The sequence below is a fragment of the Numenius arquata genome, chromosome 5, assembly GCF_964106895.1.
Source record: "Numenius arquata chromosome 5, bNumArq3.hap1.1, whole genome shotgun sequence".
NCBI classification, from domain to species: Eukaryota; Metazoa; Chordata; class Aves; order Charadriiformes; family Scolopacidae; genus Numenius; species Numenius arquata.
Window position 1 is genome coordinate 3,460,025 of NC_133580.1, and position 69,890 is coordinate 3,529,914.

Sequence of the window (69,890 nt, forward strand, 5' to 3'; positions counted from 1 at the left end):
GCAAATGAAAGGTTTTGTGGGAAAAGGGCTGTTCCTTGATGCATTTCTCAATTTGAAATAAAAAAAAAAAAAAAAAAAATTTGGTCGTAATTATCAATATGGCTTGTTTTGACAAGTTTCAAAATAAAAAAAAATAAATAACTGTCTGGCTTGAAATGTCTTTTTGTTTTGCAACTCAAGCACGTACAGTTCCCAAATAAATACATTTAAAAATGGTAAAACCAAACCCAAATTTCATAAGCCAAACCTAATTTTTTTTTTTTTTTTTTTTTTTTTTTTCCGCGAGTTTCAGTTTACAACAAGCGAAGTCGTCGACTTCCTGGGCTGAAAGAAGGATCGTCATAAAATGCTAATGAGACTGGAAACCGCTCCTGAATCTTGTTTCGAACTCGATAGGCAGCCTCGGAAAGCGAGATGAGGGGACGGTGTTTAGAAATTAAGGCCATCTCTCCCACCCGCGAACACCCAGCCCTGTGAGGGCGGGGGCTGAGAGCTTTGATCAAATCCCAACAACCTTTAAAAGGAATTTTTTCATTATTATTTTTTATTTTTATAATTTAGAATTATAATTTTTATAATTTAGAATAATAATTTCTAATTGTTATTTTATTATTTTTTAAGGTTCTTATTTGAAAATGATTTATCCTTCGCGTACGGCCACAGCATCTCCTTTGCCCCCTTCACCCCAGAAGGTCCCTTTGGGACCTGCCCTGGACCTGCTGATGGTGGTGACGTCCCTCAAAGGGTCCCAGCTCCGCACGACCCGGGGCAGAGGTAAAACCCCTCCTTGCCCAGCGCTCCCCACCCGGCAGGACAAGCATCCACCAGCCTTAGGTCCGGGGAGGAGGCGGCTGCACTGGCCACGATGGAAAAGGCCACGTGTGTGACCCCCCCCCCCAACAAGGACCAGCCCTGGGTGGTGGTGAATTGAGCCCCGTTTTTGGGAGGATGCTCTTCTCCGCTCAGCTGTGGGGAAGACGGTCGGTGCTGGATTCCTTGTTTGAGACGGAGCCTGGGGCTGCAAGAAAGGTGTAAAACACCATGATTTTCAGCAGTCAGGTGCTGAGTCTTTGCTGGCACTCAGAGGACAAGCAGAGTGGGCTTTTCCTGTCCCGTCCCCCCCCTGCAGCATTGGACGGGACTGGAACCAGTCGCCCAAAGAGCCATATGGACCGAGAACACCCAAAAAGAGCTGCTGAAAAGCTTCAGTCCTGAAATAAAACTAAATGATGCTTGGACCAGTGCAGCCCCCCCCTAAGATGCCATGGTCCAGGAGCCCTAAAGAGCCTCCTGCTGGGTCAAGAAGGGGTGATGTTGGGGTTTCGTGATGTGGGTACCTCTGTCAACCCCCGGGATGCCCAAGAGCTGACTTTGATGGGGTAAAGTAGATCGTTATTAACATCCTGCCTAAACATTCAACGCTGCCCTTCCTAAGCTCTGAAGGATAATTTAAGGGAGATTTATACCCGTGGAGCAGCTCAAAAAGTCTATAAACAAAATCGCCTGACGCATCACGGAATTTAAGAGGGATTTTCACAGAATCCGAGTATGTTTCTGCTCTGATTTTGTCTCTACCCATTTCTATAGGCATTCCTTTCCGGGGTGGTAGCGAGGTATCATATTATAATTTATCACAAGCCGCTGCGTGACTTTTTGGAGGGCAAAGCCTTCACTCCTAAGGCCGAGCAGAAGGCAGTGCCCCCTCCCTGAAGGATGGGGCTGGCGGGGGTGGGGGGGTCATGGATCCTGTCCCACCGGCTGCACAAACGGCCCCGCTCCGGGCTGTAAATCACCCACCTCCCCTGCACGGGAGACCTCACCGGCCAGAAGGCACCGACAGAGCTCGGCACTGGGAAACGCCACCTCCGCGGCGAGGAGGATCCTGCTCCGGGAGCAGCAGATATCAGGGATTTTCCTTTTTTTTTTTTTTTTTTCCTTTTCTTTTTTCTTTTTTTAAACGCGGGCAGAGGAACTGTCTCCCAGCATCGCCTGCAGTCCTGAGTGGCAGTGAATGAACTGCCCTGACATCTCCTATTGAAGCAGAGCAAAATGTGTTGAACAAAAACCATTTCAAGATGTTTTCCGAGTGTTGCCAAGTTACTCAACATGTTCTGCTTTAGTTGTCAGATGCTTTCAAAGCGATTTCCCTAACTCAGAGCACGAATGGTGAGGGCTCTCCCTGGGAATCTTTTGCCTGGGGCTACCATGGATCTGTATTTTCATAAGAAAAAGGCTCAACTAATGATTAATCTTCACCAGAGGAAGCGGGGCCTTTCTTTGGGATTTTTCTTCAGTTATTTTTAATTAATTTGTACAACTGGCAGTTACATTAAAGTGCAAAACCCAGGACTAACGCTCCAGCCGGGCAGGACCCGGCTACCTTTCCTCCCGCGGCCCCATCTGCTCTGCCCGCTCCTGCATCGGGACCCCCTGGGGACAGCATCGCCCCTCGGCTCCCCCGGCGCCGTGGGGCACAGCAAGGCTCTTGCCGGGGAGGAATCACTGCTTTCCGATGGGCGTTCTTCTCCGGGTGGAGAGGAATCTATCCACTGAAGGAAAGGTTGGGTTCTAGGTATTAATCCCAATGCGCGGCACCTTCTTCAGGGAGAAGAAATAACCTCATTGAATAAAAAGGAGAAAGCACCTTGGTTTTAAATTCCTGGTAGGATAAATCCGTTTAGACCTGGTGTTTTCCAAGGTCCCAGGTGGCTGCAGGAACGTGTCTCTGCAAAGGGCTCCTGGTGGGCACAGGAGGGGCTCAGGTGGAAGGGTAACTGCATTCATGGGGCAAGAAACCCTTTCTCTCCTTATCCCAATCCCTTCTCTCCTTATCCCAAGCCTTTCTCTCCTTATCCCAACCCCTTCTCTCCTTATCCCAAGCCTTTCTCTCCTTATCCCAACCCCTTCTCTCCTTATCCCAAGCTTTTCTCTCCTTATCCCAGGCACATTCACTCCATGTTTTAATAAAAAATCACGTCAGGGGTATTAACCGAGACAACGTAAATGTCTCCTTTCTGGATTTTTCCCTTTGTATAGCAAAGAGAAAGCTAATATGGATGGAGGATTATTAAGGTTGTAATGTCAGCCCAAAGAGGAGATTTTTATCCGACGGCCTTATAATGATGGACTGCGACATACACCGCTTCCAGCTGCTCCGTCCTGTTCTGTGAACAGCCTAGTCTGGATTCATTTAACGAGATTGGCAAAGTGTTGAATACAGCATATGGTGCCCTAAAACCACAGAACTTATTGACAGCAGCCCAGACTCGCTAAATAAAAGAACTCCTTCCAAAAGCCTTGGTCTGTGAAGACTCAGCACTTTCCTTCCAGTCACACTAGGTAAAATCCCGGCCCTGCGCCTGCTGCCAGCGCGGCTCCGCACCCCCCCTGCACCCCCTCCTCCGCACGTTATCCTCACGTGAACACCTCCCGGGAAGCCACCGCTGGGAAAAGGCATGGATCTCCTCTGGCTACAGCGCAGCTGCCCCGCAGAGCCTCCTCGCTCCCCTGGGCTGATGAGGCTGACGCGACTACACCTCCTCAGCCATCACACTAAAGACCCCATTTTTGAAATGGCTGGGTTTTCCGGCCATTCCCTGCCGCCCGAGATGAAGCTCATCAGCTGATGCTACGGAAGGTGAAGATGCTGCTCCCAGGTTATTCCAGCAAAACCCCTGCCAGCCTCCCCTGGGGCCTCTGAAGATAAACTCGGGCTATTTGACCTCACTCCCGCCGCTCTCTGAAAGTCACCCCCCCCCCCATCACAAAAACCTCGACACTCCAGTAAGAACCCGAGCCTGGATGGACAGGGAACACCCTGGTCCATCCCTCCGCTCGCCGGCGGTGTGCAGAAGAGCCTCAGGGCAGGCAGAAGGGCACGAACCCCTCAAAGAACGGGATTATTTGCACCGAGACAGGCAGAGACGGTGCAGAAGAGCGAGCCCGAGCGCGCAGGCTCCGGCGCTGCTCAGTGTCACACCAGCAGACAATGAATAGGGCCAGTGACTCAGGGCCACTCGCTGACGCACCACACTGGGCTATTCTTCTCTCTCTAGATGAGTCGTTCAAAGATTGGATGCAGCCTATCTCCGAGAGAGAGAGAGAGAGAGAGAGGCGCCTGGAATTAGCTTAACTCTTGGCAGTACATGAAAAATCTAATTTCCTTAAGAGCGAACTGGATCCGGCTGTCTCGAGGCAGGCACAGGACTCCGCTCCCTCCCTCGGTCTGGCTGTTTGCTTGCGCTCATCATCAAAGCAGCTACACAACTCATTTCTTCGCAGCAGAGCAAGCGGAGGAGTCGGATCCCTCTTTGCATCTCCAAGCTCTCCGACCGGATCCCTATTTCCGTGTCCAAGCTCTCAGACTGGATCCCTATTTGCACGTCCAAGTTCTCGGCTTGGTGTAAACTAGACTGAAAATATATAGGGATGCTGTGAGGAGGAGTCAAAGGAGAATGGTCCTACCTTTCCTGGGTAGTGACAGCAAGGAAATCTGCTCGGGAAACGCTCTGCATCTTCCATGACCACCACCTCTCCCAGCCCGATAACCAAGGGTTCACAGGCTTTGTATCTGCGGGGCTTTGGTAACAGGTAACTGGTAACGTGTAAACATCACCCCAAAGCTCTGAGATTCAAGTCAAAGCAGAAATCAAACGTTCAACTGCTTCTCAGAGCCTCTTTGGTCTGGAAATGGGCTGGAAACGTCAGGAAACCTGTCCTTCCCACGAGATGCCCGGTACTTCCTTCTTCCAGCCGGGTAGGAAGTAGCTTTGCTCATGGGGCTCTGCTCTTTGCTTCACCTCAACAGACACCAGAAACCACAAAACTCTTACAGTCCTCAACTCTGTGACTTCTTGGACCCTCACAGGCACCTGGGACGGGTTTGAGATGCAGCAGGACATTCCTCCTGCTCCATCCCTGCCTGTCAGCAAGGGCTGCAGCCACCCACCCCGGGCTCTGCTGTAGGCTCCCCCCTCAAAAGGCAGCCTAGAAACAGAGGGACCATCCCACGTCCTCTGTGGCAACGAGCAGGTTCACATCCATATTGCAACCAGGACATTTTGCAGCTGATCTGTGCTAAAACGCACGCTCCTCCTTCCTCTGGCCCACCCCCAGAATGAATATTCTCATCTCTGGTGCCTGGCCCGGAGGCACAGCACCATCCCCCGTGCACCACCGTGCTGGGAACAGTTCCTGGGGGGGGGGTGAGTGGAGAATCCGGGAGTTTCCCAGGAAAGGGGGATCTGTTTGGGGCTGAATCCCTGGAAACGCTGAGCTCAGGTTAAAAAAAAACCCCACGAACAGGTGAGCCAAACGATGCTGCACCAGCCAGCACCTTGCCTGGCCGAGTCCAGCTGGCCCAGCTGGGCTGCTGGAAAAATTCTGATCTGGGGGACATCCACGGATAGAAAGTATTCACAAAAACTCTCTTCCCCAGCTGGGCTTTATTAGCGCCTCTTCTTTGTGTGGGAGACTCTCCCTACAAGCCAGATTTCTCCAGCCCTTTTTGCCCAGTCCCTCTGCCATCCAGTTGATGATTTGTAGCTGGGAAGCATGGAAGGACGCCTGGAAGGATGCCTTCTGACACCCTGCATCCAATTGTTACCATGCGCGATCCCACTCCCTCACTTAAGCCTGTGCCCTGCTGGAGTCACATCTCCCCCACTCCTCTCGGAGACCGGCCACTCCAGTCAGGAAAGAAAGCCAAAAAAATCAAAAGGTTAAACCAAATCATCAGGACACTTGGCAAAGCGGGATGTGGGATGTCCCTCCTGCTCTGTGCCTCCTCCATCCCTCTCCATCTCCTTGCACAGAGGAGGAGGAGGAGAGACTGGAGGAGCAGGTCGGGGACATAATGGGACAAACCCCGAGTAGTACCACAGTGTAGCGTAATATCGTCCCACTCCTGTCCTCCAAATCCCATCAGCAAGGGACACGTGGAGGGGACTGCTGGGCTGAGGACGCTGCACCCCACCAGGAGGCTTCTGCCTTGATGTGGTGGGTTTTTTCCCCTGGGACGGGAGGGTGGGGGGCAAAGCTGTGCGGAGAGGTTCTGCCTCCCTGCCCGCCTGGCTCTTGGGGATTTAAGGACCGAGGAGGAAAAGAAATGGGGCTAGGCTGACTGTCAAACCCTTGGCATGTCGCTGGCGGGTATGGTGGCACTCGCGGCAGGTGGCCGGGAGATGCACGGCAGTCCCAGGGGGGACACCTCTTCCAAAAGGGACCCCATCCCCTCCGTTCCCCCCCTTGCTCACCCCCCCACCGCCCCGTGCCGTACCTTCCTGCGCCGGCGCCTCGGCGAGGCCGGGCACGTGGCGCTGCCCGGCTGCTACTGACCGAACCCTTCTCAAAGCCGAGTCCCGCAGCCCTGTGCGCATTAGAGACTCTTCATCACGGGGATGCCCCGCGGCGAGCAGCTCTTGGGGGTATGTGCGGGGGTGTGTGTGTGTGCGTCACCCCCAATCCCGTGCCTCCCATTGGAGGAATAGCATGTTGCCCCCCCTTAGTGGAAAAAAGATCTGGCGTTCTTCTTGGAGGTCGGCTTTCCCCTCCACGTCACTCGTCCCGTGCCACGCTCTCCTCCAAGGCGGGCAGGGCCTCCAGGCTGAGCCCTCTGCCGGCTGCCCCGCCGCCGCCGTGCACGCTCGAGAAGGACACCATGGTGTGGAGAAGCATCAGGACCAGCACGCACAGTCTGATCCTGCTGCTGCCGAGGCGAGACCCTGCGGAGACCGGCAGCAAGGATGGAGAGTGGGGCTGGTGGTACTGGTGGTGGTGGTGGTGGTAGAGGTGGTAGTGGTTCTGCCGCTGGTGATGGAGGTGGGGGTCGTGGCGGTGGAAATGGAGTGACTCGGACGCTGTGGATTTGGGGGATGTGTTGTCGTTGCTGTCTGGGGGGTGGTCGCAGGAGTCCCATTGCACCTCGCAGCACTTGGCCTCCTCGTCGGGCAGCTGGTGCTCCAGCAGCCCTGCGGGAAGGAAGAGGAGGAAGAGGAGGGGGTCAGATCGCGGACAAGGCTGAGGAGGACTAAGCCCCAGTGCCTGCCAGCCACGTGCCACAGGATTGGCAGAGCTTGAGGACCAGGACACCCAGAAACCCGCCAGGACCAGCCCCCAGTGGGGCTGTGAGCCTGCGTGGACAAGTGTGCGGGCAGCGAGCACAGCCCTGGGACACATGCAGGGCACCCCAAACGCTGCTTGTAGCAGTTAAATGTACCAGTCCTGCTTTAATCCCATCACTTTCAGCGCCTTACACACTTGCTTAAGCTTTCAATTAGAGGTAGGGCTTTAATTTCATAGAATCATAGAATGGTTTGGGTTGGAAGGGACCTTAAAGATCATCCAGTTCCACCCACCTGCCATGGGCAGGGACACCTCCCACCAGACCAGGTTGCTCAAAGCCCCATCAAGTCTGGCCTTGAACCCCTCCAGGCATGGGGCATCCACAGCTTCTCTGGGCAACCTGGGCCAGGGTCTCACCACCCTCACAGGAAAGAATTTCTTCCTAATATCTAATCTAAATCTCCCCTCTTTCAGTTTAAAACTGTTACCCCTCGTCCTATCGCTCCACTCCCTGATCAAGAGTCCCTCCCCATCTCTCCTGGAGCTCCTTTAGGTACTGGAAGGGGCTCTAAGGTTTCCCTGGAGCCTTCTCTTCTCCAGGCAGAACAACCCCAACTCTCTCAGGGTGTCCTCATAGAAGAGGTGCTCCAGCCCTCTGAGCATCTTCATGGTCTCCTCTGGACCCATTCCAACAGGTCCATGTCCTTCCTGCTCTAAGCTGTGGGCTGCTGCCGTGTCTCCATCAACCACTGACACCTCACCCCCCTACGGCCACGTATTGGCAGCCAGGCAGTGCTTCACATCTTTCCACGCTCTATCTCCTCCCTCTCTAGCCCAAAAGCTTTCAAAATTTGGCGTGTGGCTTGCGAGGAGTGACGAGGCATGTCCACAACTCCCTTGTCCCGTCCCCCCACCCCGGGGTGTGGGGGAGCCCGTCCCCGCTGCCCGGACCTCCTTACCCGTACAGATGAAGCCAGGCAAACCTCCATAGATCAGCTCATCATTGTCCGGTAACACAAAGGGGCACCTGGTCTGCACCTCCAGGCAGTATTGCTTGCATGGGATCCGGTGTCGGCACTGTTGTTGGGTCACGTTGAAATACTCGGAGCACAGCCAGGCCTTGTAGACAGCCTAGGGGAAGCCACCGAGAGGGACACGTCACCTCCCCGAACGCCGGGGCAGCAGAGACAAGGGGTGAAAGGGGAAAGGAGAACTCTTAGCTGAGAAATGTGCGTCAGTACACGGGGGTCACTCACTGAACTCACCCATCGATTAAAATAAACCGCTGAAGCGCTGGGACTGTGGAACTCATCAAACAAGCTAAATCCACCACAAAAATAAACTGAATTAACCTCACAGACTAACGTCCCCCGCAGACAGGCACTGCCACAGACCGCGGTGACTCCACCAAGATCGGTGGCCCAAGAGCTTGGTCCATCACGTGAAAAAGTCAAGCACCACTTTCTGCCTGTCCCAGAGCATCTTCCTCCTCCTCGAGACGCCCCGCCACTCCCCCGGGGCAGGGTAGGGATTTACTCCTCCTCTAAAGCACTTTGGTCCCCATCGGCTCTGAACGTGGGACACGGGACAGCAAAACAGACCGTGGGGCTGGTCTTCATGGGAAATTTCCAAAGGCTGGAAAAGCTGCCGGCCAGAAGCGGGAGGGCACCACCGGGATGAGGCACAGGCAGCCTCAGCAACCTCAGGCTCGTCCCTTTCTACCACCAAATAACACCTTCCCCACCTTCCCCACCCATCCACCTGGGTCTGGGGAAGATTCCCAATTCATAGAAATCTGGCACATTTTGCTGTGCCGTTTCCTTCGGCTGGAACGGGCAGACCCTGGGGGGGGAACACCTTCATTTTACAGGCGTATTTTGACCCTGGACCGTACCGAGGAGCGGTAGAGATGCCCCTGCGCGCTCCGCTCGCCTTTCCACTGGTTAGAGCTGTGCTTGGCAACCCTTCCAGAAGCAAAAGCAACCCTGGGAGGGGGGTCACCAGCGATGGTGGGTGCAAGGCTGTGCCAAAACCCCTGCCTCTCCAGCCCGTCTGCTCCCCGGTCCCCCTCCCTCGGCTCCACATGAGAAGGGGAGAGAAAGAGGTTTCAGCAGCAGCTGAAAGATGCACCTTCCTCGGCAAAAACCAGCTCTTCCCTTCCACCTCCCGTGCCTCCGTGCCCATCGCAGCCGGGCAGGCACAGCCCAGATGGCTTCGGTTAAGAGCGTATCTGGCGCATCCCCCTTTATCTCCCCAGCATCAGGCACGGGTGGAAATTGTTTGTCTTTGCTCGCTGTAAAAAGGGAGGGAGGTCTCTTGTTTCTCGTGGTCAGCAGTCACTCCCCGGGTTGCAAAGAAACCCCACGACACCGCCGGGAAGAGCAGCCCCCTCCCTGGCACTTCCAGCTCATCTACGAATGTATCTAGGCACTAGCGACAGAGTTAAGGTCACGTTAACAACCACATCCAACTTCCTTTGAAACCAACTAGAAAGGACTCCCCGTGATTCAAAGGGAACGAGTTTCCCTCCTCGGCTTGCTTGGAGAAAACCCCGTGCTCCTCCTTCCAGCTGCATTTTTATTTTCTGGAGGCTTTAAAAACATCACTTCTTTGTTTCCCCATGTTTTCCATAGATCCTTATCATCGTTTGTTTGGACCATGGTAGCGTCTCAGCATTAAAGCTGGTTGGGAAATTCTTGGCAAGTTATTTTAGTTGCCTTTTATTTTTTTTATTTTTTTTTTTTCCCTGGAAAATGCCAAATCATGAAAACCAGAATTTTCATGGAAGCATGTTCGTTTTGGTGAAACTTTCATCACAAAAAGTTTAATCAGGACCAGGACACAATATATGGAGCAAGCCTTTCAGAGCAGTCAATAGCCCTGTGGTCAGGGCTTTCAGCTGGGATGTGGGAAATTCAGCTGCGGTCCTGCTTTTTCTCCCTGGCCCACTGGATGTTAATTATTTAGACAAAGTGGAACAGCTCCAGAGAAGGGACTGACTCTGCAATCAGACTGTGAGGACACAAGTGGGAGGGAAAGCTTCGAGGTCTGGTTCTGCATCTGCCCGAGCTGATTCCCCCGAGGCTGGGGAGGAGGAGGGACGGGCAGGACGAGCGCAGCCCATGCTCCAGAGATGCCACAGCCACGACACGTGTCCTCCCCACCAGCCTCTGCTCCCTCGGGGACCATGTCGGGAGCAAGGGGATAGTGGGGCAGCGAGGAGAACACAAAAGGACCCTTCGGTGGGGTGGCTCATGACACTTCACAAGCGTGATGGGCTTTTCTCCTTTGGGAAAGGATCTATCATTGCTCTCCATGGGACATCAGGATGTAAAGGAGGGTTAGACATCCCAATGGACACTGACACCCTATAGAATCATCACAGAATCATAGAATGTGTTGGGTTGGAAGGGACCTTTAAAGGTGTCATCCATCCAGCCCCTCCTGCAGTAAGCAGGGACATCTTTAACTAGACCAGATTGCTCAGAGCCTCATCAAGCTTGACCTTGAATGTCTCCAGGGATGAGGCCTCCAACACCTCCCTGGGCAACCTGTTCCAACACGTCATCATCCTTATGACCAATGGGGTGGAGAACCAGAAGGTATAAAATAGGCCTCAAACCACCCACCGACTGTCCAGGACTTAGCCAGATGGGACACATCCTTACTTTGGTCCAAGGACTCAACAAGTCTTTGCCTTGACATGATGTTGTTATTTATGCACGACAACAGATGAACACATAATATGGAGCAAACCGGAAAGATCCCTGCCTCGAAGAGCTTGTAGCTTCAAAGATGCGCTATGGGACAGCCCGAAACATGGGGATGCCTCTGCGGGGGACAAACCAAGGGTGGGGACCAAGACATGCAGCCGCCCAGCAGGCAGTGTCCAGGGCAGGGGACACCCCGCAGGCAGGGCCTCCAGTTCACTGGGATGAAGGCGATGCCTTCCCCTTCTCCTCGTTAGAGGACACGGGCATCCCACCTCATCCCACTGGGCTGGGCAGGAAGGGGGCAGGCAGACCTGCTCCCAGCAAGCACTCCTGTGGAAATTGCTATAAAACATGTTTTCTGAAGAGTTTTTCCATCTATCGGGAGATTTAAGAATGCATTTGGGGCGGGGTGAAATTCCTTAATTTCAACCTTCTAAAAATTAGTTATTATTTTAAATATTAGTAATTATCTGAGTTGCTTCTTTTGGCTGCCTTTATAGGCAACAGAGAGAGGGCATCCTGGGGACAAGATGTCCCTCTGAAGCAGCGGAGGACCCCGAGGACCCAGCAGCGAGGGGGCTGGAGCTGCTGCCCTCTTTCCCTGGTGACCGTAGAGGATCTCTGACCGCTCCAGTGTCTAACGCTTGAATTTTAAATGGCTGAAGCTGGGTGGGCTGAATTCTCTCCCAAGTCATAAAGTTTTCAGGATTCAAAACTGGATGCATTAACTGTACCACAAACAGCCTGCAAATTTAAACCAGAATTAAGATACGTACCAGAAAAAGATAATTTGCCACTCGCTTTTTGGTGATTCATCATTTGGGCTTTTTCCATGCCACAAGCCTGCCAGTCACACAGCACCGACAGCGTCCTGCCACGGAGGTCTCTCTCTTGCACACGCTTTTCAGTGCTCCGTGGTAACGAACCATAAATATTAAATAGGTGAAGCCCATCGTTTATATACAGCTCGCACCGTCGTATTTGCTCACAAAAATTCTGCTGCAAATGCTAAGTGACAGCACACCCGGCAGACCCCAGTGTCCGTCCACAAAATATCGCTCTCTCCAACTCCCTGAAAGGAGGGTGTAGCTGGGGGGGGTCGGTCTCTTCTCCCAAGGAACAGGCGATGGGACAAGAGAAAATGGCCTCAAGTTGCACCAGGGGAGGTTTAGCATCATAGAATTGTCTAGGTTGGAAGGGACGTCTAAGACCATCTAGTCCAACCATCAACCTAACACTGACATAAACCATCACTAAACCATGTCACTAAGCACCGTGTCTAAAAGGGTTGTCAAGCTTTGGAACAGGCTGCCCAGGGAAGTGGTGGAGTCCCCATCCCTGGAGGTACCTATGGACATGTAGATGTGGTGCTGAGGGACATGGTTTAGCGGTGGACTTGGCAGTGGTAGGTTGACGGTTGGACTCCATGATCTTAAAGGTCTTTTCCAACCTAAACAGTTCTATTATGGGGAAAGGGATCCAATCTGCAAGGTAATCCACAGCCAGGACACTGCCCAGGGCCAGCGGTGGATGCTGCCCTCCCCAGGATGAGCAGCGGTGCCGGGTTACTGCTCCACGCATCCCTGGGACCCCAACTGTTTGGCGGTGCCAAGGGGACAAGAGAACGGCTGCACGAGGACCCTCACAAGCCATGTCTGCAGGGTAACTGCTCCCCAAGGACAAGATCACCCGTCCTCCCACCCAGCAGCCCCAGGGGACCTTCTGGTGTGCCTGGCCCCGTCTCCCAGCCTGGAGGAGGCGGGTGGAAGGACGAGATGGGGCACACCGGGTCCATCCTTCCCGCTCAGCCTCTTCTCCAGGCCCTCATCTGGCTTCATGTTAGACATCTCCATCAAAGGGACTTTCCCAGCGCCTCCCGAGGAGGTTGTTTTACCGCTGAAAGCACTTATCTCGCTGCCTACAAGTTTTCCTTCGTACTTGACCTACATTTTTCCATCCAAAAGTTCATTCCCTTCAATCATTCCATAAACCATCCCTCTCCCTCCTCTGTGTTTACACATTTCTAATATTTGCAGATGTATCACGCTCCTCATTTAGTCATAACTTAGGCAAGCTCGACTGATTTACTCTCTCACATTTCCTGCCAGTCTGCCTTTCCAGCCCTTTCATCATCCCCGACTCTCCCCCGCGCTGCTTCCCAGGCCCCGCTGGCATCCACGGCTCCCACCTGGGGACACGTGCAGCATGGTGAGGAGGGATGCTACACCGGGTCCCCTGGCAGAGGACCGTGGTTGTCACCTGCACTGTCCCAGCTCTGGCTTTGGGCTGCAGCAACCCAAAATTCGGCCCCGCAGGCAGAAGGGGCACAGGGGACTCCCAAGAGCTTGGTAGGAAGGAGCTCGGGCTCATCCTGCTCTCCTGTGGACACACAGCTTCCACAAGCAGACTCTGCATGGATCTGCACGTTTTCCCCTTAAAATTGTTCTGTTGACTCCTATCAGGGAAGTCCGGCAGAGGGTTGGGTTCTCGGACAAGGACGCTCCCATAAAATTAAGGAAAATACAAAGTGAAAGAGCTGGTGATAGGGTCGACACATTGGAGAGAAGGGATCTCATCCAGAGGGACCTGGACAGGCTTAAGAGGTGGGCCCGTGCCAACCTCATGAAGTTCAACAAGGCCAAGTGCAAGGTCCTGCACGTGGGTCAGGGCAATCCCTGGCACAAATACAGGCTGGAGGGAGAATGGATTGAGAGGGAGTGGAGCCACAGGACGAGGGGTAGCAGTTTTAAACTGAAAGAGGGGAGATTTAGATTAGATATTAGGAACAAATTCTTTCCTGTGAGGGTGGTGAGACCCTGGCCCAGGTTGCCCAGAGAAGCTGTAGATGCCCCATCCCTGGAGGTGTTCAAGGCCTAGGGCTTTGGTTTTCCAACAGCTTTCGATATCTCGGAGCTTACCCCAGGCAAACCGCTTTCTCTTGCCGTTATAAAGGATGTGCAAGAATTTAGCACAGGAAGAAATTTATTCTCTGCTTAAATCAACGGGGAAAACTCGCTGTTTTCCATCCTTGCCCTTTACGGTTTCTTCAGGAAGTGAGTTTGGTTGCCATCAGCGTTTCTTCCCTTCTGTTTGCATTTTTGGCTGATCTCCAGCCTGGGCCAAGTAAATATAAGTGACCTAAACTCCAAAAAAGCTCTATTTCAGTGCCCTCTTCCTGCATTTTTAGCTCAGAGGACTGGCTAGATGACTCCAAGAAAGCACAAGGAGTTTTGCTGCCTAGGAAAGGGGCCAACTTCAGACACTCGATTTATACGTGAGGAGGAGGACAGGCTATCTATCTGCATCCGAATTTTGCAGCTGTGCCGAAACACCCCATCCTAAAAGACATTAAAAAGAAAGGAATTGAACCGGATTTCCAACAGCTGTCTAATTAAGCTACCTGTCTGCTCACTGTCAGCACCAGGGTAGCATCCCCCCATCCAACAGCTTTTCCAGAGTCCTTCTGCGCTCTTAGTATTTCTGCACAAAATAACATCCTCATTTTTTCCAAGTAATTTGGCCATTTCCGACGCCAATCTAGTTGCTGCCGGTATTTTGTAAACGCTGGCACTGCCTGTTGAACCACCCCGGCGAAATTTCGGGAGAAGCAAGGGGAAGGGATGGAGCAGCATCCTTGGGATGCAACACCTTCGCGGAGCATGCGGTGCTCGGGATAGTTGGGATGCCCACCGGGACCACCAGCTGTAATTAACCCAACGAGCTGCTGTTTTCCCCATCAGAGCAGGAATCAACCCTTGGGAAGTTTCCCCAGGAGAAAACCCTACTAATGACGTAGGGCGCCTTGTCCCTGCTGCAACGAACCCTTCTCCTTAATTCGAGGCAGGGGCTGGGGCAGCATCCCTGGCCCGGCACTCGTTTCCCTGGAAGGAGGAAGGATTTGCAGACCGGAGGGGGAGAAGGATAACGAGGGTGGAGAGGGAAGGAGGAAACCTCTTCCTACACAAAATAACCTCATTCTGCACAGAAATGGCAAGACTTGGTACTCGCCCTCCGCTAACCTCACGTCAGAGCCCAGCAGGGATCTCCCCCCATGTAAATGACTTGGAGGGGGGGCCTTTGAGTAGAAAGCCTGGACCCCCAGCCACACGATCACTCGGCACCCTCCCAGCACAGTGCTACCGGCCGATCACAGAATCACAGAATGATATGGGGTTGGAAGGAACCTCTGGAGATCATCTAGTCCAACCCACCTGCCAAAGCAGGTCCACCCACAGCAGGTTGCACAGGAGCATGTCCAGGTGGGTTTGGAATGTCTCCAGAGATGGAGACTCCACCACCTCCCTGAGCAGCCTCTTCCAGGGCTCTGCCACCCGCAAAGTAAAGAAGTTCCTCCTCATGTTTAGGTGGAACTTCGTATATTCAAGTTTGTGCCCATTTCGTCTTGTCCTGTCACTGGGCACCACTGAAAAAAGACTGGCCCCATCCTCTTGACACCCACCCTTTAAGTATTTATAGGTGTTGATCAGGTCCCCCCTTAGTCTTCTCTTCTCCAGACTAAAGAGACTCAAGTCCCTCAGCCTTTCCTCGTAAGAGAGATGCTCCAGGCCTCTAATCATCTTTGTAGACCTCTGCTGTACCCTCTCCAGCAGTTCCCTGTCCTTCTTGAACTGGGGAGCCCAGAACTGGACACCGTACTCCAGATGGGGCCTCACCAGGGCAGAGCAGAGAGGGAGGATGACCTCCCTGGACCTGCTGGTCACACTCTTCCTGATGCACCCCAGGATGCCATTGGCCTTCTTGGCCACAAAGGCACATTGTCGGCTCATGGTCATCCTGTTGTCCACCAGGACTCCCAGGTCTTTCTCCTCAGAGCTGCTCTCCAGCAAGTCAGCCCCCAGCCTGTACTGGTGCAGGGGGTTATTTCTGCCCAGGTGCAGCACCCTACACTTGCCTTTATTGAAGTACATCAGGTTCCTCTCTGCCCTCCCATGGAGGGGACGCCCAAGGAGAGAGTGGAGCTGGTGAGCAGCAGGAATAAGCGGTTACACCAGGAGGAAGCAAATTGGATGCTTTGAGAAACTGAGCGCGAGTTTATACCTTGGCAAAGGAGACCCAGGACTGTGCTCGAGCCAGTGGCCGGGGGTTCACGCTGGAAGCCGCTGGGATGTGCCCTCATGACTCTCTTCCTTCTCTTCTTTGTTGCCACTAAGGCCACGAGCACTCAACGGGGCCACAGCGGCACAGGGGGGGTTCGTGAGCATCCCGCAAGCCCCAAAGAGGAGGGCTCCCTCGGACCAGATGCCACCAGCGCCAGGGAACCTGCCCGAAACCCTCCTCCCCAAACCGCCCCGTTCACCTTCCTTCCCTGCCTGACCCCCCCCTCCCACCTGGCCGAGGCCGAGAGCTGCCCCCTCCCCTCCCGGAACGGTTCCTGGGACTCACATTTCCATCATGGCCTGAGATGAGCATCTGGAGTGGCTGCGCCTCATTAATCTTGGACGCAGGGAAATGAGTACTGCTAATGAGCCGCTCGGGCATCTCTCCAAGCTCTGGCACATCAGGATGCAGCGCGGGAAGCAGGACACGCAGGGCGGGGGGGGAGAGAAGAGCCCCCTTGGATGGCAGAGGATTAAGGGAATGCTAACGTCCACGGCCGGCCAGGAGGAGTCACAAACACAAGCTGCAATGTCCAATTACCATTGTATTCAATTACTGCCGCCTGCAATTCTGACATTAACAATGTTGAGCTTTTTAAACAGCTTTTTTTTTTGTTGTTGGGGTTTTTTTTGTTTTGTTTTGTTGTGTTTTTTTTTTTTTTTTTAAATTAGCCTTGCTATAGGCTGTTCTAACATCATATCTGTAACAGCTGGGTTTTTCGGTAATTTCTTTGATAGTTCTGGAGCTGCGTTATCTCCACCTTGCAACATTCACATGCTCTGGTTTCGGGGAAGGAGGAGGGGGGCAAAAAAACCCCCAACAACCCAACCCTAAATCCCAACAACTGTGTGCGATTATGGTTTTTTTGTATTGTTTTTACTTTTTTTTTTTTTTTTTTTCTCCTTTTTTTATATAATGTTGACTTGCGCCTGGCGATGACAGCGCTGGAGCCGCGGATCCTCCGTTTCACAACCGGGGGAGGCGAGGGCCGGGGCGCCGCTGCCCATTGGACCCCAAGGCACGGAGGGGAGTCAGCATCTGCAGCTCCGGGCACCCCGATGGAGGCTGCCAGCGGGAACGGCATGGGATGGATGGGGACGGGCGCTCGGTGGGAACGGGGACGGCCGCACACAGACTTCTGGATTCTGGGAATGGCACCGGGACAAACCCCGGCTGCTCACCAGAGCCGGTGTTCCTCAAACATCACTGGAAACGCCGTGCCGTTGGATCGGTGTCCCGCTTGCTGCCCATCGAGGGCGAATGGAACATATCCATGCCGGGCTCTCCGCTGCCCTACATCCCACCCCTCTCCAGGGTTTGCTTTCCCAGGAATTTTTCCCCAGCCATCCCATGTGTAACGCCAGTTTGCATCCCGGCTCATCACCCCAGTGCCACGGATGCCAGGACCAAACGGATGCAGGGGAGGCTCTGCCGGGTCCGGCACCGACCAGGCACATCCTCAAGGAGGGTCCTGGGCAGGGGAACCCCCCCGTGCTCCCCCACCCACCTCCCTTCACCTCATTGCTGAAGTCACTCCCAAATTACCCAAAAGCAATGTAAGTCAGAGCTACCTGTTTGCACCACCTTAGTGATTTCACGAAAATGCTCGTAATTTTTAGCGTTTTGGTTTTAATTCCCAGTTCTTGGATTAAAGAAACTCTCTGAATGCCCCTTCTTTTATAGGGAAAGAAAAGCCCCCCAAAATAACGCCCCCTCCGAGCTACTCAAAAGAAGTCTGATACACACACAACTCCCCAAGCGCTCATCTTTCAACACTAAGAGAAAATAGCTTTAAAGCATGACCCCAATGCACCTTATACGCTCAAAGCCCAGGTAACGATCCTATGGCACTGAAGTTCACTGTATCGGGAAGCTTGATGTGCCTCTTGGGAACACCAGGAACCGGGAAAGGACAGGAGAACAAGTGCCTCAAGCTGCCTCTGCAGAAAAACACACACACCTTCAACACCCCTGGGTGTGCTGGGCCAGGGGTAGACCCGGGCACTGGTCAGCAGTGCCAGCTCCCAGCCCGGGGACGGGCACCGCATTTACAGGCTCATGTCTTTGCTAATCTGCTCGTTGCAGCCGAGGGCTGCCACGTGTCTGCGCTGGGGCAGAGGCCAGGGAAAAGCCTGGTCTCATCCCAGCAGATGCAACTCACGCCTTGGAACAAACCCAGGAGGAACAGCCCCTAACTGTGGTTTGTACGGAAACGAGGAGCATCCCCTGGCACAGCGGTGCTCGCAGCATCATTTCGGACACCGGGAGCATCCCCTGGCACAGCGGTGCTCCCAGCATTGCTTTGGAAACTGGAAGCATCCCCTGGAATAGTGGTGCTCACAGCATCACTTTGGACACCGGTAACATCCCCAGGAATAATGGTGCTCGCAGCATCACTTTGGACACTGGGAGCATCCCCAGGAATAACAGTGCTCACAGCGTCACTTTGGACACCAGGAGCATCCCCTGGAATAGTGGTGCTCCCAGCATTGCTTTGGACACCAGGAGCATCCCCTGGAATAGCGGTGCTCACAGCATCACTTTGGACACCGGTAACATCCCCAGGAATAATGGTGCTCGCAGCATCACTTTGGACACTGGGAGCATCCCCAGGAATAACAGTGCTCACAGCGTCACTTTGGAACCGGGAGCATCCCCTGGAACAGCAGTGTTCACAGCATCCCTTTGGACACCGGTAACATCCCCAGGAATAACGGTGCTCACAACGTCACTTTGGAACCGGGAGCATCCCCTGGAACAGCGGTGTTCACAGCATCCCTTTGGACACCGGTAACATCCCCAGGAATAACGGTGCTCACAGCGTCACTTTGGACACCAGGAGCATCCCCTGGAATAGCGGTGCTCGCAGGGACAGAGGTGCAGGACCCTGGGCCACCAGACAGGCAAGCACTGTCTGCTCCCTGCCCAGCGCTGCCCGGAGCCCCTTCCCTCCCATCACAGCTCCCACTTTGCCCAGTGCAGGTCTGCCACCGTGGCCCCGCGGCCATCAGGACTTGGACAAGGCTTACTCCTGTGGTCCAGCTGCCTTCCTGCAGCCCCCCAGCCCTGCTCCTGCGGACCCCAGCCCACTGCAGTAGGCTTCTGATATTGTATCTCTGCTTGAAAACATTAAAATTGCCAGGAAATAGCATTTCCATTTAACCAGCAAACACCACCTTGGAGTCGACGCGTCCTTCCTCCAAGGGAGGATGACGATGGGGTGGAAGCGCTCCGCTCGCTGCTTGCCCACGAGCTCCCAGAGCGCAGACCCCAGCTCTGGCTCCAGCATACGTGATGTTGGCGGCATGTTCAGTCCCGTCCCCCCGTCCCCGTCCCCCCCCCACCCTGGGTCTGTCCCCTCTGTTCGCCCTGTGATTTCTTCTGGCACTGACTACCCGCGCTTGGACAGTGTCTAGTACAATGTGGCCCCAGTCTTGGTGGGCTGCCTGCAGGCGCTGCTGTAAAACAAATGTATTGAATCCAAACAAAATGCACATGGAGCCTGCTCCTTCTGGAAGCGCCTTGGAAGGAAGGAACTGGGCCCCATTGTGCTACAGGCTGCACAACACCAGCGGTAGACACTCTCTGTCCTGAGAAACGTCTGATGCACACAAGCCTGAGAGCGCAGTAAAGGCAGAAAGGACCGGCACTCCCACGCTGAGCCCGCCGAGCGAGAGGGGCAACAGTAAATCTAGACCGCTGCTTTATGCTTCTCCCTTTCAAGAAGGGTTTTGGCTGGGTTTTAGAGAGAAGACCACCAGCTCCCCAGGAAGGCGAGGCCAGGATGGGAGCGTGAAGGTATGCGTGGGAAGGGGATGGACACCAGGAGAGCCGGCCCGGAGACTGGGACAAACCGTCGGTGGTCAGGGAACGGGCAGCTTCTCCTCAGCATCCGGAGGGCTTTGTCCTTCTCCACCTCCCCCTGTGACACTGCACGGCCAAGGCCCAAGGGGGAAGGTGTCCCAGGGCTCGGGGGGAGGCCGGGTCATGCCGGAACTGAGCCCCCTCCCCGGAGCCCGGATCCTGCCAGCTCATGGGGGAGTTCCAGCACACCAGGACAGGCATCACCATCCCAGCCAAGGGGTGGGAAACATCAAACCAGAGCAGCATCACCTGGCCCAAACCAGACTGGATGCTACCCTGGCATGGCAGGCTCGAGCAGCTCCAGTGACACAGATGCTTGGCTGCAGGAATAACCGGATAACAGCTCCTTAACAGCCCCCAGCTGCCTTGTAGAGGGGGACGCACCAAACACAAACACCAAGAGATAGCAAGAGCAGAAAGAAAAGCAGCAGAAGGCAAGAACAAGCCGAGCAGAGGCCGGGAGAGCGGCATTTCGCTCCAGTGCACTTCTTTAAGCAGCTATAACTGAACCACAGCTCAGCTACAACACCAAGGAGAAAACACAGACGTGGATGGGGGAAGCATCCCGCCCCGAGTGCTGGACTCCCGCAGATGCCCGTTGGGAAGAGGAAATCCAGAGGACCATTAACCAGCATCCTAAAAGTAACTCCTGGGGGTTTCAGAGCACCTGGGAAGGTGGGAAGGCTCCATAAGGGAGGCAGAAGGGCTGCTCGTGAGCAGTGATTTCTCTGCGGTACTTGCACTAGGCAGCCCGGCTCCAGAAAGACACGTGCCCACCACTAACCAGCCAGACCCCCAGTGAGGCTGCAGGTAACCTGTGGGTTAGTTAGCAGCCTGGTCTGCTATCAGCCCAATTAGTTGAAAAGTAATTAAAAAAATGCTACGAAGCTGAAGATGAACACGATCGAGTCAGGACAGAGGGAGAGTCAGGTCCCTGCAATCTATTAGCATCACTTGAGGAATTCACTCCCATTAGATACTGCTGTGGCCAGGAGCTTAGCAGGACTCAAAAGTAGATTAAACATTCATACGGATAATGAGAACATCCTGTTACATTAGATAGGATATAAAAAAATAAAGGCTAGACACTTCAGTGCCACGAGCCATAAATTACCCACCAGCTGATGGGGGTGAGGAAGAGGTTTCTCCAGCAGATTGGGTGCATCTACTTCCCAAGGGAGCAGTTAGGCTGGAGCATCGTTTTCGGGAGGGTGTGAGTGCCCAGAGGGCTATGTTGGGGTGTCACGACAGAGCTGCCTTCGCATGGGGAAGGGCCCGATCCTGCACACTGCCAGGAGCCCCTTGTTCTCACTCAAGTGCTTGAATGGTGCACAGCATCCCGCAAGGTCCCATCTGGTACGAAGAGGAACACAACGTGGTACGCACAGGGTCTAAGGCCCACCCCACCGGGGGAGGAACACCCCCTGGCTCGTGCCACGCTTGGTGAATGTCACCAGGAGGTGAGCAGAAGGATCTGGGCTGTCCCAGCTCCTTCAGGCAGCAAAGAGCAGGGAAACAGGAGCGTCCCACCTCGGCAGCCCAGCTTTCAGGCATCTTTTGTGGTCAAAGGGAGGTGCAGTCTCCCACACTGACGCTGGGGTTGTTTGGGCGGCTGCAAGGGCCTGTTACGCTCTTGTGTGCAGGGGTCCCTTAAACTAAAGGCAAATGCAGCAAAAGGTCATTTCCTAGAAGCTTATCACCACTCCTGGCAGCTGCTACTGATGGAGACAACAGGCTGGACACGGCTCATTTCAGACCCAACAGCTGGAACCTCTTTTTTTTCTCCCTGGCTGAACACCATTTGCAGAAATCTCCCCCTCCCTTCCAGGTGGGGCCTGAATGCACCCGGGGAGGTGGGGAAAAACCCAGGATAACTTCCAGTAGCCTCCGTGGGAAGCAGCAGGGAGATGCTCCCGGCTGGCATCACTCCTCCTCAGGCAGCAAGCCTCAAGGGATGTGCTCCTGCGGTGAAGCCTCATCCCTCTGCTCTCCCCCGGAGCAAGCCCAGGACAGGCTGGGGCTCTCTGCTCTGCAAAGCTGCCACAAACACAGCCACACGTCTGCTCGGTCCCCCTGTGCCAGCCCTGCCCGCGGGCTGTCTCCCCCTCCCAGGCCAGCAGCCAGGATGCGGGCAAGCCCCCGGGGGCTCCCCAGGCCACTGCTGCCCGGTGGACCCTCGGAAAGAGCTGGTCCCTGGAGCCCTGGGGCTGCGTGCCCAGCACCCCGTCACCCACAGAGCAACGGGGTTCGGGAGGGATGGCAGCGAGTCACAGGCAGGGTGGTGACAGACGTGACAGGCGAGCAACGGGGTCAGTGTCTTTTTTAACACCGACACGGAGACATGAACTTCCGAAGCACTGTATGAAGGTTAATTATCTAATTATTAAGAGGTGCTTCCTCTGCATTTCCGTGAGAAAGAAGCATCACAGAATCACAGAATGATATGGGGTTGGAAGGGACCTCTGGAGATCATCTAGTCCAACCCACCTGCCAAAGCAGGTCCACCCAGAGCAGGTTGCACAGGAACGTGTCCAGGTGGGTTCTGAATGTCTCCAGAGATGGAGACTCCACCACCTCCCTGAGCAGCCTCTTCCAGGGCTCTGCCACCCGCAAAGTAAAGAAGTTCCTCCTCATGTTTAGGTGGAACTTCTTATATTCAAGTTTGTGCCCGTTAACCTCTTGTCCTGTCACTGGGCACCACTGAAAAAAGACTGGCCCCATCCTCTTGACACCCACCCTTTAAGTATTTATAAGCATAAGTCCAAAGAGCTGCCCTGTGTCCTGGGCTCATGGTTGCCCCCAGGTCCGTGCTCCGAGCCAGCCTCCCGCCCTGGCAGCTACCTGCTCTTCCCAGACAACCTCATTTTAACAGGAGAGCCATGAACGATGACAAACAAGTAACGCATCACGGCAAATAAACGCCACTCTTGCCCAGGTACGCAGAGGCTGCTGCAGACACGGCTTCGCCAGCCGCGCTGAGTGGTAACAGGGGAACACTGGGAAAAGTTCCTAAAAGCCACTGAGCCAAATGCCTTGATTTTCGCAAGCACCTCCTCGGATATGTTTTCCACCAGCACAGTATCAGGCTGATCGGCTCCAAGCGCTTCCAGCCCCAGGTACGACAGTGAGCAGGTTTGCTTTGTGGGCACGGCTGGGTGTATGGCACGGGGTGTGTGTGTGTGTGTGTGTGTGTGTGTCACTACAAAGATCCAAATAACTTACGGGTGTACAGATCCAAACCATGCACTTAGAATTCACCTAGAAACTAAGCAGCAGGCGGCAAAAGTCACAGGACATCGGTGTTGCCGGTGCCCTGCCCTCCTCAAGAGGCAGGCAGATGTCCTGCCTGGATACGGAGATTCCCAACCCCTTCCAGCCCCGTGGGATGCGGGGCCGGGCTGACAGGGACACTGGGCACACTGGGCAGGTTACAACTTTTTGCCAAACAGCATCTCTACAGCTGACCTTTCTGCTAGCGGCCATGCCCTGAAGATCTCCAGGGATCAGGTAAGGATCTGGAGACCACATCCAGGAGCAAACCCCACCCCCGTCAGCATTAGGCAACCACTGCAAGGAGCCAGCAAAACACGTGGGGCTTCTCCATCCCAGTAACACTCCTCCAGTCACCTACCTGTGCCTGCTCCTGCCGAGCAGCCCAAGGAATTGGGTGGGACCAGGGGTGCCCAGACACCTCGGAAACCTTTGGGATGGAGAAGGAAGCGGGGACTGCAGGGACCATCTCAAACATACCCTGGGAGAGCTCTACAAACCAAGCCAGCATCTGAACACCCAGATATTCCCTCTCCCCATGCTGGGGGGGCTGCAGACCCGTTAGCAACAGCTCACACAAGGCAGGGGGGAAGATCAGCTGCCGCTGGTGAAATAATCATCACCAATGTCTCACCCTGCTTTTCCTGGGCTCAGCCAGGGCTGCCAGACCCTGCCTGCTCCCCCTGCCTAGATGGAGCTCAAAGAGCTGGGAGCACCCCAGGTGTGGGGAACACACAGAGGAGGAAGAGGAGGAGGAGGAGGAGGAGGTGGTTGTGGGTGAGGACTTCTCCCTACCTCCACGAGCATCTCCTGCCCTGGTTTGCAGAGGCAGGTCTGTGCAGAGGTTGGTAACGCAGCTGCTGGGGAACGTTCTGGCTAAAGGTTTTTTCCCTCGTTTTTTGAAAATGCCAGTTCTTGGAAACTGCAGCATCTCATGGGAAGACAGTAGCTCAGGGATGCTTCCCTGCTCTAGAACGGAAATTCTAGTGAAACCAGGTGGAGGCCCCCCACAAGTGAGGCTGGAGGGGACATGAGGTGGGATGGAGGAGGCTGCCCTGGGGTTTCCCCCCAGGGAAACCAGCACATGCCAGAACCAGGGGCTTTGGAGAAGATGCTGGAGACCCCATCGTGAGGAAGAAACCATCCAGAGCAAAGCTCCCATCCAACCTCAGGCTGTTGGTAGTTGGTTTGTATCCTCAAGCATGAGGACATACATCTTTTTACAGCTTATTTCTTGGTTATGGGGTCATTCTCCAGTTCTCCTTGCCACAGTGCCTCCCTTTGCCCTCCTGTGCCAGGGACCTGTTGCCATCCCTCCCACCCCTTCGCAGCCTCCATCCACCAGGAGCGCTGCAGAAGCTGCCGTGCAGAGGTGAGATGTCAGCCGAGATGCCAAATATGTGTATCTTTTACTCCTGAGGGGAGGAGCAGGTCAGCCAGTGTTTCCTTCTCCAGCTGGGACCAAGAACACCGGGATGCTCATGCAGGCAGGGCTCTGGAAAACCAAAAACTTGTCAGGGGATGCCCTCTAACACTGCCTTTTTTAACGCAACGGCCACATCAGCAGAGTTTGGGGGAGCCCACACAGGCTGTGTGCGCCCAGCACCGCTCCTCCCTCTGACACCCCAGGAGCACAGCAGGGAGAGAGACCCCAGGGAGAAGCCAAGAGCAAAATCTAAGTGAGGAAGAGGAGTGAGGCTGAAGTGGCCGAGCCTCCCCAGGCAGGCAGCTGCCGGTTCTGCCCACGGGGAGCTGGGGCTGCAGGCAGCGTGGACAGATGGCTACTTCTCACCCAAGCAGCCTCCGCGTCTCATTCACAGATTTGCTGTCCCTGAGTCATTGCCCTTCAAACGACAGCGGAGCCGAGCTTCCTCTGCGTGGAGCCAGGCATGAGTCGCATCCTAATGGCATCCCGGTGACAGCGGGAATAGCCCCCGGCAGCCAGGTATATCCTGTGTTCCTGCCTCTGCTGCCTGCCTGCCTGCTGCCTCCCACCTGGCAGGCAGCTCTGGAGCCAGGCAGCAGAGGAAAAGCCCCAAGGGGCATCTGTGGGGCCAGGCCTAGGGTGGTGGGATGTCTCGAAGAGACCCTGCTGCCTCCCGGGGTGCAGAGGGGCTGGAGTTGCTGTGTGCGGTCCTTGGGGGTCCCAGGAGCGCGGGGTCTCTGCTATGGGGAGAGGCCAGGCTGTGCGTGATCCCTGCCGTGCACAAAAGGCTCAATTCCCAGTGCAAAGGATGCCCATCCCTGGACGAGGACCACTTGAAGCCCTTTGCATGGACAGGTCCATGATGTCCTAGGGTCACGCAGACACTGTGTGCATCCTCTCGGTGCCTGACTTTGGGGAAGGTGCTGCCCCCTCTTCCCTGGCAGCGCCAGGATGCTGGCACGGCTGGCACTCGGAGTCACACGAGCAGATCCCTTTGTCCGTGGGGACAGCATGTATCGCTGCACGGTATGAAAAGCAGCATCGCGAGCCGTCCCTCATCTGGGCCACCCCAGGCAGCCCGTGGCAACGGATGTGTACAGCAAGGGGGGGCTGGGGGCGGACTGTGTCATTTTACCAGGTCACACATTTTGCCGATACTGTCACACACGCTGCTGAGCTCACCGATTCCCAGAGGCTGCCTGTGCCCAAGGGGACCATGGCACGCCGGATGCTTTCCAAAAGGCATCGTTAGCTGCTGAGGTATCGCACCGCACCTGGGCCACCGGCACTGAGCCTTGACCTCCGAGGGACTCGTTCCACCCCACCGGTGAAACCCCCGTGTGCATCGTGCTCCCAGGGACAGGGCACACACGGAGAGGAACCGGGGATCGCACGCATCCAGCACCGGCGGCGGCAGGCACAGCCGGGAGCACACGGGTGCAGGAACAGGCGCTGGCGCCTGCGTCACTTGTAGCTACTTGGTGACAGTTTGATGGAGACAGATCTCTCACCCTCCCTCGCGCTCCTTCCTGCACCATTTGCCGACCTGCCTGTTGCTGCTGCACGGAGACTTGCTGCCTTTATAAACTTCTCTTTTTTTTTTTCCCCTCAAGCACCACCGACAGATGTTAACAGGACTAACAGACACCCAACAACTTGCCCAAAGCAGGCGGCCAAAACCCACTGAAATCAGTGGTAAATCCCGCCCCCCCATTCACACCTACCACCAGTCAAATGCTGGGGGGCAGCCCCCCACGGCCACTGCCTCCACCCCAAAGCTGCTTCGCCCCACAGCAGCCGCGTGGGTCCGGCCACCAGCCCACCGCGCACCCCCAGGCACCTTGAGATGTCTCAACCCTAAGCAAAGCTCGGGAAGGTCCAAGCCCTGGCTCAGCATCCCCCATCCCTCCCGGCCCACAGCGCTCCCACGTGTCCCACACACCACTGGAGCATTTCTGACACCTTGCCACTTTTTTTTTTTTTTTTCATTACAGAGAAAACTCCTTTCATCAGCCAAGTTTTCGGTTCCTCTGTTTTTCCATCTTTGATCTCTGTTTTCAAGCATCTAGGTGGCACCTGGCAGAAGGCGCAGGAATCCGGCCGTGCCAGAGGCTGTGCTCGCAGTAACCGCACACCTAACCCCACGCGTTCCTCCCGCTCAAATTCTTCGTGCCATTTAATCACATCTTTGGGCAGGGCTGAAAGAAATGACCTTTCCTTACGTGGAACCGGTGCGTAACGTGGAGCCGAGTGCTCTGCTAAGCTCGTGCATTCCGTCTTGCTAGAATTGCCGGATTACCGTTGGAATTACTCCGGAATTTATTTATTTTTTTTCCACCTCATGAAATGCTAGTAAAGCTCCACCTCACCGGCCAGGCTTGCCTCTTGAAGAGAAGCTCCAGGTGAAGACACCAGAGCTGCACCAGGGTGCTCTAAGGCTGGGAGGCCACTAATGCTGCAAGAGGGGAGCAGGCACCCAGCCCAGGGCGCTGGGGAGGTGGCTTTGCAGTCGCCCATCGCCAGATTTGCTGCAAGCCTCAATATTAACGTGACCTGTCAGGTGGGATAGCCCTCCCTGGAACTTCACATTAACAACAACAACAAAAAAAAAACAAACAAAAAAAAAAGGCAAGATTTTGGTGAAACCGCTTTTGCTGTGGGTTTCGAGCGACCTCTCCTCTGTGCACGGGGTCTCCGGGCAACAGGCTCCGAGCCGCAGTGCACCAGGTTGAGCAGCATTTTGGATAAGCCCAGCCCAGCCAAACTCAACTCCAGCTGCTTTTGCGAAGGTAAACCGCTGCTTTGGTTCCTCCCAGAGGCATCCCCAGCCCCGAGGTGCCCCCGGGACGTTGCCCTCCCAAAGCTCCCAGCCCCATTGTGTTTGGGTTTCCAGGAAGATGCTCCGCAGGGAGGGATGCTGAGCAGAGACACAAAACGCTGATGCTGTTTCTGGTGAAACAAGAGCAAGAAAACAAGTCCTTTGGAGGGTGTTGAACCTGGGGGCTACAGATTTGCTTCCCAGCAGCTCAGCGTGGGCTGTGCCACATGATGTGGTGGCACTTTACAGCAGGGACCGGCCTCCACTCTCTCACCCCATCGCCTGGACACCCACAGCAGGGAAACACCGGCACGTCGCAAAAGCCTCGGGAGCGAAATCCTGCCCTGCCAGGCTCCCCGAAACGGGCTCTCCGGTAGGTAATGGAGAAACCAGAGGTGAAGAAACAGATCTGGCCAGGGTCACAGCAGGATTCAACAGCCACTGGCCCACGCGTGCAGAGTAAACCCTGGTAATCTAATAAAATTTGAGATGGTACAGGTCCTGTCCAGCCTCTCCTTCCCACCAGCGCTCTGTTACCAGCCCCGGCCCTGCAGCTCCTGCCTGTCAGCCCTTCTCTCTCCACAGCTTTGTTTCTTGCAACCTAATGAGTCCTTAATTCAGCAGGCTTTGTCCCATAGATCTTGATTTGCCCTCGCACCGGTGGGAACGTGCGCTTTGAGGCTGGTGGTGAGGGAGACGGCACAAACACAGCGCTCTGCCTTTACAGAAGCAAACCCCTCGTCTGGCGGTGGCCGAGCTGGAGCAGCTCTGCTTTTTTTTTTGCCTGGTTAGAAAGACAGAAAAAAAAAAAAAAAAAAAGGCACAAACCAGCCATAAGCATCCCGCAGGGCACCACTTTGGAGGGCTCGTGTGCCCCAAGGGCTGCTGCCGCCCCGCGTTTCCCAAGGGACAATCAGCTGCAACATCCACGTCCCTGGAGCTGTGACCTCCTCCAGCCCTTTTGCTACCAAGGTGTCACCACAACCACCCAGCGCAGGAAGTTCATCGTGTTTCGGGGTGACGAAGGGTATGAGTTGGGCGGAAAAGGGGAGATGGGGGTGGCAGGCACGTGCTCCCCACTCATTTAATGAATTTTCCCTCTTATAGGTAGAAAAAACCCAAGTATTATCGACACGGTCTATGTACATCAGCACTAACCAGCACCACGAGCCCCAGGAGCTGCCACTCGGCTCTTCTTCACTGCAAGAGGCGAAATGTATTTCAGAAGATGGACGGACCATGTGGACCAGCTTCGTCCCTTCCCTCCCTCCCCGGTTTTCAGGGTGCGGGGGGACCTGCCCACGGGGGGGCTGCGAGAGCCAGACCTCCACGGAACCCCATCAAATGCCAAATTGCCAACAAACAATAAACCCGAGAAAGGTATTTTTCACGTTTCCCTGTCTCTCAGCCAGGGGGATTTGTGGTGATAGTCGTAGGAGTAAGAAGCAAAATGTTTTCGGAGTATGATTCGGAAGCCGACGGCGCTGCACGGGAATAACGACGACGTACGCAGAAAAGTGGGATCTGCCTGGGAATTATTTCCGAGCAGCAAATAAAAAAGGCCTAGGAGAATATTACAGCAATGAGTAATCTAAGCAGCCGAGTTACACAGAGACCCCACCATTTCATGGCATTTCTATCTCCCGCAGCTCCCAGCCTTTCCTGAGCGCTCCCCCGAGCTCCGGGCACGGACGGATCCGGGGTTTGGATACTTCAGGATGCTGCTCACCCCCCGCAGCACCCACCTTTCCCTGGCCGAGCACAGCACCCCGAAACCGTGGGCAGCCCTCAGGATAATATATCAGCAGGGAACGACGGGACTCACGTGCCTCCCGAAACCAACCCGTCACCCTCAGTCGTTCCCAAGTTTTTAACTCGGGATCAAACCTGCTGCTTTGTAGGTGGCTCCGGTGGGGCTTTTGTTGTTGTTATTTTAAAGCAGATGCAATAAAGAGCCAAAACCACCGGGGTGAGTCGGCTGCCAAAGAGCTCGGTGTGTGCTGTTTAGAGAGCCGCGCCGCTCCTTGGGGACAAAATTCCGGGGGGATACGTGGCTCTGCAGAGCGAGGCTGTGTGCAGGTGAGCTGGAGCCGCTCTGTGTCTCTGCCTTGTTTTTCCAGCCGCTCTTACGGAATAGGACGGATGGAAATGGGAGGCAGCACTAACCCCCCTCCAGCACTAACCTCCCTCTGCGAGCGCGGTCCCCTGCCCCGCACACTCACCCAGCCCCAGAAATATTATTTAATTCCTATTTACCCAGCTACACGGCTCTCTGCAGCCGGAGTCCCACTCCAAGGATTTTGCGTGAGCCTCTCACGCCAGCTGAGCTATTATATTTTCCTCCCCTCCTCTCCTATTTTCCTGTCATTTGCTCTCATATGTTGTCACCATCGAGCAGTAGCTCGCTGCCGTCGCTTACAAGCGGGTATTCATTCACACGAGCAGCCGCCAGTCACATCAGAAAATGCAGTATTATTCAGCATCTGGAAGGGAATTACAAATTCCTCCAAATTCAGGCTGCTTTAAAAAAATCCCGCCGGCCAGATGTTTTTTTTTTTTTTTCCATCGCCAACCACGACAAAGGAGTAACCGCAGCCCCCCCGCCGAAGTCCAGGGGACTGGAAATCAGGCCACAACTCGCTCCTGGCCACCACGGCGATGAGTTTGGCGTTAGCCTCCTTTCACAAATGGGGAACAGCCACCAAGAGGGTGAGGTGGAGGCTCGCAGCCGCGAAAGCCTAAAGTGAGGCACCTAAATACATAAGGAAGCACCTTAAATAAGCGGCCCGATTTCCAGGGGGGGGGCTGAAACGAGCGGGAGCTTGCGAGGGCTCGGGTGGGTGCGTGCAGACTCGGGCACCCGCACTGGAAATCTCCTCGCCGGTGGCCCAGGCGAGCACGTACAGGTTGTCCCGGCTGCTCGCAGCCTCCTGTTGCTTCCCAAATGCCGCCTGCGAAATCGCAAAGCTGGCGCTCGCGGAGGCTCTAAGGATGCCACCGCCGATGTGACACGGAGCAAGCGAGGAGGTACGCGCCTCGCCGCTGCTGCCTTCAGCCCCACATCTCCTAAGCTCGTTTCCTGCTTTCTCATCAAGGATGTTAAGACCAGGGACAGTTAATGAGGACTCATCTAAGCACGGCTCTGTTTCTAGATGCTTTACAGTCCATGGGAACATCTCCTCGCCCAAGACCCAAAGGTAACGATTATTATTATCTTTCTTTGCTTCTCTCTCTGGGTATCTACACCAGTGAGCACCAGACGGTTGGACTGGGCAGAGACGGACGCTTAAGCCTGAAGTTGGGGTGTCTGTAGGCACTACCGGACACAGCGTGGGAAGACCCCACTTCTGCTGGTGCCCCGGGAGTGGGAGCAGCACGACGGCTGGCAGCCCCGCATCCCTTCATTCACCGTGGAAGCGGAGCAGCAGGACCCAAGCGCTCGGGGTGTGGGCTGAATACTACGTACCTTTGAAACCGCGGGGGGAATTTGGGCAAGCAGATTGTAATTACCTGGCCTGGCACTGGCCCAGAACGCCACCACTAGCTCCTTTCCAAAACCGGCTCCTTACAAAAAGCGATGCAGAAACGCGGGCCTGAGAGCGGCGGCCAGGATCTCGCCGTTGTGCCCTTGACGAAAGACACCACCTCGGTGTCCCCAGCGCTGCGCCCCGGGTGCTGCTCCCGTGCTTTCCCAGGGGACGGGCTCCACGCCGAGAGCCACCCGCACCACCACCACAGCACCAAGCGTCCCTCAAAACTCTCCCAGAAGAGCAGCGTCCTGTCACCGGGGGGGATGCTCTGCCACCGTCCCTCTGGGGGACCATGCTGTAACACACCCCGCTGCCTCTCCCCCAAGATACGGCTCTAAGAAAGGGAAGCAGGTTTAATTATGGAGACCATTACGCTTCCCGGAGGCGATGCCTGGAGGGAGCACGCACAGGTGAGCCAGGCAGCTCAGAGCAGGCGCAGGCTGGAGGAGCCGCGGCGCTGGGGCTCCTGAGAAAGCAGGGGAGCGCCCAGCAGAACCGCGCCGGGCTCGGGACGGAGATGCGACCATGGCTCTCATTTTGGAGAGGAGATGGTCACCGTGCTGAGGCTCCATCCGACTGATGCCGGAGGAGGCAACCCATTCACTCTCGGAACACGGACCGTACCCTGGGGCTGGGGACGATCAGTGACACTGTGGGGCAACGCCAAGGGAGAGGCACATCCCGGCCCATCTCCTTGGGGAGAAGGGATGGAAGGGATGGAAAACAGCTGCTGCGTGCGGGGAAGGGGCTCCGGCGCCGTAGTTCATCTCAGGTCACCGCTCGTCTACGCACCTCGGCTTAACGACGGCCGGGCAGAGCCCTGGGCTCCCCCAGCCCTGCGCAGCACCCCTCGGCAGCAGGCCAGAGGCGGGGGTGAGGGGCCCCCCGCCTGCCCCAGCTCAGCCTGTGCGTGTAGAGGGGTGCGGGTGAGGCCGGTAGGGAGCGGGGTGCCGGGAGCCGGCCGACGCGTGGGGGGGAGGAGGGGGGTAAACGAGAGAAGTGACGGGGGACGGGACGCCCCGCAGCACCCCCCTTCCTACCTTGCAGTCCGTCAGGCAGGATCTGACCGAGTACTCTTCCGATTGCAAGTACTTCTCCAGCAAGAGGTCGAACTCCTCGTATTTTTCCTGAGCGTGTTGGTCCAGCCGCTGGTACGCCTGGACGCAGCTGCTACAGGCCTCCCCGCCCAGAGCCCCTGCCGCCGCCGCCACCAAGTCCACCATCAGGTTGTCCACGCTGCAGTCCAGGCCGTCTGGGCCGGCCATCTCCCGCAGCAGGTCCCAGATCGTGTAAGTATCACAAAAGGAGAGGTTGAAGTTCCTAAAGTAAGCCTGCAGGAAGGTCCTCTTGGAGGAGGGAGAGGCGAAGAAGGGGGCGGCGGCGGCGGCGGCGGGGGGCGAGCGGAGGGGCGCGCCGGCCGGGGAGCCCCGCGGCCGCTGCAGGGCCTGCAGCCGGGCGCAGGCCGAGTCCAGGTCGCCGCGGGCGGCGGGGCAGGGGCCGGGGGCCCGGCTGAGGTTACCGAGCAAGGCCTCGCAGCTGCCGCCCGCCGGTTCGGCCGCCAGCAAGGCCCGCGGCCCGCGGCTCCGCGCCCGCCCGGCTCCGCTCCGCTCCCGCGCCCGCAGCTTGGCCCCGGCGCAGAGCCACAGATGGTCGGAGAGGAGGACGGTGAAGAAAAGGAGGGAGGCCAGCGAGAGGCGCCATTTCTGCGCCCGCTCCGGGTCGGCCACCGGCTTGTCGCTGCGGCGCGGCGCGCAACAGACCGCCCCGCCGGCGGCACCCCCGCGGGGGTACATCCAGGCGCCGCGGATCATGCTGCGGGGGCGGCGCGGGGGGGGGGGCGGCGGCGGCGGCGGGGCGCGCCGCGCTGCCGCCGCTGTCACCTGCGCCCGCCGCGCCGCGCCGCCGCCGCCGCCGCCGCCATGCCCGCGCCCCCGCCTACAGGCCGGCCGCCGCGATGCCGGCTCGGCCCCGCTCCCCGCCCCGGCACCGGTCCCGGCACCGGCACCGGCGCGCCGCCCGCCGCTCGGGGGCATGCCCCGGCCCCGCTCACTCGGCTTTCCGCTTCCCCGTCGGTTGCGACAGCTGGCGGGCCCCGCCGCGCCCGCCGCCGCCGCCGCCGCCGGGCCCCATTGCCCTCAGTCTGTCGCCATCTTCGGCCGCGCCGCCAACACCTTGAGGAGCCGCGTCGCCCTGCGCCTGCGCGGTTCCCCCCACTCTCCCCCCCCCCCCCCCCCCAACCCTCCCCGTCCCGTCCCCCCCCCCCGCCCCTACCCCAAACCCGCCCGCCGCCCCTTCACCGCCCGCCCCGGCCCCGCCGCCCGTCCCGGGCACCGGCGGCGGCAGGTGCCGTGGTGCTGAAGGACAGCTCCGCCCGCCCCGCCGCTACCGGGGCCTGCCCCGGGGACGGGGGAGCGGGGCGCGGGTGTCCCTAAGTCCCCCCCCTCTCCCCTCCCCCTCCGGAGCCCTGTCCCGCCCCGGTAGCCCCGAGTGCGGGATGCCACCCCTGTCCGGCGCTTGTCCCGTGTCCCCCGGAGAGGGCGGAGGAGGTGGCGGCGGGGTAGCCCCGGCGGCCTTACCGACGGGCGGCGTGGGTGGCCTTTGTGGCCGTTAAGGGATGGATCCTGCGCGGAGAGGGGCTGCGGGGGGAGCTCTGACAACAGCAACGGGGACGGTGCCCTCGGGGTCGCATAGGTCTCCCAGGGCGGGCGGAGGGTGGGTGTCCCCTGGGCACTGGCTGCCTGCTCACCCTCGGCCCCAATCGCCCCAAAAAGAGCCCCCAACAATTCCATCACCGGGTCACCGGGAGGGAATTCTGAGCAGGCACCGAAAGTAAGAGGAAGCCGGCTTCCAGGGAACATCACTTCTTTGTGTCCCAAACCCTGTTGGCACTCTGTTAGAGGTTTCTTGGGCAAGTTAGACAAGAGACTGTCACCTCACTGGGAGTGAAAAATAAACACAGCTCTGCAACATGAAGTGCTGCTGTGAGCAGAGCAGCAGGCGTGCGAGTTCTGAGGCTCCTTCTCCATCCATGATGCCATCCTCACCCGCGGGCACTAACCTGGCTGCGGGAACTGGTTCAAGTGTTCCTATTTCTGGGGTTTTCGTCAAGCTCTGTCCCAAAGTGAACCAACTCCTTCATGCCACTCAGCTGTGCTGGCAGCCCTTCAGCAACAGAGGTGTTGGGAGCTGGTTGCCTGGGCTCCCCTCAGGCTGGCCCCGGGGTGGGATCCTGCAGGCACGGGGAAAAGTCACCGGAGGCTTTGTCCTTCTCCCGTTTGTCAGCCTGACCTGCGAGGAGAGCGAGTCCCGCGGGAAAGGGGAGCTCACAGCGTTTGTGCACGCACAGAAGGGCTGTCGTCTCAGCTGGTGCTCGGAGCGCTGCTCTAACGTGAACACAACGGGTGGAAATCCTCCTGCCCCCTGCGCTCCTGATCCCAAATGCCCAGGCCTGGGCCAGAAGATCAGGATTTTGCTTTGCTGTGGCCACCACTTGAGTCCCCACTCCTGTTTAAAGTCACTCTCTTCTGAATGCAGGCCCTGCGCAGCAGGGCAAGGGCCACCAACCTCTCTCTGTGACAGGGAGAGGCGTCTCGGGGGGGGGCTGTACAGCTGGACATGATCTCCCGCCCCCCCTGCCATGCAGCACGCCTGGAATAAAGAGTGCATTAATCATAAAGGCCGAGGTATCTGAGCTGCACATACTCCAACAGTTAGCTCTGCTGTGGCTGAGGCACCGAGGTGAGGAAATATCTGGTATAGAGCCAGGAGAGGTTTTACAGCCGGAACGAACAAATGTCGAACATCACTGAAAGTGATATAAGGAAAACTGCAACCCAGGCCGGAGACCAAGCTGCTTGGAGCCGTGGCACAGGCACCTGCAGCTCCTGGAGCACAGAGCAGAGCTCAGGGGGGCAGCTTCCCTCTGGCCCGTCCCTTCCTGCCCCTCCAGCTTGCCCAGGGCCCCGCTGGGAGGAGATGCTGGAATAGCTGAGAGAACTATTCCTGAAGGTCTGGAGTTTCCCTGGTGGGGTTTCTTTCCTGGGACTGCCAGCACCTGCCTTGCGCACGCAGGATCATATCAAGGGTTGGGGCACTGCAGCCACTATTTGGGAAATAAATACTAACTGAGCTCCCTCCATATTTGCAATGAAATGGCTCTGATACCTCAGGCACAAATACCTCACCATCTTGTGCACGGTGTGGGAGCAGTGTGTCCCACAGCTCCGATGCCCACGCTGCGCGGGCAGAGCTCACCGGGGTGCGAGCAGTGGGTGGGAAGCACAAGGCTGTGACTGCAGGAACTCCTTGCTGCTGGGAATGGAGCCCCAGCCTGCCTGGCAGAGCCGAGCATCCTGCTTTTGATGGGAAATCGAGGCACCAGGCACATAGGGAAAAATTCACATGGTCTGAGCATACTCAGTCCAGGCTCCGGGCAGGCTGGCAGGGACCTTGGCTTCCTAAGCTGTGCTGCCTGGCCAAGAGGCAGCAGCCTTGGGACTCCAGTTCTTGACAGCCTTGTTGCCCAAGGGCTTTCACCTCCCCATGGTGAGGTACCACTATGCTGTGCAAATCCAAAACATCTCTGGGACAGCTCTGCAGGCGCGAGGCCAGCAGTAAAGTGTGTTATCAAGCTTAAAAAGAGCTAACAGGCAGCAACAGAGCCCCTCAAACCCTTGCGTACCCCATTATTTATCTAACAGGGAGCCCTACTGTCCTTTGGCCCCGGCTGCTGGAGGTAGTTCCTTCCCTTCCAGTGCTGGGAGGCTCAGGGCAGGAAGGGAGACAACATCCCACATTCCCAACAGTGGGTTTAATGGTCCCTGCTAGAGGCTAGCTGGCTCCCAGATAATCCCAGTGCTTTAGGTGCTATTTGTGTCAGCAGAGGGGATCTTTTCTTCCTTCCCTCTTCAGCAGGGAGCTGCTCTTTAAGCCTCTTTCAAGCCTTTTCCTGCACATCTCCCCAAAGCCCCACTGTTCCCATCCCATTCCAGCTTTTTTGCCAGGCAGAGGGCTCCCCTTTCTTCCTGCCCCTGCTCTCCTGATCTTTTCATGGATCCTCGTGGGCTGAATGCAACCAGGACAAGCAGCAGGGAGGGCACGAGGAGGGCTTCCCGGGGAGCCCACCGACGTGGGCACATGCTGTGAGGCTGAGCTCAGCCCCAGCTTCCCTGCGCCCTCACACAGGGCTTTGATGGGAGCTCATCCCTGCCCTGCCCGTTGGGAACAACTCTCCAGCGCAGAGGCTCTACCCTGCTGAGCATCGCCCAGCTGAGATAGGGCTGCACAAACACTGCCCTGTTTGGTTGAAGGGCTTCGTTTCCAGGGCGCAGCGCTATTTCCACCCGGGAGTTTCCCTTTGCTGGGAAAACATTAACCGCTCCTCCCACTTGCTGCTCTTGCATTGCAAAAACCAGCGGTTTACACATGGCCCTTCGTGAGAGAACGGGTTCGTTTGCTCAGCCTTCCTTGGGTTTCTCTCTGTTTGCTGCTGGTATTCAAAGGGAAATATGGTTTATTGATGTTTTGCTTACACCAAACAGAGATGCACCGGCTGGCTCTCAGCTCCTTGGGTGGGAGAGGCAGCTCTGGGCCAGCCCCAGTGCTCAGGAGGCTTTCCCAAGGAGGATCAGCATTTTGGAGACAGTTTCCGTCATTACCTGATGCTAATCAGCTAGCTGACTAATCAGGCAGACCCTTGGGCGGGGATAAGCCAGCAAGGAAGTCACCACCAGTATAACCATTACCACATGCTGCTGCTGACAAGGCTTGCCCTGGCCTTTGTGATGGGCTCTCCATGATGTGCCTTTATGGGATCTTGATGCTTCGCTGGGAAAGGCAAATTGGTAAGCGCAAGAGGAAGGGACCCAGGGACCAGAAGCTGGGATGAGGAGGAGGGACTCCAAGCAGCTATCAGAGACACCAGGGCACACACATCCCCAGGCACAGTAAAAAACACCTTGAAGAGACCCCAGGGGTTGACACGATGGGGTGGCAAGGAGGGATCTGTGTCACCCTGCAGACACATGGCTTTTGGCAGGCACACACAGCACCGTGATGCTAACACCTCTGCACCCAGATAGCATTTGGGAAGGACCACTCCAGGGTGGCCCCGGGTACCCAGGCTGCAGGGAAACCTTTGCTTTTAGGAATTAAAATTAGCTGGAGAAGAGACATAGCCTGGCTGGCTGCTCTGGGGCCTGAGCTGCCAAGGGGAGAGCGTGGCACAGGGCACACAGCTTTATGTCCCTCAGCTCCTTTGAGAGTCCTTGTTCCATGTGGCCCTGGAGAAGAGTCCAGACTTGGGAGGTCACTTCCAGCCCCTGCCTCGTGGGAAGGGAGGACCTGCAGCCAGACGAATCCTGGGGGCAGCAGCCCTGCCCGATGGCATGACCCAGGAGCAGTCCTGGCCATGCCCATCCTGGTGTACCCTGCAGCCAAGCTTCCCAGCCTCAGGGCTCTGCCCTCACCTCCTGCCAGGGCTCAGCGTAGGGTAACTGGGCTCAGGTTTGTGTTCACATCCGTACGTGTGGACGTGGGAACTCCCCTGCCCAGAGCTGCTCTGCAGCCCCCTCCCCTTACTCCTCACCTGCCTGCAGGCAGCGGGACAGGCGTAGCCCATGCCTGGCCCCTGGCAAGGGAGCAGATGCTGGCAGGATGAGTAGACACACACACGGAGGCTGTATCTCACCTCAGGCTCTTTGCTGACTCAAACGTCAGCGTGGACCTTGCAGCCTGTAGGTCTCAGGGTGGCAAAGCTGGAGAAGGAGCTGACGCCTGGCTTGGAGTTGATAAAATCCCACCCAGAAGCACAGACCTTGGCTCCCACTGGAGACTGGTGGCAGAAGATGCTTTACCCATCGTAGGAGCTTTGGGCTGGAATCAGCCTTGCACTGTAATTGCACATCTTGTTTGCAATGCAATGACAGACCTAGCAAAGCCCCAGCTCCCAGGCAGGATGGAGGTGAGGGACCCCGTGGCTGGGTTGGGCATTGCTAGGATCTCTGGGGGATCTCCTAAGGGATGTCCCCAGTGTGGGATGGTTTGCTGCAGCCAGAATGCAGCTGAGGTTGCTTCATACAGAGAGAGAGGCCCTGGGAGCCCCGCAGCCACAACAGCCCTTCCTCTGGCAGCAAGTAAATCAAGTGCAATCAGATATAACAGCTAGAAGGTGGGGAAGAAGTGGATGTAGATCCTGGACCTTCTTGCAATGAGACTGGGAAAGGCAGGGAGGCCATGCCTTGGTGCCCAGGGTTTGCCACCTTGGTGTCAGACCTCAATAGTCCCCTGCCCAACATTGTCCATGGAACCCACTTGCTCTTGCCTGGTGCCAGGCTGCAAGGGGATGGCTACCTGCAGGGAGAGGGGCTCAGGGAACCCCCTTCTCCAAGGGACATCCCACAGCCTCGCCCCACCGGCACTGCCCGTACTGCTCTCATTCACAAATCCTCATCCCCAGGCTGGCTCCGTGCCCTCCTGACCTCGGTGGCCCTCGTGGGGCGCCGCTTGGCCGTGTTTCTAGACATACCCGGGATGATGTCAACAGCGTCCAGCCCTGCTTCTATACAGCCCTCCTGGGAAAGCCTGCAGACCGCATAGCCGAGTTGCTGGCCAGACCTGCCAGGCTCCCAGCTCCTTGGGCAAGGGCTCCTATTGCTTCAGCTCCCAAACAATGGGTAGGGGCAGGGGCTCCCAGTTAGCCTCCAGGGCACAGACTGGTTTTCCCATTAGGTCCCACAGCTGGTGCCGCCATGTCATCTCGCGGCACAGCCCCTTGTCTCACAGTCCACAGCCTTGCACCCCCTCCTGGGAATGGCCATGTTGGCATCCCGCTCCTCCCAGAGAAGAGGGGAGCTGCTGGGTGCAGGTCACAGCTATGGCAGCTGATCATGAGAGAGCCCAGAGGACTGGGCTCCCAGCACCACCAGCGCTCCCAGAACATGGCCTGTAATGGTAGCACCTTAACAAGAGCCTGTGCCAGTGGTGAGAGGGACTTACCAGCTGTCTGAGACCTCACACACTCGTGTCATACCAGAGCAGTGCTGCATCAGGCTGGAGAGGAGGATATGGCTGAGCTCCCCAGCTCCCTGTTACCTGCCTCATTCCCTGCCCTCTCGCTGGGTCCTTTTCTTACATTATTGATGAGGGAGGATTTAATTTTGGTTTCCATCCTATATTTGCAGGAGAAAGGCCACTCTGACCCTCTCCAGTGCCTCTCCCTTCTTCCTGCCCCATGATTTCACTGGGAACATTTTCACCCAGCAGCCTGGAGCCCCTGCGACCCAGCTCTGCCAGCTGCACAGGATGGTCTTCTCTGCTCAGCCTGTCCCAGTCGCTCACTCTGCAGCCCAGTGAAAGCAGCCAGACTGGGATCTCCAGGAGGAAGGAGTGGGGATGGACAGAGAATGCAGAACTCATTGCTCTCCCAGTGTAACTGCCCTCAGAGTAGGTGCCTGCTCTGGGTCATCCCTGTGTGAATCCCAGTCTGTGTCCATCCCACACTGGATCCTGCTGCCCTGCACCCCACTATGGGCCAGGGATCCCCCACCTCCAAGGGGAGCGGGACTGGGGTGAGGTACAGCACCTTCTGCTCTCCCTGCAGACTTCCAGCCCATGCCTTACCCATTTGTCCCCTGATGTTTCTCACCATATCCTGGAAAAGACTGGGATGCACAGACTTCACTAGGGTTCCTACGCTTACCTGGTGTGAGAGGTCTCCAATTCCTGTCCTGTTTCAGGCTCCATCACCCCAAACTCCACATGCTCCCCCATAGCCTGCTGCCCCTTGCCCCCCACCCTCAGCTGCAGTCAGGCCCTGAATCCAAGGGGTCAGGAGAGCGGTGGCAAAGGTGACACGGAATGCCACGCTGGCAGGACAGCCTCTGTGGCTGCCCAGCAGAGCTCCCCTGGCCCAGGCTGGCTGCAGCCCCATGCTGCTCCCAGCTGTGAGCGCTCAGAGCAAGGGAGGGGAGCAGGGAGAGGGGGTTACAGCCCACAAAAGCAGATGTTGCTAATTGAGCCTTTGAGCTGCATGCCAAGCCATGGCATGGAGGCTCTGCCCGGGTTTCAGAACCACTGCCAGGTCGCTGGCTTTGAAGATGGTGGGGGTGGGAGAGGGGGCAGGCGAGGGGGAGGCCGTGCGTGCATATCAGATTCGGCAGGCAGCCGCGCAGCCCACAGACCCGTGTCTCCGCACTGGTGGCTGCTGGAGCCGGGAAGCTCATCCTGCTGGAGCAAAGGAGCCCAGGAGTGAGGGTCCTCGCATCTGCACCTCGGCCATGGCTGAGCCAGGACAGGTTAATGCCCTGGAGTAGGTGGAAGGTGGTACCTACTGGTGGCTACTCATTTCCCTTTGATTTTCTTTGGTGGTTAAAGATGAAGAAGCCCTTGTTAGCAATGGCAGGTCCTGGAGGTGCCTGGAAAGGAGACGGGATCTGAACACTTGACTTGATCAGAGCATCATCCCCACCAGCCTGAATGCTTGCCAGCAGCCACAGCCTCTGACCAGCTGGTTTGCTGATCACCGAGACATCCCTTCCTCCCCAAACCCTCTGATTTCCCTTTCCTCACCTTTCTGGCCACACTTGGTTAGAGCCTGGGTTTATCTCACCAGTGTCCATCTCTGGCCAGGGAGCTGGCTCTGTTGCTGCTCTTGGTCTGTGACAGTCACTGTCTGTCCCAGCAGGGTGATGTGAGCCACAGGGTGACCCGGGTGGGTCACCTTGGTGCAGCAGTAGGTGGGTGACCCAGGTGCAGACAGTAGATGTCACCAGGTGCTTGCTGATACACCGGGCCAGGTCCTGCATCTGTCTGCAAGAAGCTCTTGCCGTAGCATCTCCCCACTTGCTCTGGGCGAGTCGTCTTTGCCTCAGGTGGGTCAGGTACCAGTATGGGCCTTTTTGGGGCCACAAAACCGGGCAGACCGGCAGGGAGGTGTTTGCATTTTCCCAGGCAGCCTCTGCCAAAGCAGTTTTGAGCACATCAGGGTTACCCGACGGGACGCCCAGCCTCACCGCTTCGTCGGGATGGGGAGGGGGGGCAGACCTCTACCCCTGCCTGCACGTCCTGCGGGCACGGGGAGGGGGAGAGGGCAGGGACGGGGCACGTCGCTCCCTGCCCTTCCCGGGCAGCGCGATCCATCCCTGTCGCTCTGCTGCCGCCCCGCGGGCAGCGCGGCCGGGACCGGGGCTCCGCCGGCTCCCCCCCCTCCGCCCCGCACCTCCGCCCGCACGGCGGGGTGTCCCTCCTCCCCGTCCCCGCACCGCGCAGAGGCACAGCTCCGCGCCGTGGGAGGCTTCGCACACGCGTGTGCATCCCTTGGGCACGCGTGTGCTGGCAGTCGTGCAAGGGGTCCCGGCACACGCTCGTGTGCAGGGCTGTGTGCCATGGCTGGGCCACGCACCACGCTTGGGGCCACATGCCATGCCCAGACCATGTGCTGGGCCATGAACCGTGCCATGGGCCATGCATCAGGCCATGCACACCCCTTGCACACGCGTGTGTGCAGGCAGAGACGCTGCATTCCCCTCCCTCTCCCAGCCGCTCAGCCAGTGCACCCTCACTAAAGTCTCCGCGCTATTTTCTGGCTTTCCCTTCGCTGCCGCCTGCCTCCCACACGTTCGTGCCCGACTCCCACTCACAGTGTGCCCAGGGATCCCAGCTTCTCCAGGGTGGCAGGTCCCCACACGCCCCACTGTGTCCCCGGGCTGCCCATCCTCTGCCCTGGCTGCTCTGCAAAGGGCCAGAATGTTCACCCCCCCCCCCCCCACACACACACCCCCTCCAGTGTCTTTTTGGCTCCAATTTAACAAAAGACAAGGGATGCTGGGGAAATGGTCCCAGGAGGAAAACTAGAAACAAGGCTTTCCCGCAGCGCAGGAGGGCTTCATCAGGAGTTGGGCTGAGGGGTAGAGAAGGTTGTTGGTGAAAACAAACTCTGTGCAGGGAGTGAGAGGGGGCAGATCCAGGATGCTGCAAGGGGGAGGGGAGGGCAGGAAGAAAGCACCCTCACCTCTCAGGAGAGCCCCCAGGCTGGCCCAGTCCTGCACCCAGGCAGGAGAGGGTTAATCTCCGCAGTGTGCATCGCACACAGCAGCAACTCACCCTTCCCAACCCCTGGCAGTACACTAAAATAATCAACCGCTGCTGAAACCCGTCCTCCCTAAGGACAGGCAAACAGGGAGCCAAGGGTGACCCCAGCACGGGCAGTGTCCTCACCTTCAGGGTGCCACCCAGCAGGACAGGCAGAGCTGAACGGTGGCAACACAGTTCAACCCACCCACAGCCCCAGCCAAAACAAGCACCAAGCCAGGTCCAGAATCCATCCAGGCAGGAGCAAAGGGGTGCAGAGCTGGAGGCACGGCTGCACCACGGCTCCCAAGCCCCCAGGAACAAAGCCAGGGCTGCAAACAAACCATGATGGGCATCCACTACCCGCCCCAGGGACACGTTACCTCTGCAGCACAGCTGAGGTCCGTGCCGGAGGCAGGGCAAGAGATGGGAATGACTGCACCGAGGTGAGGAAGGGACTGAGGGCTCCAGGCTGAGCTTAAATGGAGCTGTGGGTGGGTGTGGGGAGCCCCAGGTGAGGCTCATGACAGCTCCACGGTGCTCCCAGGACCTGACAGCCCTGTCCCTCCACCTCTGCTCTCTCTATTCCCCTCTTCCTCTCTTTTTCCCCTTTCCCCACCCGACTGTCTGTGCTGGCTCCCCAGGCACTGTGTGGGTGGCGGCTGCATCCCTCTGCCCATCCGTATGCGGTGGCAAAAAAAAAAAAAAAAGCACCAGCCACCCCCAAAAAAGTGGGAGACAGAGATAAATTGGAGGTCAAAAAAAATTGGAGGCTGAAAAAAGGAGGCCAAGCAAAAGTTGGGGGTTGAAAAAAAAGTGCTGGCCAACAAAAAAAATCCAGTGGCCAAAAAAAGTTTGAGGCTGAGAAAATTGTAAAAGGAAATAGAATCTGAGGCTCAATGAGTCTGATGAAGAGTGGAGGCCAAAGAAGAGTGGGAGGCTGGAAAAGAGTGGGAGGTTAAGTAAAGAAGGTAGAGGCCAAAAAAGATTGGAGATGGAGAAAACAAGGAAGGCTGAAAAAGAAACAGAGGCTAAAAGTGAAAAGTAGGCTGGAAAGGAGGTGGAGTTAAAAAGAAGACTGGAGACAGAGAAAAAGTAGAGGCTGAAAAGGAGTGCAAGATGAAACAAAGGTGGCAGGTTAGAAAGAAAAGAGGCTGCAAAACGGTAGGAGGCCAAGAAAGGGTGGGAAGGGGAAAGAAATGCAGAGGCTGAAAAGGGTAGGAGGCCAAAATAAAGTGGGAGGCCAAATAAAAAGTAGAGGCCAAAAAAAAAAGTGGAAGGTGAAAAGGGGTGGGAAGCTGAAAAGGGGTGGGAGGCCAATAAAATTGTAGGGTGAGATGGAGTCTGAGACTGAAAGAGTCTGACGAAGAGTGGAGGCCACTGAAGAATGGGAGGTTGAAAAGGAGTGGAAGTCCAAAGAAAAAGTGGAGACTGTTAAAAAGAGTGGAGGTTAATATAAAGCTGAGGCCAAAAAGGAGTAGAAGACCAAGAAGGAGTGGGAGGTGGGGAAAAAAAAGTGAGGGGCAAACAGTGGGAGGCTGAATAAATATTGGAGCCCCTCAAAAATGTGGAGGTTAACAGGAACTGGGAGGTTGAAAAGTGGGAGGTGGGTCTTGGTGGGGCAGGGCTTCATCTTTGCCTTGCCCTGCCTTCTCCTGCCTTCTCCTGTCCTCTCCTGTCTTGCCTTTCCTTGCCTGCCCGGCTGCGGCCGTGTCATGGAGCCGGGTGTGCACTAGAGGACAGCCGAGCTCCACGCAAGCGGCCCGGGCAGGAGCCCCCCCAGACCTTGCCCTGCCTGCCAGCAGCCTGCTCTGCCTGCCAGCCTCCCCCAGCCCCCGAGCATCCTGCCCTGCCTGAGAGCACTCTGTAGCCCCCCCCCCGAACACCCTGCCTGTGAGCACCCCACAGCCCCGAGCATCCCTGCCAGCCCTGAGCATCTGCACAGCCTGGAGCATCCCGACAGCCCCGAGCATCCCGACGGCCCTGAGCATCCCTGCTGGTCCTAAACACCCTGCCAGCCCTGAGCATCCCCATGGCCTCAAGCATCCCTACCAGCCCGGAGCATGCCCCCGGCCTCGAGCATCCCTGCGAGCTCTGAGCATCCCCGTAGCCTTGAGCATCCTCATGGCCCCGAGCATCCCTGCCAGCCTCAAATATCCCTGTCAGCGCTGAGTATTCTTCCAGCTACAGGCAGCCCTGCACCCCAGAGAACCCCTGGCAGCCCCAAGCATCCCTGGCAGCATCCCTGCAGCCCCGAGCACCCCTCAAACCTGAGTGCAGCCCAGCCTCCCCCAGGCCTCCCCGACCTGGAGGCTGATGGGCTTGCGGCCACTTGCTAAAACCCTGCTGAGCAAGTCACGGCAAAGGTGAAATTTGAGGGGGATTTGGTACTTCTGCTTGCACATGGGGGTTTAGAGTTCCTTGAGTTTTATTTAAATCCAGAAACGGGAGCGTTACTTTGGGGGAAGCAGTTGTGAAGTTTCCCACTCACGGTTTTGCCCTGGAGCTGATGCGGTTGCATAGTAAATATGGGAAATGTTTCCTTTCTTCTCAGTTTCAGGTCAGATGGGGTGGGGACCACTGCGGGCCAGGGAGCTGCAGCAGGCTCTGCTGCCAGGAGCTGCTGCTTGCATCAAAATTAAGGAAGAAGAAAAGAGTATGGGAAATCCCAGCCGTGGCAGCGTGGCAGGCGAGCAGCCCACACCAGGTGTCCCCCCCAGCCAGCCTCCCCGCAAAACCGCAGCCTGTCCCCGCAGAGGTGGCTCACAGCTCGCCCCGGGAACCGGCTCTGCCTCCCAGATCCCAGCTAGAACCAGAAAGTGTTTCCTGATGTTTAACCTCCGCTTCACCCCATTCCTCCACGTGGATGCGGGCAGCCGTGTCCTCCCACGTCAGCGTGAGCCCGTCTTCCCACACGTGCATCGCGTCTTCCCTCCTCTGCTGCTCTTGTCCCCAGGCTGTGCGGGTGACAGGTCCCTTGTCTCACTCACACTGTCCTCCCAAGCATCTCCTTCCAGGGGGGGTCTGCTCATCCACTCTTTCCTCCAAGGAAAGAGCTGAGGTTGGGCCAACCGGACGGGAACTTCTTTAGGATGGCTCCTTGGGGCTGGGACATGCCTTCCTGCACAGCCTGTCCCCTCCCCGGTGCAGGCAGCACCTCCTCAGTGCCGGTGCCCGCCACACAGCGTAGGAAGCTGGGTGTCCCCCAACCCATGCCGCCACCCATGCTGGGGGCTCAGGACTCCTGTGGGGTCCATCCTGAGACCGTCTTGTCTGGCCACTGCCCTGTACAGGGCCATGGGCATGTGGCCACCTGGGCAGCACGTCCTTGCCAGCTCGGCATGGGGACCACCGCGGGGCAGGCAGGGCGGGGGGGCCGGGGTGCACGGACGCTGCTCGGGGTGAGCAGAGCAGCTGTGTTTACTTTCCATCTGCTGAAGGGAACAACAGGGTTGGGTTTTTTTTTTGTTTGGTTTTTTTTTGTATTTCATTTTATTTTTTTGAGGCTTTGTGTGTCCTTCACCGGCCAGAAACCCTCATATAAACATCCTGCCGCTTCACCAGGAGGAGAGAACGTGGCGGTGGAGGAGATGTCCTGCCTCCTGCTCTGCAGGGCTGCGCCTCTTTCACCCCCCCCCACGCACAGACACACTCGCACACTCATCCGCCATAGGGCTGGGTAGCACAGGAGGGTGCTGACATCCTCAGCTCAGTGTGATCCCTGGGGCAGCGGGGGCCAAGACATTGAAGGGTGTGCAGGTGACCCCATGGGTCCCCAAGAAATCTGGTGCCAGCTCCAAGCACAACATCCAAAAACTCTACAAAAAGAGGTTCGTGCTCTACCCCTGTGGGCTCTGAGGGGGAGTTTGGAGGTCAACAGGAACCGGGACCTAACAATAACCCCCCCCCAAGCCTTGTTGCACAGCTCTGCCTCCTCCATCCATCGGGAACACAGGGCTGTTACCTCCTTGCTGCACTCCTGGCATCCCACTAAACTCCCATCCACGGCAGAGCCAGGGCAGCTCTGCATCCCCTCCTGATCCCAAGTCCCTGTCACTCCTGGGGCAGGGTGACGTGGGGGATGCGGGGGACATGGGGCAGGCGGCTGCAGCGCCGGTGGCAGATGGCTACGGAAGAATGCAGTCAATCGCTTCGTCAAGATTTCTGAGCCCTCGTGCTGTGCCTGCGCGGGAGGCAAAGGGAAGGCCCTTAGCACACGCCGCCGCCTCTGCCAAGGCTTAATCAGCAGGTTTGTTCCAAGTTGTGGCCAGCCTGATTAATCCAGGCTGTCTCTGCTGGGATGCTGATTTCAGAGCCTGCCACTAAAAAGCAGATTTCTGGCTATTATGCACAGAAAATTGTTCAGGTTCTGGCTGAATTATTGGTGTCCAGGGAAACGGAGCAATACCTCGGTGGGACCGATGCTAATGGCTTGCGGTGGTGTCGGTGCCCCTCTGTGGGTGTCAGAAGGGCTCAGGGGGCCTGGGACAAACCCTGAGGCTTGGAGGCACACCAGTCCTGCCCTGCCTGGGAGAGACAGGACCCACTGCTGGCTCAGAGTGTCATCATCTCCAGCGAGGAGGAGAGGAAGCATCTGACTCTGAAGGAAACATTACCCTCCCGACCCCAGCGCTCGGGCCAACTGTTGACTCATTTAACATCATCCCCTTCTTGGCCAAGGAAACATGGAAGAGTGGGGTCAGGCAGTGCCGTAGCCCAGCTGCCTCCCCTCATGGGCGAGGACGGGGCTTTGCTGAATTCGGTGTCTGCTGCCGACCCCGTGCCGCGGGAACAGTGCTCTCCGGAGGGGGCACGGCAATGCCAGCGCTGGGGGTGATGCCACAGCCGTGGCCAGAGCATCCCTGGTTTGGACACATGGGAGCACCTTTGGGGAGCACCCAGGGGCAGCCCCATGGTGGGGGGCTGGGATGAGGGCTGTGGGGCTTGTTAGCTGCTGGTGGGACCATCCCCAGACTGGTGGGGTTGGGAGTGCAGCCCCAGAGCCCGGGTGAAGCTTGGCGGCGGCGGCAGCTTTGCTTTGTTTACTCTGCAACTTTGGCTATGGCTGGAGTTTGTTAAGGGGTCAGGCTGATTGGGTTGTTTTCCTGTACTTTACAATTTCCTATGTGGTACTTTAATAGACGTTAGGGCGCCTACAGCTACAGAGAGGCACTTTATTTTATTTTAGAAATGGAAGTAAATAAAGAAATAAATGCACCCAGGCATTGCCTCCCCCTCCCCGGCCGCCTCGCTCACTCGCTATCTCTCCACAGTCCCTCACCGGTTTCCTCTGGCTTGGGGGAACCTTGTTTAAACCAACCACAATATATTTTTAACGAGGACTGTTAATTAGCCCCGGCCCCAGCCCGCTGCGCATGGCTTCCTTGAAGCTGGGCTGGGGCTCATTGGAGCAGCACTTGGCTCAGCGGTGGCTCTTTCCTTGGTGCAAACACCAAGATCTTGATAAGCACCAAGCAAGTGGCTTTAAGTTCTTCCCTTAAAGGAACCTCCTCTGGGTAGGGTTTTGCTGGGATCTCATGGAGGAGACCAGGAGGGATGGGGAGGACCCTGGCAGCACAGGAAGGACATGGACCTGTTGGAATGGGTCCAGCAGAAGGCCACAAAGATGTCCTCTTGGAGCCCCTCTCCTACGAGGACAGGCTGAGAGAGTTGGGGTTATTTAGCCTGGAGAAGAGAAGGCTCCAGGGAGACCTTAGAGCCCCTTCCAGTACCTAAAGGGGCTACAGGAGAGGTGGCGAGGGACTCTTGATCAGGGAGTGGAGCAATAGGATGAAAATAGGATTAAACTGAAAGAGGAGAGATTTAGATTAGGTATTAGGAAGAAATTCTTTGCTGTGAGGGTGGTGAGACCCTGGCCCAGGTTGCCCAGAGAAGCTGTGGCTGCCCCATCCCTGGAGGGGTTCAAGGCCAGGTTGGATGGGGCTTTGAGCAACGTGGTCTGGTGGGAGGTGTCCCTGCCCAGGGCAGGGGGTTGGAACTGGATGATCTTCCCTTCCAACCCAAACCATTCTGTGATTCTATGATTCTATGAATCTATGAATCTATGATGCTGGTGCACCTCTGGAGCATGGGATGCTCTCCCTCCACCACTGCATGTTTAATCCGGGATGGCTGTGACCCGGCAAGCCCTGTCCCCGTGCCCTGCCACAGTCCTCAGCCCTGCTGCCCACTGCTTTCCCCCCGAGACAAAGCCGTGGCTGGGTCTGCAGCTCCAGCAGCGCCTCTGTGGCGGTCAGAAGTGATGCTGCTCTGATGGATGGACTTTCCCAGCCTGGCACAAACCAGCGCTGCTCCAGTCACGCCGGGACAAACTGCGGTGATGAGCAGGAGGGAGATGGATCCTGGGGGGAGCTGCACGCCCCACATCACGTTGCCCACTGCCACTGCCCGGCTCTAGCACTTCTTCCCCTAAAGATGGGGCCAGGCTTGGGTATGGGGCTGCCCTGTTCCCAGGGCGGCTGTGCAGCCAAGGGGCATCACTGCTGGGGTGATGTGCCCCTGATGGCACAGCAGGTGCCCGTGGGGTCGGTGGCACTGCTGCACCCGCTGGCATCCTGCTTGGGGTGCGGGCAGCTGCTGTCCCAGGGACCTGCTGCTGGCACTTGTTTTTTACAAACAGTGAGACTGGTGTGTTGATAAGGTGCCAGCGGTGCCTTTCTCTGGGCCTTTCCCTGCTCTCCCAGGCCCTGAGGGCAAACATTCCTGGCATATTTGTCATGTTCGGCTCAATACAGCATCCTTCAGAAGAGAAAAAAAAATCAAATAAAAGAAAATCCGGTTCTTCCACTGCTCCCTTTAGCGTTCTTTTACACTTAAGCTTTTTAATTCCAGCTCTGAATAACACTCTTTATGGGGAGGCCTGAAAAGCTGCAGCCTTCACGCAGCCGGTGCAGGGGTGGGAGGGGAGCACAGCCGGTGGCAGGGCTGCTGGGGGGTGCGGGGGGAGCCCTGGTTGTCACCCCTCCTCCCAGCATCCCCAGAGACTCTGCCGCCATCCATCCCTGCGGCGTGGGGAGAAGAGAGCTGGAGGTGCGATGGCTGCTGCAGGGCTGCGGTGGGCAGGTGCCTATGGGACTTGCTGGTGGCAGGGACATGGGAAGGGTGGCACTGGGTGGCCTTAAACTAGACCTGGGGAGCAGGGACTGGTAGATAAAAGGGTTTCACATGTCCTTTTTTATTGAAGTAAAACAAAATGTGCTTGGATCCCAAGGATGCCCCATCACCCCTGGTTCCCGGGGTGCCAAACCCACCACGCTGGGCTGGGACGGTGGCACTGGACCTGTCACCCAGTGGCCAGCCACTCGCAGGAGATGTGTGGCTGTCTCCAACACAGCAACTCGCCTCTTCACCTTACCCCCTTGCCTTTTCACTTTTCCACCCCATTCCTCTCCCCCCGTCACCTGCCACCCTCCATTTGTGCCCTTTCTCCCACCACAGCGCTAAACCCACCACCCTACGCTTTTATAAAGGTTTGTTTTCCAGGCTGGAGCTTTGGCAGCAGATGAGCTTCCGTGGCTCAGGGCGTCAGACAGTGGCTTCTCAAAGTCCTGTAGTAAATCACCTTTTCTGGCCACCCGTTCCCCGGTAGCCCATTTACGCAGCCTGCTTGCCCTACTCTGCCATGCAGACGCTCCCCAGTGCTGCCCGTGCCGTGGCTTGCCAAGAGCCAGGGCTGCCTTCTCCTTTTCAAAGGACACCTGGGTACGGGGGCGAGCACCAGGCGGCTTCAGAGAGCTCTCGGAGCTTGGGAAAAAGCCTCGGAGGCTCTTCCCCAGCTGTTTGCCTCCCCGAGACTCGTGGATTAGACCACGCCGCTGGCACGCTGCCTCCCCGCCGTGCTCGATACCACCTCGGCAGCGGACACGCACAAGCCCGGGCATCGCCGGGAGCTGCCGCAGGACCAGGCTGGGCTGGGGACCGTGGCACATGGGATGGACTCCGGCGTGGCTGACCCCCATGTAGCCCAGACCCAGGGGTCTGGGAGAGGGCAACGGGGATGAGTAGGTGATAGAGGCAGCCGGGAAGGGGCATGGGCAGAGCCCCCGCTCCTCACACACAGCTGGCCCTGACGCGCTGCCGGGGGCCCAGCGATGCTCACTTCTTTCCCAGTCCCTCCTCCTCACCCCCCCAACCCCCCCGAGGAAAGTGATGTTTTTGGAGAAGAATGAAAGGAAAGCCGGGGAATGCTCGCTGCGCTAATTCTGTCAGGGAGCCAAGAAATATGAAGCGCCCCTTTGTGTTTTTTTGAGCAATTATCCTCCACAATTTGCCTTTTTCATATCTCCATGCGTGTAAAACTAGTCATTATATCCTCCCTTATCTGCAGGGAGCGCGCTGCCTCCTCTCCACACCACCCTGAGCTCCCAGCCTTCTCCTCTCACCCCCATTCCAGGCAGCACCGGCCGGGTCACGCTGGGCATCTGAGTCCAGCTCACCCTGCTGTTGCTGCACAGCGAGTCAGAAAGATAAAGACCATCCCTAAAATTGGCCCTGAGATGAGGGGGACCCCCGGGGACCCCAGCTCTAGCCCAAACTGACCCATCGGGTAAGTTAGAACAGCCTTTGGGCTGGTCCATCCTACACTGACCTCCTGCGGCTCCATCGGTCTTTCCCCAAAACGCCCACTGCTCTGCTCACCCCAGCGACGGAGCAACCAAAGGCACCCCTAAAAGTGCTCTACACACGGGGAGGGTGCGGGGGGCTCTGCCACCACCGGCTGCTGTGCAGAGCAGGGCCATCCGCCCCGTCCTTGGCCGGGGCTTCACCAGCCGCCCTCTGCCCTTGCTGCTTTAAAGGGAATTTACCCCACCCCGGCTTTTATGGCTGTTTAAACACATGAAGTTGCCACATGCTCCATCCGCCTGAGCCGGATGCCAGGCAGAGGAAGAGTGGCCATGTCTTGCTTTGCAATTTTGTCACCCGAGGCTTCGTTTGACGGGGGATGCTCCCAGCTCCCCCTCCCATATCGTGATTTCCCGTGGCTGATTTCCCCTGTAACTCTCGTCTCGATGAGACTCGCTCCTTCCTTCAGCTTCTTATCAGCCCTTCTCAGCCTGTGTCAGAGCCTTGCAGGCAGGTACGGCGGTGTTTGCCTGAGGGAGGCACAGAGGGATGAGGTGGTGGGGGACAGCAAAGCGGGGGGCAGCTGCTTTTTGGCCTCTCATCCAGCAGCCCTGACCAAATTCAGGTCAGGGCTGAGCCGTGAGCTGTGATGGCTCAGAGTGTGTGTCTTTGTGCTGCCCTTCGGGTCCCGCTCTGGAAACCAGTGATAAAGCAGCTGTCCTACCACTCCGGGGAGTCTCTGATGCTCTGGGACCGCCGGGGTCCCTCGGTGGCCACAACCCCACCCAGGGAGCCGCGTGGGGGACTGGCAGGAGCCTGGCTTTGTGCTCTGTTAGATCCCACCATGCAGCTTTCCAAAAAGGCTTCAGAGCTGGGGGTGGGGACTGGCAAAGGCTTTGCGATGGCCTGAGAGCGTCCCCTCCTTTGGCTGCCCCCACACTTGGCTCTCCATCACAGAGGCTCCTTCGGCAGCACCTTTCTGAGCCAAGGGCTCCCTGAGACACTGCTTATCTCTCTGCAGGGCTGGCAGATTTTACGAGGGGCTTTTCTTTAAGACACAGAGCAAATCTGTTGCTTATAAACGTGGATCCTGGTATGTTGCAGGTACAGTGGGGGCTGCAGGCGCCAGCCCTGGCTGGTGGCATAGGTCTTGTGTTGTTCAGCCTGGAGAAGAGAAGACTCCAGGGAGATGTTATAATGGCCTTCCAGTCCTTAAAAGGGTTACAGGAGAGATGGGGAGGGACTCTTGATCAGGGAGAGGAGCGATAGGACAAGGGGGGGTGGTTTTAAACTGAAAGAGGGGAGATTTAGATTAGGTATTAGGAAGAAATTCTTTGCTGTGGGGGTGGTGAGACCCTGGCCCAGGTTGCCCAGAGAAGTTGTGGCTGCCCCATCCCTGGGGGGGTTCAAGGCCAGGTTGGACGGGGCTTTGAGCAACGTGGTCTGGTGGGAGGTGTCCCTGCCCATGGCAGGGGGGTTGGAACTGGATGATCTTGAAGGTCCCTTCCAACCCAGACCATCCTACAATTCTATGATTCTCCACAACATTACCAGCGAAAATATGACATTGGAAATAGCTGCCAGACAAAAACATGCCTGGGTTTGCTGGTTGAAGGATCCGAGCAATGCTCCTGCCCTTACCATCCCTCACATCCATCCTTCTCCCATAGAAGGGGCTCGAGACCTCCATGTGTGCAGGGATCACAGCAGCCTGCAAGCTGGAGCGCTCCGTGTGTCCCTGTGCAGGAGTTCCACCGCGGGATTTCGACCGGGGAAGCCACAGCAGGATAAACAAGGCTGTACTCCTCGGGCCGCCCTCACACCCAGCTCCGGAGAGCATCTCCGGACCCCTCCTCCCGCATCCCTTTTCCAGCTGCAGCTGCCTCCGCTTTGCAGAGGGTCCGGGCTGGCCGGTAAACACTGCTGGAGGTCCGTAAACAGGCTGGGGCTAAACAGGACGTGAACGATCGCATCCGTCCCCGGGCTTTGCCAGTGCCGGCAGTGCCGGCGCACGGACACGGCGCTTCCCGGGGAGGCGGGCTGGGTGCCAGAGGGTGCTGGGGAGGGGGTGCTGAGAGCCTGCTGGGTGGCAGGGCAGAGCACCCCCAGCCAGGGCATCCCGCTCCTGCAATCCTGTACCCTCTGATTCCCCGATGTGTGGATTCATAGATTCATAGATTGGTCCAGGCCGGAAGGGACCTCCAAAGGTCATCTAGTCCGACCTCCCCGCAGTCAGCAGGGACACCCCCAACTAGACCAGGTTGCCCAGGGCCTCGTCGAGCTTCACCTTGAATATCTCAAGGATGTTCCGCGCTCACTGCGCACGCAGCCAGGATGCTTCCCCTCTGTTTCCTCACAATGAAAGGCTGGAGAGCAGGAGCTGCAAAAGCTGATAGTGGAAAACAAAAATGAAAAAAGAAAAAGTGACTTAAATTTTATTTTCTTATCTCTCTGAAGGTACAAGCTCCGTACAGGCTTGGAGCTGGGGATCCTGTGCGAGCGCTAATGGGAGCTGCTGCGATTCTGGAAGTATTCAGTGGCAGTGACACACGACTTTTTGTCCCAAAGACAACAAGCAGCCAGCTTAGTGGTGGCAGACGAGCCCTGTAACTTGTTCTCAGACTGCCCGGAGGAAGCAGTGAAATCCATTTCGTACCGGGAAGAGGCAAAGCCCCTGCCCAAGGCAATGCCGGGCTCGTGCAAAGCCTGGACAAATATTAGCTTGGTTGTTTAATGAGTTTCCTGCACCACGAGGACATGAGCAGAGCTTGGGTTTCTGAGCCATTGTGGGGTGCAGGATGGGGTCTGGGTGCTGATGGGGCAGGGCTGTCCCCAGCCATCAGGCAGGGCTGCCCCCCCCCCACCACCCCCCACCCCGCATCTGCACAAAGCAACTTATTTTCTTATCAGAAACGACCTGGCAAAGCCCCAAGGGCTGGCGAGCTGCTTCAGCTCAAATAAGCGAGCTGACAGCTCCGTGAGACAGGGGTCTCCTGGCAGAGGGTGGCGGAGGCGGGGGGGGGGGACACACGACAAGCCAGCCGCTCGGGTTTTGGCCGCTCCTCGGGAACATCTTTGCCTGAAAGGCTTTAATGGCAAACCCAAATGTGTGTGACTAGGTGTAAGCCAAGGAGCCTGTGCCAGGTCTTGCTACCTACTTAATACCTGGGGCCTGTTCAATTATGACGACTCCCTCCTGGGTAATGAATATTTTTAGCACTCTGCTATAGTGATTTTAGTGCCCGGAGAGGCCGGTTCCTGGCCGGCCTCAGAAGGCGGTGCTGGGGCTGCTTATGTTATTCCAAGGATGTCTTCCCCTATACAGATCCCAAGGGACCTACAGAATATCCTGATCTCTTTCTCTTTTGTTTTTTTTTTTTTGTTTTGGTTTGGTTTGTTTTTTAAACTTTCTCTGATGTAAGCGGAAATAAATCTGCTGCCTTGGAAGTGAGGGAAAACTGCTGGTCCCCTCCCGGCTTCGGCATCGGGCTCAGAGCTTGGACAAAGGGCAGATCTGTCCCTCCTCACCCCCTCCGGAGCCTGGGGCTGAAGAAAAGGTCCACGCTGAGAGCAGAAAGGGGGGTTCGCCCCTACCCTTTGGTCTGTGCGAGGGGCTCCATCTGGAAGCACTAAGGATGGAGGGGAAACTGAGTTTCTAATATTGTGTTTGGCTGCAATCTTGTTGTAGCGACTGCTGTTAATGCAAATCCCGTGTTGATTTTCTCCAGCTCACTTAGCTCGGTCGCAAGGCAAAAAAGCAGGATTTCTCTCCAGCTGGAGCCAGGAACCAGGGCTGCAGAGGAGGAGGAGGAGGAGGAGGGGGGCGGTCAGGCGGGGGTGGGGGCACGGGGGCATTGCAGATGTCCCCAGTGTCACCCACGCACCGCCCCAGGCAGTGTGGGGAGCATCCCGTCGAGGACATCCCTCTGGTCTACTGACTGGGCTTGGGAAAGCATATTCCCAAAATTGCTGGCAGTTGCTGTGCCCAGGGGATAAATACCCACCCTGTGCCCCGAGAAAGAGAGGGGATGGCTGGGGCTGCAGGATGCACCCGAGGAAGGCTTTGGGAGATGTATCCCACCCAGTGGGCTCCTGGGTGGGAGAACCCAGAACGCTTTGGAGGGTTCTGCTTTATTTATGGCTGTTAGAAGACCATTTTTTCTTGGAGGCTTAAGTAGCGATATGGAGCGGTCGATGACTCCTCCCGAAAAGGAGCGATGAGAATGAGAGCGGGCCGCTCGCCACCAGCACCTGCGGCCATTCCAGGCAGAATCCGCTTTTCCAAAAGCAATCCGCGGCTCAGTCACCTGTTGATTAATACCTCAGCTCCGCCAGGTTTCCTCGTGCCTGCAAGCCTCCCGGGCGATATCTCCTCGAGTCGCTTGAGTTATTCTCCTCTAATCCCTCGGCGGAGGTGAGAGGAGCCGATGCTGCTGGCAGAGGGATGTTTGCTGCTGGCCAGGGTCAGGCGTATGCGTTGCTGATAACTTGGAGATGCTCTTGGGTGGGAGGTGGCTGAGTGTGCTGAGCATCCATCCGGACCATGCTGAGGAGGGCACACGAGGCAGCTCCGGGGTCAATTTTCGCCTTGGACTGAGCTCTGGAGAGCTTCAACCAGGCACGAGAAAAATTCGTCTGACGTGGGGAGTGAGCACCGACACCTCTCTTCAGCCCTGGTCTGGAGCTGCTGGTTGCAGGTGAGGGTTTTCCTGCTCTCAAAGGGACCCATGCCACGGGTCGCTGCCCCACAGCCTCCCCTCCCCGCACCGAGGGTAGGGGCAGGGTCAGCAGGTGACAATTTGAGCAAAAACCGATCCCATTCCAGGTTCTTGAAGTCATTTTGCTTTCGTAATGTGCTAATTCCTGGGCCCAGAGAATAATTGATTCCAGATCCCAGAGCATTTTTGCAGGAGGGTGAGGGATCTTGACAGCCCTTCCCACCTCCAGCGCGAGCGACACGGGGAACCTGCAGCTGCGGTGGGACCACGTCACGGCTCCTGCCGCGGGGAGGACGGCAGCGGGGATGGCATCAGCTCTCTGTGCCCCTGAAGTGCTTGGTCCTGCCCGTAGCAGAGTGGCCGTGGGTGGCCGTCCTGCATGCCACACTGCCCCATCTACCCGCTGTGCCTGTGGGTAGACCCCCACGCTGATCCTACCCAGTCTCCCTGGCTGCTACACATGTCCCCGGCTGTGGGGGACATCTGCTCGTGTTTTTCTCTTCCCCCCTGCCCCCTGAGCTCTCCAGGCCGGAGGTGCAGCTTCAATCTTTCCGAGAGTTCAGGAAGGTCAAAGACTTTTTCCAATGGTTCCCATCAGGCTGCGTCTTCCCCAGATTGCATCAACGCGAGAGGCTCTGCATTATCCGCCGCATCCGACCCCGCAGTTAGCTCATTCCTTGGCCAGGATGTTCCCATCCCGGTGGGATTTATTCACCCGTCTGCCGATCCCGCAGCACACAGATCCCGGGGGGGCTGCCTTTGGATCTGCTCTCCTGGATACCCCTGGGCAGAGCATCTGCAGTGTCTGTGGGAAAGCTCCCCCCATCACCTGCCCACACATCAGTGCTGGGGGGTCCCAATAGCCCCTAAACTCCGGCGGTGCGCCCCCCCGCCCCGTGCCGGGCTGGGCTAAGGAGCCAGTGGAAGTGCACAGGGCTGGTTGTCCTGCAGCATCAACTGCAGCTCATCCCCAGGGATGTCCTGTCCCCCTGGCAGGGGTGGAGGGAGCAATGGCCATGGCTGGGAAAATGGGGACGGGACTGATTGTGTGACAAAATCCACGCCTGCAGCTCCACGGCTCCTGGGCAGCTGCTGAATTCCATCACATCTCTTCCCTCTGCGTGACCTGGCAGGAGGGACATGACTTTCCACAGCTTATCGGAGCCTGGGGACAACATCTGGGTGTTTTCCTGGCTCCAAAAGAGCAGGGAGAGGTGGGTGCCCTACTGCAGCCCCCGCCTTCTATCAGCACCCGCTCTGCATCCTCAGGTGAGGAGCTGTGTACCCACAGTGCGTCCTTCCCGGGGTGCAGGCTGTGACCTGGCCCCCGTGCCATGGTCCAGGGGTGATGAAAGGGGGAGACATGGGGTGGGGGACAGCCAGACCCCCAGCACTCAGAGCCCAAGGGGAGCCTCTGTGCAGCCAGGAGCTCTTCTGGTGAAGATTGCGCTCGAGCAGAGTCAGCTTAATGTTTATTTTTTCCTCTAATAAAAAACTAATAAAGGAGAAAATGAAAAAATAATTTTCTGGAATTTGGCTGTGTCTGCCCAGTTTCCTCTGTCCCATCAGCAGGGCTGCGGATGTGCTGGCGTGTGTGAGACGCAGGTCACCGCGGCGTGGGTGCTGCAATGCGTGGCATCGCGTCCCCTTCCCCTTTCCCTTCCCTTTTCCCCTTCTTTTTCCCCTTTTCCTTTTTCCCCCTGCCCTGGCCCTCCCTCCCGCAGAGGGACAGGGTCAGCACATGGTGCTGCGGGGCTCCCATCCCACCTGCAGACCCTCTTTCCCGTGCTGCCCGCTCTGCCTGCCCTCGCCACAGCCACCGGGCACCCCTCGTGGTGGGACAGGGGGACACACACACACACACACAACCCTCCCTCGCGCCTCCCTTGTTGTTGTTTTGGGCTTTGTCTCTCTCTCTTAAGAAAACTCGCCCGGTGTAAATCTCTGCAAAGGGCCCATCCTGCATTATTTATGCTCTCAGCGGGACCCTTCGCGCTCTTTTATCCTGCCTCTTTAATACGAACCAGAGATTTTTTTTTTTGGCTTAAAAAAAGTTTGCTGTGTTCCCGCTCCTTCCCCCGCCCAGTCCCGCTCCTTGGAAGTTGAGATAAGGGGAAGATTTATACCGGCGAGGAGGGAGGTGGTGAGCAGGGGGTTAAGAGAGAGTCGCTTTTGGGGGGTGTTCTTTGAAGATAAATTTAACTTGTTCTTATCTGGGCTTCATGCACTCAAGAAAATGTTAAGGCTGGGGAGGGTGGTCGTGGCTGGGGAAGGTGGGGGCTGGTTTTAATCTTTAGCCTGTTCCATTTTTGGGTTCATTATAGCGACATTCATCACTCTGGCCAGGTAAATAACTCGGGTCCTGGCTATTGCCCAGCGTGGCAGCAGGAGCGCTCGGGGATGCTGGCAGATAAACGTGGGCTCTCCTGCCCCGGGGGGTTAATGGGGTGGTGCTGGAGAAGCCGTAAACACTCGCAGGATGCTCTTTTATTTCACATCTCATCTATTAGGGGGCGGCGCGTGGGAAGGGGGGGGGGCGGAGGGGTCCCGGCCCCGTGGGTCACTAATCGAACACACACCCCCGTGTCCGCTGACAGCGGGCGGGAGCGCGGCCCCGGCCCCGCAGCTGGGGCTAATGAGCACCGGGGCTCATTAGTGACCCACGCGCTCACGACGCAGGACGGCCGGGCTCGGCCGAGCTTGGCGCCAGGGGTTATTAACGTGCTGCCAGCCAGGGTGACGGGGGGATCCCATCGGCGGGAGGGGGGGTTTACAGATCGGCTCGCCGGGACCTTTCCACTTACCTTCTCCAAAGCCACGAGGCTGCCTCTGCCTGCGGGGTCTCTGCCTGGACCTCGGGGCTTCTCCTGGTCTAGATGTGCCCCAGCACCTCCAGGGGAGCACACGCTTATGGGGTGACCTGAGCAGCCCCGGGTGATACGCCGGGCACTACCCTGGGCAACCAACAGCGCATCTGGGTAGAGGCTGCAAATGCTTCTTCTGTTGGGTTTTGTTTGGTTTTTTCCACGCGGCTTCTTGTGGTGGGAAATTTCTGGCTCAAAGGTTGAAGGTTTTAGCCAAGGAGGGACATGTGCGAGCAAGGAAGGGACAAGGAAAAGAGGGTGGATGTATGTGCGTGGAAAACATTTACCTCCTCATTGCCTGGCCTCTAAGAAAAGGCAGACATGGGTTTGCTTTCCTCCAGTTCCCGCAGGTTGCATCCCTTCCCAGAAGCCTGCCTGGCACCCAGGGACCACCCTGAGCCCAGCGCCAGGGGGTCTTGGGACCCCAGCCTGGACAGTCCCCCCGTCCCCCTCCCAGCATGGCAGCAGTGCCTCAGGCGGCTGCGTGTCACTGCAAAGGCCACTTCCCCCAGCTCGGCGGGACGGTTTGGTGCCTGACCCGTGACCTCTGTGTCAGCAGGTATTAACGATCCCTTCATGCCTGGCGGGGGAGCGCCCAGCCCGCCGAGGAATTCTCTGACTTTTGGGGAGGCAAAGAGCATCCACGGAGATGGGCATCCACAGCACCCTGGAGCACTCTGCTCCTGGCCCCTCCGAGCCAAGGGCTGGCTCCTATCTCTGCTCTCCATCGCTAATTTATGTCCCCGGGCTTTGGCTGCCAGGGCTGCTTTAATTCACCGGAGGAGGGAGGGCAGGTCCCTTCAGCCCGGCCGTATATCTGCCTGGGGTTATCTGGGAATTTGGCCCTGCTATCGCTGCCCTATAAAGGGCTGAAGCATCGTGGCAGCTGTGCCCTCTCCTGCCAGGGACCCTCTCATCGCCCCGATGCACTCCAGGCTCGTCACCTCCCTCCCCGGGGTCGCTGGCTGTTAACCCGGCGCAGGGGTGTGGGGCACAGCTTTTGGGGCAGGAACACGTGCTTCTGCACGAGGGGCACGGGGAGGGAAAGGGTCCTGACAGCACTGGGGCTGGGCAAGGGTCCTGGTGGTTTTGCTTCCCACCTGGAGTTTCCATGGTGTTTCTTTTGCCTCTTTGGCGCGAGAGCTATTTAACGATGCTCCAACCAGCAACAAATGGTTAAAACCAACCAAAAGTGTTTCAAATCTAAATAGAAAGGACAAATGGTGAAAACAAAGGCTGAGGTAGAAAGGGATGAAACAAATGACTTTCCTAGGACCATACCAGCAGGTCTAGAAAGCGAATCGGTATCTTATCCTCAGAGCAATGATGTTTTCCATGTGCTTTGTGTTCTCTCCGTGCAGAGGGATGGGTGGAAAGCACATAGGAAACCATTTCCTCTCCTTTTCACTCCCCCTCAAAGGTAAATGCCGCGCAGAGCAGAAGCGATTCATCAGGCTGAGGACCTGTATTTATGTTTCAATCAACTGGAAATGAGTAAGTACCTGGGTAACAGGAGTGGGTATTTTGCATCTGGCTGTTGAAAGGTCCGGGACCCCGGGGGTCTCTTTGCTTCTCCTGATATATTGAGGCTGCGTGTTCGGATGCTGTCCATTGTCAGCTCCTCTCCACCTGGGAAAGAGATGGGGGCACCTTCCTGGAGATGGTGCCCCCTCAACCCCCCCCGCCTTGTTTTCCAAATCCTTTGCTACAGTGCTGGAGGCTGATGCCCTGCCTGAGCCCTGCTGCCTGAGTGAGCTGGGGTCCTGGGGAGCCCCGATGGGGGCTGTGGGTCCCAGCCCCGCAGGGCTGAAGGGAGCCCTTTCCTACTCACGAGCATCCTCCAAGTGTGGTCCCACACTCTAACCGGATGAGCCGTGATCATCCCAATGTGCAGAAATGCCCCAGGTGGGATCTCAGCAGTGGATTTTGGGGGTGGTGGCAGTGCTGGGGCAGGGTGCAGGCAGGGACACCGAGAGCCACAACACTTTGGGAAAAGCAGAGTCCTTGAGCGCCACAGGGGGGGATGCGGGAAGCCCGAGCCTGGCTGGAGAGCAGCAAGTGTGGCCCCAGAGCCCCAGGATGTGAGTGGCAAAGGGAAAGGCAAGGGAGAGGAGAGGAGTCCACAGAGATGGGAGCTAAAAAGGCTCTTTTCAGCATCCCCAGCTTGCCTGAAGGCAAGAGAAAGGAGCAGAAAATATGGTAGGTCAGATGTGGCTTAGGGGGGATACAGTGAGACTGAGGCAAAGGTAGGGAAGAAAGTGCTCTGGCACATCAGAGGAAGAAGGGCTACGAGGGAATTCCTGCATCCACGAGAAACCCACAGGCAATAAAAGAAAAAATGAAGGAGAGAAGGGCACTGCAGAGGAGAGAGAGGATTTCTCTGCACCGGTCTCCTTCAGAGCCAACATACGTATGATGTATCCGGCATGGATGCCATCCAGCCCAGCCATGAGCAGGGATGAGGGACCTGCCACCGCCGAGGAGGGCTCCCAAAAATCACTGGCACATCAGAGAGCACCCAGGACGGCCAGCCTCCTCCAAGACTCCAGAAGGATGAAGCAGCTCAGCTGCTAGACTAAATAGCTCGGGCTGGGAACTGGCCAAGATAAAAAAAAATCTATTAAAAATGCCAATTCATCAACTTTGTCATGAACAGATCAACAGTGTTTTCTTTTTTCGCTGAAAAAAAAAAAAAAAAAGATAAAAACTCTCCAAATTACCAAATGTTTGGTTCTTTTCTGTTTCAAAAATCCTGAAATTAAAGTTAATGATAGGAAAACATATTTAAAAATAAGTGGCCGTCATGACTGAAACTAAAGCTTATGAAAATATGGGGAGAGCACGTTTTGACTGTCCTGAGCTCTTCTTTGCAATTATTTTCCCTTCCCTGATCCCTTTTTTTCTCTCTTTTTTCCTTTTTTTTTTTTTGGGGGGGGGGGGGGAGGAAGTGATGTCCTCGCTGCCCAGCTCTGCAGCTGCAGCTGGATTTGGATGGAGAGAGGAGGGTGAGAGGAGCCCTGGCCCTGGGGAAGCAGTTGAGCTCCTGAAGATGGGGCCAGGGGTCTGGGGGGGCCGGGGATCCTCCTGCCAGGAGCTGTGGGGGGAAGCTCTGCCCCACAAGCCACAAGTGCCACAAGGAAGGAAGGTGGCAGGAGCTCAGGAAGGACGGATGCTGGCACGGTGTGTTGGGTGGATGGAGCTGCGAGTGGGTAATTTTAGCTGCGCCTCTTGACTACTTCGAAGCCAACGTTGAAGCTGTTTGGTATTCTGCCCCCATGACTTTTTCAGAGAGGGATTACGAAGTCTTTGAGGCGTTACTAGGTGCTAAAGTTATAATGAATAACGTTTTAATTAAACTTGCGGTCCCTAAAAAAAAAAAAGGTACCTCAATGAAAGATTGGAGAAAATGCTGCAGAGGAAATACCTCCCGTACAAAGAGCGGGGCTGTGTGAAACCAGTAATGGGTCTAGCAGAAGTTCTCTCCGTTGGATATAGAGTGAGAAAAGATGTCTTAATTGCTAATCCAGAGAAATTTGGAGCAATAGCCAAAATGTCCCCTCCCCAGCGCGAAGTGGATCTGCAGAGGATTCTCGGGAAGATTAATCATGGGACAAATTCATTATAAACATTTAGGCGAACCCAAAGACTTGAGGCACTTCACAAGGCTCCTCTGGAAAAGGGATTTTTAGTGGAGGGGAGGAAGCTGAAGGAGGCATTTGAGCTGCTCCGAGCAGCGACTGCTCCTGGGTGACCACGCTGGTGGCTGAAGGAAGGGCAATGGTGGCATTTCCTGGCCGTTGTGGCATTGCTTGGGGACCGTGCTGCTCTGAAGGGAAAAGCCCTGCTGCAGCTCATCCATCCTGGGGCAGCAGGTTTCGGGACTTGGGTAGCGGGTGGATGCCCAGCTGGCTGTGCCACTGCTCAGGAGAAGACCTCAGGGTGACTGCAGGGCTGCGAAATGTCCTTTACGGCAAGACAAAAGTCCCTCATCTCCGCTGTCCCAGGCAAGGGAGGGCATGTCCCTGAAGGAGCTGGGCTGCTGGGATGGCAGCATGCCATGGATGCACACCTCAGTGGGGTGCAGCAATGGTCTCCACTGGGGATGCTGGGGAAGGGGGCTGTCCTGGGCAGGGGAGAGGGGCAGAAGAACCTGCCAAGTCTTGGGGACGCAAGCCCAGAGGTCCTGTGCAGCACTGAGGGGCATTTCTGTGGCAGTGGTAACAGCCAGCAAGGAGCTGCAGTCCCCGTGGGAGTGTGGTGGATCCTAGTGATACCCTCCTCCCCCAAACGGGGTGCTCCTTCCTGCAGCCCCATTTTTCCAGGCTGGTTTCCCACAGCAGGCTGTTCTGCAGCCCCCAGTAGAAGCATGAACTGGGATCACCATACCGTGCCCCACCAGCAGCACTGGCGGGGTGGCTGGTGTGCTCGGGGCAGAGCAACCCAGACATTTTGGCATCTGCTCCTGGACCCAGGCTCAGAGTCCCAGCAGGGTCCCAGCAGGGTCTCAGGTGGTGGGAAAAGGGGAGCAGAGCACAGAGAGCATCTTCACCCCATCCACGGGGGAGTCTGTGCCCCAGCTGCAAGCTCACCCACCTCCCACAGCAACCCACCATTTCCACTGGGATTTCAGCCTCTCTAGGGAGCTGGTGGTGCTGCCATGGAACTGGCAACCTGGGGCTGCAGAAAGGGGACCCCCAAATGTCGTGATCCTGCGGCAGGGCAGTGGGCAAGGCTGGCAGGGTGCTGATGCTGCAGGCAGGATCCTCCCTCGTCAACCCCCTCGCTCAGTGGTGATGACCGGACACCAAAGCGGAGTCGGGCTGGGGTCTTGTTTTCCCATCTCTGCAGCTGCCGGCAGGGAGCCAGGGAAACCCCCCGTGCCCTGAACCGTGTCTGGAAGCACTTGTGCAGCCCCGGCGGGGAGGGGGGCGGCCGGGCGCCCGAGAGGATGCGCGGGGCTGGGGAGGGAAGGGGCGATGAGCGGAGCAGCATGTGTGGTGGGGACGCACGATTTAGCGCAGCCGTCCTTCCTCCACCGACCCGCGGGGGAGATGCAATGGTGGGGAGATTCACGAGGCTGCAAAGCCAATTAAACCGGCCTGTGTGGATGCATGTGCTGGGAAGTGGCCGGGGTGGCTGTGCCCTGGCACCACGAACCACGCAGGGCTCACATGGGACAGGGTTTGTTTCGTTGCGGGGCTGTGAGACATTTGCACAACCAGACTTTCCTCCTGAACTGGGGGGATGCAGCCGGAGGGATGCGCCCCATCCTGTCCTGCAGCTCCAGGGACTCCAGTGCCCTGGAAAAATGCCCCTTGCTCAGGTGCTTGTGCTGACCCCTTCTTGGCAGTGCTGGTTGAAGAAGAACCATAGAATGGTTGGGGTTGGAAGGGACCTTCAAGATCATCCAGTTCCAACCCCCTGCCATGGGCAGGGACACCTCCCACCAGACCAGGTTGCTCAAAGCCCCATCCAGCCTGGCCTTGAACCCCTCCAGGGATGGGGCAGCCACAGCTTCTCTGGGCAACCTGGGCCAGGGTCTCACCACCCTCGCAGGAAAGATTTTCTTCCTAATATCTAATCGAAATTTCCCCTCTTTTGGTTTAAAACCACTACCCTCATCCTATCACTCCACTCCCTGATCAAGAGTCCCTCCCCATCTCTTTTATGTCCTCTTCAGGTACTGGAAGGCTGTTATAAGGTCTCCCTGGAGCCTTCTCTTCTCCAGGCTGAACAACCCCAACTCTCCCAGCCTGTCTTCATAGGAGAGGTGCTCCAGCCCTCTGGTCATCTTCGTGGCCTCCTTTGGACGTGCTCCAACAGGTCCATGCCCTTCTTGTGCTGAGTCCTTGTGCCACCCAAAACATGAAGCCAGGATCTGGCCCCTCCAGGGCAGCTGATGAGCTTTGAGGGTTTGCACTTGTCCGACACGAACCCGATGCGATTTCCTGGTGCCAAGCAAGCCGGGAGCTGCAGCCCCCGCAGCATCTCGCCATGGGACAGCAATGGGGAGAGCACCAGAACCCTCACCCATCAGCTGTGTGAATGGGGAGGGGGCATCCTGTGGTCCCCAGCCATTGCGCATGGGGTGTGCAAGAGCCCTTTGTATCCCCATGGGGTGTCCCAGGAGAGGACCTGATTGAAGGGGGGTGGGGGGAGAATGCCCCCACATTTAAGCATCTCTGGGTACAGACAGTCCCTGCAGGGTTGTGCCAAGCGCTGCCCTCGTGCACTGACCCGGGGAGGCTGAGAGCCGGGGCTGAGAGGAGCAGGCAAAGGTCTTGATCAAAGATAGGTCACTCTTGTAAACACATCTGAAGCCACCCCACCGCTCCCCTTCCCACGGAGCATCTGCTGGGTAATGTCTTTCAGGTGTTCCCAGGCGTGCGTCTTGGGGGGATGTTCAAAGGGGAGGGCGAGGGCTCCATGTGCAAAGGGTGTAGGGGTGCAGTGGGGCTGGGGGGGGGGGACACGACACACAGGATGTTGCAGCATCTGGATGGGAAAAAGGTGATGTTAAACAAGTCCATCCTCTGTGGGCCTGCCACATGCAGTCCTCCCCACCTCGTACCAGACAGATGTTGATGTTGAAACCTCCTTTTTGTCTGCCCTGATGCGGAAGAGTTTGGGTGGAGAAAGAGAAAGTTTGAAAATGAGAATCTTGGGAGGAGTTTTTACTTTTTCCCTATTTCACTCCAAGAAACAAAATTCTTCTCTCCCCCAATTTCTATGAAAGTTTGAATACACACTTTTTTTTTTTTTTTCTTTTCTATCTTTCTTACATGTGGGGGAGGTGTTGGCTGTTTTATGACCGGTCCCCCACCCCCCCTGGTTTTACCTCACCCCTTTTATTTGACTGAGTCACAGGTGCCCGTGGAAGCCCTGCCAGCACCGAGGCGGAAACGGCGTGATGGCATTATCATCGCTTAACGAGTTACCCCACGTCAGCAGAGCTGCAGCAAGGCCGTGAGCTGGTGGAGCCTGCGGCAAACGTGAGGTAAAGGAGGAGATGAAAGAGATTTCATCGCCCGGGATGGAAGCGAACATGTTTCCCCACCATGTTCTCCCCGGCCACAAAGACTCGGATGCTGTGGCTGGGGTAAACACAAGGAAAAAGCCCACGGCAAGTGGTACCCGGCATCACCAGGGGGACAATGTGGATAAGCAGGATGGAGCTGGGGGTGCCACTGGCCGGTGTGGGTCCTGCTTGGCCAGTGGAGACTTCGGCTGCTCCAGCATCCCTGGGGTGATGGGGCTGATCTCCACGCAAACACCTGCAGGGCTCGGCACCAGGAAAACAAAGGCGATGTGTGGGTTGGAGGGAGAGGGGCTTGGCAGGTCACCCGGCCTCCTTATCTCCCCAGACTGTTTGCTCCAAGATTAAGTCAGAGCCTGCAAGATACAAAAGTCCAAGGAAAACCAGCCTGGGTCGGGATGACTGGGGGGACTCTCCCCCTTCCCACCGCAGGATTGCTGGGCACCTCCACGGAGGGCTGGTGTTTAAAGTCCAGGCAGATTGCTGGTGTGATTTACGACTCATTATTCTTTGGTGCAAGAGTTGGTTAATGAGCAATGAAGGGTTGGGCAGGCTGCTGGGGCCATGTGGGGAGGGGGCAGGCTGGGCACACCGATGGGGAAAGGGCTTCTCCCCCAGGGAAATGCCAGCAGCTGCCTGGGCAGGGGGAATAGGGGAGGGTAAAGCCATCCCCAGCTGCCACCCTCACCCCGGGGACAGGGCATGGGCACAGCAGCAGGGTGGGCAGGCTGGCAGGAGACTATCCCCTCCCCAAACCTGGCCAAAACCAGCCTGGTTATGGTTAAAACCTGGGTAAGAGGTAACCACCTCTGCTTAACTGCTTGTTGCCAACCAGTTGGCAGTTTGTGCCTGGTGAGGGGTCTCATCCCAACCTGGGTGCTGGGAAGGATGGGGCAAAGGGGATCCCTGAACCTCCCAGCCCCAGGGATTGCCTGCCAGGAGTTACCTCTGACCTGCCCTTCCCGACTGGGGCACGGAGTGGCATAAACATTAACAGATGAAAAAAAAATAAATTAAATATATATATAACTAAAACCCTGCTGAAACTAAAGCACTCCCCAGGGGGAGGGAAGAGAGAGCAAAGGTGAGCAAAGGCTGGTCTCTTGGCATTGCCTCAGAAGGGTGCTGTAGGGCACTGCTGTGCCTGCACAATGATCCCCAACCCCCCCTTCCTCCTTGGGGGCACGCACCCACACTAGTTCTTGCTCAGTGCCAGCTGCCATACCCTGGGCATCCCAATCCCCAAGACAGGAGAGGAGCCAGGCAGCCCCTGCCTGACCGTAGATCCGACTGCCTGCATGGCTTGGGGGCCCTGGGGCTCCCCCCACCCCCAACCTCCATGGGTTTCTCTAAGGGCGTTTCTGAAGGTTTGATTCATGCCTTCCAGCTGGCCTGGGGGCAGCCACTCACCCCAGCCCTGTCCCAGCAGGGTGGGGAGCTGGGGCCGGGCTCTGGGAGGGCAGTCAGGCAGATGGTCCCTGCCTGCTTGAGGCAGGGACGACCATAAATCACTGCTCGAGGAGGGGTCTGCAGCCCAGACCTCTCTGCAAAGCCGAGGCCGCTGCGATGTGCTGCCCACAGGTCACTGGCTGTGGGCAAAGGGCACTGCCCGGGGTCTTTGTGTTTGCTCTGGGAAGTGGGGTCTGCAATAACAACTTCTGCTCGACTCATGCCACATGTGTCTCCAACCCCCCCCCCCCCCGCCCAACATCCCACACACCAGGGAGGCAGGCAGCGGATCTGTGCATACACCATAGAAGTGATGACAGCCCCAAATCACCCTTCCTGAGCACGGTGGTTGTACCAGCCGGCTGTCACTTGTGCCATGAAGTTCTTCCAGCATCTGCTTCCATTTCTGCCCCGGGAAATGGTTGAGTCACCATCCCTGGCGGTATTTAAAAGACAGGTAGACATAGTGCTTAGAGATACGGTTTAGTGATGGTTTTTGACAGTCTTAGGTTGACGGTTGGACTAGATGATCTGAAAGGTTCCTTCCAACCTAGACAAGTCTATGATTCTCTGATCTTCAGGTGCAGGTGCTGCAGGTAGTTCTGCTCTCCCTGTCACAGGATCCATGCCCCAGCCAGGGAAGAGCTTCCCTGCCCCGGGGAGCTGCCTGCGTGGGATGCTCTCGGGGAGCGAGCTGTTTGTAGAGAGGCTGAGCGAGCGCTCCCGCCTTTCCCCTGAAACTGCGATTTCATTAAAGTGGTATTCAGCTGAAAGGTCACCACAAAACCCTCGGCTGAGCTCACCACTTGCCGCCCCTCCTTCCCCCCCCCCCCTCACCGTGAGCCGCCCCCGCAGAGCATCACCGCTGTAGGGTGTGCACAGCCCATCTCCTGCCTGCCCCTACCCACCAGCAAGGTCTCTGCACTCTTCCAGGGCAGGAGACATGGCTGCAACACAGCTCCCAAGCCCCCGGGAGCAAAGCCAGGGCTGGAAACAAGCCATGATAGGCGTCCACAGTCCCACCCCAGAGAGAAGTTACCTCTGTGGCACAGCTGAGGTCCACACTGGAGACAGGGCTAGAGATGAGTATGCTGGCACCAAGGTGAGGAAGAAGGGGCTGAAGGCTCCATGCCGAGCTTAAATGGAGCCGTGGGTGGGTGTGGGGAGCCCCAGGTGGGGCTCCTCAGAGCATGACAACCCCGTAGTGCTCCAGGGCTCTGACAACAGCTTAACTTAACTCTACATCTGGGCTCCAGCATCTCCAGTCCTGCAAGAGTGCAGCCAAGGACCAAAAAGCCCATCCAGGCCACAGGGGTGATGATGGTGACACCAGAGCTGCATCCACCCGCTCACACACATTTCTGCAGGCAGCAAGTGACTGGTCCTGGGAGAGAGACCCGCTGCAGAAGCCTGTATCCCATGGTCCAAATGAGCTGGAGAAGGCAGTTAGTTCTGTCTCTCCAAATCCCTTCTGTTTTCTCTGTGATACATATTTAGGAAAGTGAGAAGTGGTGGAGAAGGAACAGGGGCTCCAAATCTAATTTAAGTCAGCACATCAGGCCGGGGGCTTATTTAGCCCAAGGACTTGGCTGAGGGAAGGCACTTGGCGTGGGACGTCGGGAAGAGCTGCTGTTCCCGAGGCTTGGGTACAATCTGCTGTAATTAATAAATGCGAGGAATTAGGGAGGATTTGGAGAGAAAAGGGCCTTAGCTTAAGTTAAACAGCAACGTGATCTCAGCTTCATTAGGCTAAATGGACGGATGCTTCCTTGCAGTGGTGGGGCTGGGTGGCCAGCAGCAACTGTCCCCTCTGTCCCCGCTCACCCAGGCAGCATTGAGGACATGCACCTCCCTGCGAGACCACCCTAATCCTGCACCCACAGCCAGAGGCACCATCCGCAGTGTCAGGGCTCTGGGAAAGGCTCAGAGCTCGTCACGCGGATGCTTCAGCCCTGCTTAGTCGCCTGTCTTAAGTCCTCTCTGATGGGGGCAGAGGAATCCTCTCTTCCTCCCCAGGGATCGGATATCAGGAGAATTAAGCAAGAAACAGGATCCAAATCCTCCGGTTCCTCTCTAAGCCGCCTCTTGCACAAGCAGGTTCATCCAGGTCAGCCCCGTGGGTGCAGCACCCCTCTGCCAGACCTGGCCTGGCCCCAGCCGGGGGTGTCACCCCTCACCCGTGTCCTCGTGTGAGCTGGCAGCTTGTGTAAAAACCCCCTGGGTGCAGGAGGGTGGCTCTTCTCTGGGGTCAGAGAGGCGGTGCTACTTTTGGGGTCTTCTGGAGCTATTTTGCAATCAAGAGGGTTGTTGTCAGCAGAAAGCCCAGACCGCAGGTCCAGCGGTGGGAGAGGAGGAGGATGAGGAGGAAGGTGGGCGCTGGGGCTGCTTCGCCCAGAGAAAGCATCACATTTGCCCCCCATCCACCACCAGCCCTGCTGCCCTCTGGGGGTTGCTGAGAACCACTTGGCTGCAGAATGAGCCCCGGGGAGGGAGGAGAGACCCTTTCTGCTGCCCCAGCCCTCACTCCTGCTTGTGCTCCCAGAGGCATCACCACCCCAATTCCTGCAAAATGAGGCTGCGGGACCAATTTCCCCATTTTATCCCTTGTTTGTGCCCGTGTGTTCTCCCTGCAGCCCCTCTCCCAGGAGACACAGAGCCAGCTCTCCCTCCCCTTGATGCCACAGCTCTGCCTGCTTCTTCCACCAAAGATGATGAGGGGCCTGGAGCATCTCTCTGATGAGGAAAGGCTGAGGGACTTGGGTCTTTTTAGTCTGGAGAAGAGAAGGCTGAGGGGGGATCTGATCAATGCCTATAAATACTTAAAGGGTGGGTGTCAGGAGGATGGGGCCAGTCTGTTCTCAGTGGTGCCCAGGGACAGGACGAGAGGGAACGGGCACAAACTTGAACATAGGAAGTTCCATCTAAACATGAGGAGGAACTTCTTCACTTTGAGGGCGGCAGAGCCCTGGAAGAGGCTGCCCAGAGAGGTGGTGGAGTCTCTGTCTCTGGAGATGTTCAAAACCCTCTTGGACAATTTCCTGTGCAACCTGCTCTGGGTGGACCTGCTCTGGCAGGGGTTTGGACTAGATGATCTCCAGAGGTCCCTTCCAACCCCATATCATTCTGTGATTCGATTCCTCACCTCCTCTTCCTCGCCACACGCTGCTGCACGCGGCGGCAGCGCTTTGCATTCCACAGGTTGGCCTGAGCTCTCCTTCCCTCTGCCAAAGTCAACATGGCACCGGTGACACGCTCAGCCTGGTCCCGGTGCTGACGGTCCCCCAGCCTCCAGTCCACAGGTAGGAAATAAATAATGTCAGAAAGATAAACAGAGTAAATACGGCCCCGGGTATTTCATTTCAGAAAATATTT

At 57.0% G+C, this 69,890-nt stretch overlaps 1 protein-coding gene across 1 annotated transcript; it reads right to left on the bottom strand.

Annotated features, from left to right (window-relative positions):
* Positions 1-6,555: 6,555 nt before the first annotated feature.
* On the bottom strand, positions 6,556-32,612 carry NALF2 (NALCN channel auxiliary factor 2). The gene is made up of 3 exons (XM_074148200.1): positions 31,842-32,612; positions 8,022-8,193; positions 6,556-6,968 (listed from the first exon to the last, which is right to left on the bottom strand). The coding sequence occupies exons 1-3, from the start codon at positions 32,610-32,612 to the stop codon at positions 6,556-6,558; spliced, it is 1,356 nt and encodes a 451-aa protein (XP_074004301.1).
* Positions 32,613-69,890: the final 37,278 nt, after the last annotated feature.

Coding starts and splice junctions, on each gene's coding strand:
- NALF2 (XM_074148200.1), bottom strand. CDS start 32,612: ATGATCCGCGGCGCCTGGATGTACCCCCGCGGGGGTGCCGCCGGCGGG. Junction 8,194..31,841: donor CCTGCCTGACGGACTGCAAG/GTAGGAAGGGGG, acceptor GGCTTCCCCTAG/GCTGTCTACAAGGCCTGGCT. Junction 6,969..8,021: donor GCCTGGCTTCATCTGTACGG/GTAAGGAGGTCC, acceptor TCCTTCCCGCAG/GGCTGCTGGAGCACCAGCTG.